This window comes from Bufo bufo, chromosome 7, assembly GCF_905171765.1.
Source record: "Bufo bufo chromosome 7, aBufBuf1.1, whole genome shotgun sequence".
Classification (NCBI taxonomy): Eukaryota; Metazoa; Chordata; class Amphibia; order Anura; family Bufonidae; genus Bufo; species Bufo bufo.
Window position 1 is genome coordinate 10,279,521 of NC_053395.1, and position 72,089 is coordinate 10,351,609.

Consider the following 72,089-nt stretch of genomic DNA (forward strand, 5'->3'; position numbering starts at 1 on the left):
TAAAAGATATCGACAGTATCCACTATAACAGTGACCTCCACAGCCCCCACCCCTTAACACTGACCCCCCCCCCCCCACAGTGCCCCGTCTCCTTAAAATGGGAGCTCCACAGCAGGCCACCCCCTTAACTTTGACCTCTACAGCAGCCCGCCCCTCTAACAGTGAGTTCCACAGCACCCCATCCCCTTGACAGTGACCTCCACAGGGGCCCGCACCCCTTAACAGTCACCTATACAGCACCTGCCTCTTAACACTGACCATAGGTTACAGTCCCCTCCACCATACCCAGCCCCCTTAACAGAGACCTTCACAGCAACTACCCCTTTAACAGTGACTGCCACAGTACCCCCCTCCCTTAACACTGACCTCCACTGTACACTGCCCCTTTAACATTGACCTCCACAGAGCTCCGTTCCCTTAAAATGTGATTTCCACAACACCCAACTCCCTTAACAGTGACCTCTACAGCACCCCGCCCCTTAACACTGACCTCCATAGCAGACCGTCCCTTTAACTGTGACCTCCACCATTCCCTGCCTCCTTAACAGAGACCTCCACAGTGCTCGCCCCTTTAACAGTGACCTCCACAGCATCCCGTCCTCTTAACAGTGACCTCCACAGCGGCCGCCCCTCTATTAGTGGCCTCCACAGTACCCCATCTCCTTAACAGTGGCCTCTACAGCAATCTGCCCCTTAAGGGTCCATTCACACGTCCGTTTTGGTGTTCCGCATCCGTTCCGATTAAAAACGGAACGTTATGCGGATCCATTCATTTTCAATGGAATCCGCAAATAATCGGAGAGCTCTCAAGGTGCTCTCCGATTCCGTGATTCCGTTCCGTTCCGTGGGTTCCGTTATTCGGATCCTGGAAAAAAAATATACCCTGTCCTACTATTTGTCCGATTTTGCGTTCTGTCATGCCATTCTAGTCAATGGATCCGTCAAAAAATCGGATGACATGCTAAAAGCATCCTCATGTCATCCAGATTTTCGGATCCGCAAAAAACAGGAACGTTTATCTGGAAAGGTAAAATTACTGACGTGTGAATGCACCCTAACACTGACCTCCATAGCAGACCATCCCCTCAACTGTGACCTCCACAGCAGCCTGCCCCTAGGGTAGCCAGAGGTGCGATTTTAGGCCTGACAGTCCGGCTTTCAGACCCCCTGTCCTCCATCTGGCGCAGGGCCTGGACAGACCGGGATGTCCTTTTGAACAGCTCACTCTTAGACAGCAGCACTGTGCTGTCTGAGTGTGAGCTGCATGGAGAAAGTCACCCTCCCTCCCACCCCTGCAGCCGACAGAAGTTGATTTTTACCTTCATTTTTTCAATCCCCGTCATATTGGTAGAGGGCGTGGCTTAGTGGGAGCTGGGGGCGGCGGTTTTAAGTCCATCTTTTAAGGGTGGCCTGAATGGTCACCCTACCTGCCCCCTTAACTGTGACCTCCACAGCACTCCACTCCTTTAACAGTGTCAACCACAGCGCCCTGCCCCTTTAAAGCTAACCTACAGCAGTGAAGAAAAATGGCTGGGTTGTTATGGAAACCTGGTGTAAAACTGTGTGTATGTGGAGACTGAGGGCCTGAGATTTTTTATTGGCTGATAAGGGTCATGTGACCGTGTATATGGCAGTTGGGATATGAAGAGAAAGACCTGCTGGCTTCTATTGGCTAATGTAAGTCATGTGATGTGCCATAGTTGCATTTTTGGGGAATATCTCAGGAGCGGTACATTCTAGAGAGCTGAGACCCGGTCTAAAACCTTCCCAGACACCTGATGTACCCGTGTGCCAAATTTCGTGATTGTACATGCTACTGTGGGGATTCCTTTAGCGGACATACGGTGCCTTTTTTCATGTTTTGGTGCCTCACAACCTGGAATTATCATGGATTGTTTGAGGATTTCCATCATGTAATTTACAGAACCTGCCGACAACTTTGAAAAAGCAAACAACAAATAGGACAAAATAACAGGAAAAGTCAATGTCCATAACTATTCACCCCCTATAGTTAATACTCTGTGGAGCCCCTTTTGCGGCAATCACAGCTCCAGGTTGTTAGCGCAATTCATGCGCTTCTCCTTCTTCTTTGTGTGGTGCCAAATCAATTAGAAGTATAAGTATGTGCATGCCATACAGCTTTATAATGAGACCAGACACGCTAGGTGGTTTCATGAAAGCATCTTCTCATCTTCCCTGAGCATGGTAGAAGAGCAGACGAGCCTTTTATTCACAGTACATTTACTTAAATAGCAGACATGACATCACAAAAGGGGTGTTCCTTAAGAAGAGACTATTGGCTCCTTAACCTGATAGGAGTGGTTTCACTGAGTCTATAGGTGTATTTGAAGACTGTAATGTAATCCCCTCTTTCCCCCTCCCTCATTGACCTTCTCATACATATGGTTTGCAGCCATCTAGTGGACAGAAATGTGTACTACAGAATATTCTCATTATATATGCGTAAAATAATAAATCCTTCTCTCACAAATCCCTCCTTTTGCGGGCAATAGACCAGAGGTGAACAGGCAAAGTGAGGTACTCTCCCAACGCCCTAAACAGCGAAGAGCTGGACTTTCCTTATTGCTTCACCAGGTCCCCTCAACTCCCTTTCGGGTTTGCCTTCACCTTGTCCTATTTACCCCGCAACCATCAACAAGGTTTTATTTACTTCAGGATGGAATAATCTGGTTCTTTGACAGGGGCACAGCACATATACATAGTGTGGGCATGGATGTATTATACATTTTCCTAAAATGTAGAACTATATGACAGCCTGTTAAAACCAAATTCTAATAACATTGTAGTCGCTGAACCAGTTCCCAAAACATTATTCTGGCCATGATATTAATTTCAGAATTTTTCCTGTCAGTTCATTTGATAAAGTCCATCAGTTTCTTCAGATCCTTGGTGATCCTTCCATAGTTTCTTCAGATCCTTGGTGATCCTTCCATCAGTTTCTTCAGATCCTTGGTGATCCTTCCATCAGTTTCTTCAGATCCTTGGTGATCCTTCCATCAGGGGCAGTGTTGTCCGGGATGTAGATGCAGCAGTTCCTGTAGACCCCTCCTTTTTCTGCTGTCAAGGACCAGTCGGTTCTGTGGAGTCATCACTGGAAAAGAGCTCAGTTGTTCCAACATTCCCTTAACAGCATCACAGGTGTAATTCACAAATCTCTGTTGATGACAATAGATATGTTAATCCAATCAAAAAAATTATTATTATTAATTTTTTTATACTACTAATCATGGGAGTTAATGACTCGAATTCTGCAACTATCTGACTTTTTGTTTTAAATTCATCAGAAACTCTTCTACAGACTCCTATGGCATCCATGTATAAACACGAGTCATAGGATGTAGGCAGTGACCTCCTTATGTAGTGTACGGGGACTGTAATACCCGTCACTACCAAAGTGTCACTTGGTGTGCTGTCGTCCCTCCTTAATTATGGAGAAGTTGGTATATGTCAGTTTTATAAAATGTCATGTAATGTAATGTTATGTATTTCCCTGTTACTGAAACTTGCATGTACAGGCCTGCTAGGGGTGTCATTCCAGCTTCTAGTCATTAGAGGGAGCTAGGGAGCCCTAGTTTATATAAGGCCCAGACAGGGAAGTAGAAGGCAGACGGTGTCTAGTGTCTGTAATCTACAGTTGGAGATTAGACAATGTCTGAGACAAGTCCAGGCCTGAAGCCTGCTGTCCAGGAGAAGATTCCCTCCTGAATTCCCATATGCAGAAACAGGAATATGTTAGATCAAGAGCCTGAGGAAGTTTCCAGAAGCTGAGAGAGACAGAGGCAAAGATCAGGAAAGCAAGAGGTACTCAGAAAGACAGAGGAGGTACTTATAGAAGCCATAGCCAAGGATATAAAGCCAGAACTAGGTTAATGGGCCTTGGTGAAGATTTGCTATATTCCAGGATCAGACAGAAATAGAGTGCAAGCTCCTGTACTGCAAGTCCTGTGTTTAACACTCTGTAATGACCTTGCTAAATCTGTATTGCCTGCATCGACCGAATTGCAAAATCGACTGTATGCCAAGGAACTGCGATTCCAATATTGTCTCTGCATGAAAACTACTAAAGTTGGAGTTCTGTTTTAATACTACGTGTCCTCAATTTATTCCTGCATCCGCAAACGGCGTGCCACCGTTTACTTGGCACTGGCGTCACCAACTTTCTGTCATCACCTGCCCTTGCAGAGAGTCAGCCGTACCAGGTTAGTGTCTATTGCACTACATCACCCAGAAACACCTACTGCACACAACTTGAGTACGCTGCACCTTCTCTTTTGGCGTCACGAACAGGATACGCACTCTTTCTAGTGCAAGAAGCATGAACTTTGTGCCTTATACCGTTGCCCTGTGACCAAAGTGACAATTTTCCTGTTTTATTCAAGTGGACTTTGTGGACTGAAAATCATACCCAAAGTGTACCAAAAACCTCTAAAAAGCGCTGTGCAGTGTTGCGCTACCCAGAGGAAGAAAATCGCCGCATTGGAGTGTGGTTTTGTGGACTTTTTACAATCCTGCTTGCTGTCAGTGAATGGACAGCGTTTCTTACTAAAGATGGCTGCTGGGCTTGCTGAATTTACTGCTGCGTCACCTTCATCCCGAAAAGGCGGGAAAAATTGGCGCCTTTCTGAGGAAAAAGCGGAAAGAAGGTCAAGGGCAGGCGCCACGGCTTATCTGGACATTTGCATGTCTGCCAGCATGGACACCGCCTTCCCTATACTGGAATACCTGGGGGGCGGCCTCCCAAAGCAGTGGGAGGAGCTAGCTGCTGTAATTGACGCGACCCTATCGCTCTCCTCAGAAGGATCGAGCATGTTGGATAGTGAGCAGAGTGTTGCTGCAGCGTCCGCACCTGAAATTGCAAAGATGTCTGATGTTGGTGTAGAGCCAGAGGAGGCTCCACCGGCCTACGCTCCGGGACCGGAGCAACCCGCCTGCCGCCCAAGGAAGAAAGAACCCGAGCCCTACTATGGCTCGTGGAGGGACTTTTTCCAACCATCTTTCAAATGGTCCTCCCTGATGGCGGAGATCCGAGAGGCCGCTATCAAGCGGAATACAAAGACCAAAATCATCTATGAGGAACTGACCAAGACCATACATGAGAAACATACGCACACCCAACCCCGCCTGGAAAGGAGAAAGGGAGTGGTGCTTTCATTTGACAAACCCCGTGGCTACGGGTTTATTCAGGACTATCTAACTGGCAGAGACCTCTATGTTAATCGAAGGTCTGTCAAAAGAGACTACCTCCCTTCGTACCAGCACAGCCTCCGCGAGGGAGAGGAAGTGGAGTACACCCCTGCCGAGAGCCTGCGAGGCCCTTATGCGACTGCTGTGACCCGTCCCAAGCGAGCACCTGAGGATTGGGAAGCAGAAGAAGGAGAAGACTACTCTGGCTGCGAGCGGGAACCGGAACGCTCTCCAGAGCCGGCCCATCACGCCTTTCAGGAGCGGAGCTCCTTCATTGGGCCTAATGTCTTCTGGCAGCCAACCGTGTTGGAGAAATGGGTGAGCCCCTATCCTTCCCCCGAGCTGCCTCGTCGGGAGAAGACAATATCGGAGCTGGAGCAGTTAAAAGGACTTAGTGCTACCTTTCAGAACATCCGGATGGGTCGGAGACCAGACGCATCGCCAGAACCTGCAGAGGCCGAGTCCGCGCCATCGGTGACTGTACCTGCTCGGCGGCGCCAGCAGAGGACAGCGACTCCGACACAGAAAGCATCGGTGAGCAGATCGTCCGGCTGGAGGAGAAGTTGCGGGAGTTGCGCAAGAGATACACCGCCAGGATCCAGACACCGCCGAGGAAGGATGAGGTAAGGGTGCCTGTCACCACCCGTAGACCGCCTTCTGCTGCCACCGCTCCGTCAGTGCCCCAGACCGGACCCGCGATTGCCGTAAACTGCTGCACCCAGAGCACCGGACCGCTTGCTGCGGCGGTGCCAAGCACGTTACACCCTGCAGTGATCATGCCAGGACCGGCACGGTCCACCAGAGGGTTCACCCCTAGGCCTATGGGGCCTATACCTATTAGGGGCCCCTTTACCCTACAGCTGCCTCCTGATACAGTTATGTGGGCACACCCTCCTGTAGAAGAATACTACAGACGATACCTGCCAGCGGAGCCAAGTGGATATGATATGCCACTGTGATCAGCCTGCTAGGCCTTTGATTTGTTTCACTGCAGAAGTTTGATGTTAACCCTTCCAGGACAGGAGTCCTATGTTTCTGGTCCTTTGTTGCGGCTGCCAGTTTGTCCACGGCTCAGTGGTAGGTGTTGGCCACTGATATAACAAAGCTAACAAGGCCAAGTTTGTTTCCAGGACCTCCTGCCTGCTTTTGCTATCCCACGCCAAGTTGTGCCTGTTCCTTTGTTGCACCTTTTACCCTTCACCCCCTTTTCAGGTTGATCAGGGGCATTACAGCACTTTTCTTGCTGTCATTTTATTGTGCAACTTCATACTAAGGAACCGTGCCCGGAGACAGACTCAAAAGTACCTGAGCCTCTGAGATTCTTACTCTTTTAAAAGTATTGTGCCCAGGGATGGACTCCACCGCATGAGAGCCTCTGTGATTTAATAAGAAATAACCTGGGTACGGACTCATGTTTGTTATTTGAGCCTCCAAGAACTTTTATACCGTTTTCTACTGTTCTATCATGGACTTATTCATTGTCATGGACTATCCTGGTTATACTGTTACGCTGTGCCAGGTCAGCGCACCCGTTCCATTCACTATCCTGAGAGAAGAGAACGACGCCCCTTGTCACTACCCTGCACCTTTGCCAATTGGACCTGATGTAAATGTAAATGCAGATGAATTACATGTATGTATGCCTGCATGTCTCTATTTTCTATTTCAGGTGTAGATTCCAGTTGGGAGACCCATGATGGAGTACGAGGTCGTACTCAGCTTAAAGCAGTGGGGTATGTAGTGTACGGGGACTGTAATACCCGTCACTACCAAAGTGTCACTTGGTGTGCTGTCGTCCCTCCTTAATTATGGAGAAGTTGGTATATGTCAGTTTTATAAAATGTCATGTAATGTAATGCTATGTATTTTCCTGTCACTGAAACTTGCACTTACAGGCCTGCTAGGGGTGTCATTCCTACTTCTAGTCCATAGAGGGAGCTAGGGAGCCCTAGTTTATATAAGGCCCAGTCAGGGAAGTAGAAGGCAGACGGAGTCTAGTGTCTGTAATCTACAGTGGGAGATTAGACAATGTCAGAGACAAGTCCAGGCCTGAAGCCTGCTGTCCAGGAGAAGATTCCCTCCTGAATTCCCATATGCAGAAACAGGAATATGTTAGATCAAGAGCCTGAGGAAGTTTCCAGAAGCTGAGAGAGAGAGAAGCAAAGATCAGGAAAGCAAGAGGTACTCAGAAAGACAGAGGAGGTACTTATTAAAGCTACAGCCAAGGATATAAAGCCAGAACTAGGTTAATGGGCCTTGGAGAAGATTTGCTATATTCCAGGATCAGACAGAAATAGAGTGCAAGCTCCTGTGCTGCAAGTCCTGTGTTTAACACTCTGTAATAACCCTGCTGTACTGTATTGCCTGCATCGACCGAATTGCAAAATCGACTGTATGCCAAGGAACTGCGATTCCAATATTGTCTCTGCATGAAAACTACTAAAGTTGGAGTTCTGTTTTAATACTACGTGTCCTCAATTTATTCCTGCATCCGCAAACGGCGTGCCACCGTTTACTTGGCACTGGCGTCACGAACTTTCTGTCATCACCTGCCCTTGCAGAGAGTCAGCCGTACCAGGTTAGTGTCTATTGCACTACATCACCCAGAAACACCTATTACACACAACTTGAGTACGCTGCACTTAGTCGTGACCGGACAATGTTTTCTGATTTGATCCTACTCAGGAGGTAAGAATAGAACAAATGGCATCAGTACCCGATCAGGACTTGATCAGGGCACATTGACCACTTCATTCTACCTGCATCCTGGGTTGGAGTTTCAAATCTCCACACAATCACCAGATATCTGCGTTTTGATCATTTTGGTTAATGAATTATGTAAGAACAATATCCTGGAGGGAAAACACCAAAGGGCTTTCCTGTATAAATCCTGTCTCTAAGGTCAGTTTGTCATTATATTTTAAATTTGGCCAAATATTTAATGCCAATTATAGGTAAGGATGTAGGAGCCACAGATGCTACTGAACTTTGAGGTTTCTCTCTCTTACCAACATTCTAGATTTGCCTAGGGGATCTTTGTCACTTACACATGCTCCTAACACATATATCCCCAAATCCTGTTGTATAGGATTTCTAATGGACAGGAACAGAGGATTACACTCATCATGTTTACAGCTGTTTGGTGGGGTTCCCTTCAGGATAGTCATTCTATGGGACAAACCTTCACCTTTACTGACTCTAGAGGTGGTTTCCACTAGTTTATATTTCTAACACTTTAGACTAGTACTCCATTCTGGTAATTTCCAATATCCACAGTTGGTATGGTCATATTTAAATACAATTACCGTAGACTGGGTCAGTCGCCGTCACACAGATGTACTTATCAGACCAAAACCAAGTGTCCTATCTGTCATCTGTCTTACAGTCCACTATACTGCAAAAGTCCACTTAGTTGTTCCTGACTCATCTTGATAATATATCACCGTTGGAATTTGATTTGACTGTGATTTCCCCTTTGTACAATATGGAACAAACAATAAGGCATGAAACAACATTATGGCTCTTATAGTCCCGGCACTTGATTGCAATACGATCAGTTTCTCCTTGCAATTCGACAGCAGTGGCGGCGGTTATCAGGACTTGATGTAGATCTTCAAACCGTAGCTCTAGGACTTTCCACCCGTCTCTTGTTTCACCACTATCCAATCTCCTGATTGTGAAGAATGAATCGCTTCTATACAGTCTGGATTCTAGGAAACAACTAAAACTTGGAAATACACATTAGACAATAACTTGTGCAACAGACAACATAATTTTGGAAAACTACTATGCTGCATCTGGAACTATTGGGGAAATAGACACCTAATCTAGGGGCATTCCCAAAGAGTACTTCATAAGGACTTAGGCCTATCTTCAGGTTAGATGTATATCGGAGGAAGAAAAACCCCAGGGATAGGTACTCTCACCTCAGTCAGTATCTTTTAGCTGTAGCCTTCGCTACAGGCCAAATCTCCGAATATCCTGGAAAGAGATCAATACAGACACAGACATATTCACACTGTTCCACTTTGTTCTGAATGTAGTCAATCCGCAGTCTCTGAAAAGGGGCAAAGATGACCTTGGCATATGCCTTCCTGGAACTCCCATAGTTCTCCCATCATTATTACAGCATTCACCTAGTGGCAGCATTGTTGAACCCAGGAGCCGTCCACCACAGAACCCAATCACACCTTCTCTCTCTCGATTTGCCCATGTTCTAAATCCATCCTCTTTAGGTAGAGTGCCCTCTGAAGGAAGAGTTTATTACCAACCCTCAAGAGTCCATTCTCAATCATCACTTCTACCTTTATCCTTTGATGTTTCCTTTCAGCCTCTGTAACCTGTATCTGAAAAAGGCAAACTTTTTGGAAGTCCACTGGCCCTAAGCCATCCTGTATCACAGAGACTTCCACTTAGCGTGGACTTCAGGTAATAGTTTAGCCTTTACCTTCTCAGGCAGCATCGGGGCATCAAACATCTTTCATACACTCAGCATTCATTATTGATGGGCTTAGCCATGGATCAAACAAAATCTCTGCTTCACTAGATTAGACCATAATAATGAGTGATACCGAAGGCATACTTGGATGTCATGTCTTACCCTCATCCATCTTACCAACCTCAGCGAGTGTCTTCAGCTCTGTCTCCTGCACTAACATTGCTGGATGGAGTGGTTCTTTCTTGACAACATCAGATTAAGTAGGAACAGCATATCCTGTCCGAGGTGATCCATCTTCCAGGAACCTGAAATGATCTACCAGAAACTCAAAAATGTGGTTATTAATTGGAGACATTAAATTTGAATTTAAATATTTTTTTTTATTTTCTACTCCCAGAAAGCACTTTTTATTTTTATTTACAGAGGTGGGAAAGTATTTGTATTTACTACTCCCAGCCTCCCCCCTTCCAGATGCAGCAGAGTGATCGGATCTAATTTTGCACACCCTTAAGACGGTGATTAATTGGTGAGAGGAGTAGGAATTGCATTACTAGATGCTCCTACACATGTGATACTACCCTTAGCCATGAGAGATCATGGAACATGTTTGCTATGAGGCAATGTAATTAGATCCCAAGGATTATATAAATAATAGGGATCCAGTATTTGATTCAGGGTTGTTAATTTCCTATGGGTGTTTCATTTGAAGGGCTGAACATTTGTCTTCCTCCCACAGGCGAGGAAGTGGGCAAGTACCTACAAAGTCTTCCTCCCCCCCCTTGTGGGGAGGACTGATATGCAGCCACGCCCGCCTTAGGTCTTTGTTCGATTTAACTTTAACAATATGACAAAATAGGGACAAAATTAACTTCTCTCAAGCCTAGCCAACACTAGACCTTTCTAGATGATTCTCAAGATCATACACAAAGGCAGCACTTAGGATTTTCTCATGCATAGATAAGGTAATCTCAAAAATCCAAATCCACCCAACTTTTCTGGAGTCTAGTGAAAACTTTCTCCACACTCTCTGTCCTGAGGACAATGTGACTGACTGATGATCTAAACACTTCCTCCCAGACTCACTGATCTTCACTATGCATTAAATCCCCAGCTCTACATTGGACTCAATTTTCCAAATCTCATAAATAATATGAGAAAACTCTCCATATTTTAACTAATTTTCTATAAAGCAGCATAAGTAAGTCCTCTGAATTGGGAATGCTATTCATCATGGCAAAATTGATGTTACTACTGGGTGTAGTATATGTCATACATCATATAATGATGCAGATATCCCTACACTTTCACTCATACCTGAATAAGGACTTAGAATGGGTGCAACCTAGATTGATAGGACACTTCCAACTAGCATCATGGGAATATTTCTAGTAGTCATCATAGGGGCAATTACTGCAGGTACATTTTTAACTGATGGGACATACAATTGGGAAGGGTTATTTTCAGACATCACTGGATATAATCCAGTGTTGGAACTATGATAGGATTGTGTAAAGTCTTTGAGATCCACAAACACACATGTTACTTGCACACACACTCATCCCCCATAAGGCCTAAGGAAAGAGTTTTTGGGGGGTGGGGAAGGGCTAGAGGGAGCAGAAGGCACAGTGCGTGGTGCTGATTAGCACATTCCAGTACATGGTGTAGAGGAGGAGCTGACAGAAAAAGCAATAGGTAGTCTTTGATGGACCACAAGACCCAGGATGACTTAGTTACAACACATGTGGTGGGGGGAAGGGAATGCCGCATGGCCAACTCTCTTTGTTCCCTTACCACACCCAAATCCTCCATTTTACTATAGCAATATTGTCCATTCTCCTCAATTACTTTCAACTTTCCATATACAGTTTTCTACAAACTTTAATTTAATCTATCTCCTACTGCATTTGCAATCTCTAGGGGGAACTTTTACACAAAACTGCATATTTATGGATAATACCGGAAATCGCTGCTACTTAGTATGACAGAATGCTTTCAACTTTTATTTTCTAACTGAAACTTTTCCTTTCTTTTTCTCTCATCAACTGAGCCGCCGTTAATATCTCTTTTCACTCTGTCCTGCAACATTAGAATTTCCCATTATTGTAGTTGCACAAAGCTCTAACAATTGCTACTTATCAAACCCGCAAACTTAAGCGTAGTTGCACAAAGATCAAACGGAATCCGATTACTATAAGTAATCGCCACCGAACCCACAAACTTAAGCGCAGTTGCACACAGCTCAAATGATATAATAGTATTGAACCCACAATCTCTCAAAGTGAAGACCCCTAGTCAATTCACCGGGATACAAAATCTTAATAACTTCCAATTGCCTATGACAATTGGTATTAACCCTTTTCTCCAGATTCTCGTCAGAATATTGGGCTGGGAACTAATTCTACGTCACACAGGATATCCGGCTCAGCTGTCTAACAACTTCAGTTTAGTTTCTGTCATGGTCTTACCTTCTTGCTGTTCTCCTTCGTTTGACATGTGCTGGCGGCCATCTTGGTTTCTGGGTTTCTTGTAGCCTTCCACCCTGCGGCTCCTCCTTCCCACTGGGAGGAGCTGGATGCCTAGCTCATATATATAGGAGGTCTGTGGCTTCAGTTCCTTGCTTGGTCCTCTTGTGTACACATGCTTCTAAGACTGCTGCTGCTTCTGGTTCCTGATCCTGGCTTCGTCTGACTACCCTGCTGGTTCCTGATCCTGGCTTCGTCTGACTACCCTGCTGGTTCCTGATCCTGGCTTCGTCTGACTACCCTGCTGGTTCCTGATCCTGGCTTCGTCTGACTACCCTTCTGGTTGCTGACCTCTGGCTTCGCAAAGACTCTGCTCGGTTTCACCATCCGTTTGGACTTTTGCTTTACAGCTTTATTTTCAATAAAGCCTTCTTATTTTCTCTTATCTCTTGTTGTACGTCTGGTTCATGGTTCCGTGACATTAGGACCAAGCCATGAATTCTGACGGTACAGGGCCATCCTCGCTACCCACGCTGGTTGCCAGACTTGATCAGCAGGATCACCTGTTGGGTCGGTTCGCTGTGGCGTTGCAAACCCTGCTTGAACGCACGGCTCATTTCGCTCCCGTTGCCGATGGGTCGGTTGTCGCTCCTGGGCTCGCTCCTACTGCCGCTCCGGTTGTTGCACCAGAGTCTACCCCGACACCTGTTGTTGCGCCTGCGGTATTTCGGGGTATGACCGGTTCTGCCCCTCTTCCACAGCGCTTTGGGGGAGAGCCAACTCAGTGCCGAGGTTTCCTTAACCAGGTGGGCATTTATTTCGAGTTGCTGCCACATGCCTTTCCTACTGAGAGATCAAAGGTGGGCTTCTTGATCTCGCTGCTCTCGGACAAGGCCTTGGCCTGGGCCAGCCCTTTATGGGAGAACAACAATCCGGTGGTTGCCGAGTTTTCCGGTTTTGTTGTTTCTCTTCGGAAGGTATTCGATGTGCCGGCTCGTGCTGCCTCTGCTGCGAAGCTCCTTATGTCCATCAGACAGGGTTCACGATCCGTAGCTGAATACGCCATTGAGTTTCGTACCCTGGCAGCAGAGGTGGGCTGGAATAATGAGGCTCTGGTCGCTGCTTTCTCTCATGGTCTCTCGGATGCCTTGAAGGATGAGGTTGCAGCTAAGGACCTACCAGTTGAGCTCGAGTCTCTTATTTCATTCCTGATTTTGATTGACACCAGACTCAGGGAGAGACCTTCCTTTAAGGAGAACCTGCGGAGGTCTTCTAACAGATTGGTGCCTACGTTTGCTGTCCCACCCGTGCCTCCCTCTCCTCCCACGCCTCCTGGGGATGACTTGTCTGGGGGTGAACCCATGCAGCTGGGGTTTGCTCGCCTGTCCGAGGGGGAGAGGGCACTCCGGAGACGCGAGGGCCGATGCATGTACTGTGGTCTCGGTGGGCATTTTCGGTTGGCATGTCCGAACCGTCCGGGAAAACGCTCGTACCTGAGATCCTGTCGGGGGCAGATCTTGGGTGGAGTCTCCTCGTCCCCGGTTTCCCGTGTTGACAAACCACTGATCACTGTTGTCCTCTCCTGGGTCGGGGGCTCGGTGACGACCCAGGCGTTGGTGGACTCTGGTGCTGGTGGTTTGTTCATTGATAGTGTGTTCGCTGCCGCCAATTCCATTCCTCTGCAGGCTCGAGGTTCCCCACTGGCTCTTGAGGCGATAGACGGCAGACCCCTTCTGTCGTCACACGTGACTCATGAGACCCTTCCAGTGGGGATAGCCATTGGTGCCGTTCACAGAGAGTCGGTCTGTCTCCAGGTTATTTCGTCTCCACACTACTCGGTGGTCTTGGGGTACCCCTGGCTCCAGAAGCATAATCCGACTTTCGATTGGAGATCGGTCGAGATCCTCTCGTGGTCACCGCAGTGTGGGGCTAGTTGCATCCATGGGCCTGTCAAGTTGCTGTGTACTTCCTCGGACTCTCTGTTGCCTCCTGAATACGAGGAGTACCGGGATGTATTCGATAAGGTGCGCGCGGTTGCCCTACCTCCGCACCGCCCATACGATTGTGCCATAGAGTTACAATCTGGTGCCGTTCCTCCTCGTGGCAAAGTCTATCCACTGTCGGTAGCGGAGAATGAGGCCATGGAGGAGTACGTGAGGGAGGCGCTTTCACGCGGACACATTCGCAAATCTTCGTCCCCGGCAGGGGCTGGATTTTTCTTTGTGAAAAAGAAGGGCGGTGAGTTGAGGCCTTGCATCGATTACAGGGGTCTCAATCGCATCACGATCAAGAACGCTTACCCGATACCCTTGATTTCCGAGCTGTTCGATCGCCTTAAAGGGGCCACGGTCTTTACCAAACTCGACCTGAGGGCGGCATATAACCTGGTAAGGATCAAGGCGGGCGATGAGTGGAAGACCGCGTTTAACACCAGGACCGGTCATTATGAATCGGTTTTCCGTGACCTGTTGCAGCAGTGTGTGGTGGTCTATTTGGATGACATCTTGGTATATTCTGAATCCATGGAGGTCCACATTCTGGATGTCAGACGAGTGTTGCAACGGTTACGAGAGAACAAGCTGTTCGGTAAGCTTGAGAAATGCGAATTTCACCGATCCCAGGTAACCTTCTTAGGTTACATCATTTCCGCTGAGGGGTTCTCCATGGATCCTGAGAAGGTTTCGGCTGTCTTACAGTGGCCCCAGCCCAGTGGTCTTCGTTCCCTGCAGCGCTTTTTGGGCTTCGCCAATTATTATCGGAAGTTCATCAGGGACTTTTCCATGCTGGCCAAGCCTCTCACGGATCTGACCAGGAAGGGCAGTAATTCCCAGGTCTGGCCGCTCGAGGCCATCCGAGCTTTTGAGGCCCTAAAGTCCGCCTTTGTGTCGGCTCCGATTCTGTCGCATCCCAACCCTGGGTTGCCCTTTGTCCTCGAGGTGGACGCGTCTGAGACGGGAGTAGGCGCCCTTCTGTCTCAGCGTAGAACACCAGAGGGTCCTCTGCTTCCTTGTGGGTTTTACTCCCGGAAACTGTCTTCCGCGGAGTGCAACTATCAGATTGGTGACAGGGAGTTATTGGCCATCGTGCAGGCCCTTAAAGAATGGAGGCACTTGCTCGAGGGTTCGGTGGTTCCGGTTCTCATCCTGACGGACCACAAGAATCTGACCTACCTTTCTGAGGCCAAGAGATTGACACCACGTCAGGCCAGATGGGCTCTGTTCTTGTCACGTTTTAATTACGTGGTCTCCTACCTACCCGGTTCCAAGAACATCAGGGCGGATGCCTTATCACGGCAGTACTCCGAGCTGTCCAGGGAGGAGTCGATTCCGACTTCGGTCATACCTCCGAATCAGATCCTGGCCGCCATTCGCACCAGCCTGACCTCTCCCCTGGGTGAGCAGATTTTGGCGGCTCAATCTGGTGCTCCCTCTGGGAGACCCAACGGCAGATGTTTTGTGCCTGAGGAGTTGCGCACTCGGTTGTTGCGTACCTACCATAACTCCAAGACCGCGGGGCATCCTGGAAAGAATCAGCTGTCCTGGGCTGTTTCACGTCTGTTCTGGTGGCCTTCCCTACGTTCCGACATCGCCGCATATGTAGCGGCATGCTCCGTTTGTGCCCAGAGTAAGTCCCCTCGGCACCTTCCGTTGGGCCTTCTGCAACCCATAGCCACCGGGGAGCGCCCATGGTCACACCTGGGGATGGATTTCATTGTGGACCTCCCTGCATCCCGAGGCCATACGGTCATTCTCATGATTGTGGATCGGTTTTCCAAAATGTGCCACTGTGTTCCTCTCAAGAAGTTACCCTAGAGTTGGCCACGATTTTTGCCAGGGAGGTCTTCCGGTTGCACGGTTTGCCCAAGGAGATTGTGTCGGATCGGGGGAGTCAGTTTGTGTCCAGGTTCTGGCGCGCCTTTTGCTCCCAGTTAGGGATTCATCTCTCCTTCTCCTCGGCCTACCACCCTCAGTCCAATGGGGCCGCAGAACGATCCAATCAGGCCTTGGAGCAATTCCTTCGTTGCTATGTCTCCGACCACCAAGACAATTGGGTTGACCTCCTGCCTTGGGCTGAGTTTGCCAGGAACACGGCGGTGAACTCTTCCTCTGGGACGTCTCCCTTCATGGCCAATTATGGGTTCCAACCTGCCGTGTTACCGGAGGTATTCTCTCCCCAGGATATTCCGGCTGTGGAGGATCACCTTTCCGTCCTACGTGCTTCTTGGGTACAGATCCAGAAGTCCCTTGAGGTCTCTGCGCAGCGCCAGAGACTCCAGGCTGATCGCAGACGAGCGCCTGCTCCTTCCTACCAGGTCGGAGACCGTGTATGGTTGTCCACCCGCAACCTCAACCTTCGAGTGCCCACTCCCAAGCTGGCGCCTCGCTTTGTTGGTCCCTTCCGAGTGCTTCGCAGGGTAAACCCGGTAGCCTATGCCCTTGCGCTTCCTCCTGGCATGCGGATCTCCAACGTGTTTCATGTCTCCCTGTTGAAGCCACTGGTGTGTAATCGTTTCACTTCCTCGGTTCCTCGGCCTCGTCCGGTCCAAGTGGGCAATCGTGAGGAATATGAGGTGAGCAATATCCTGGACTCACGCCTGGTCCGCGGTCGGTTGCAGTTTTTGGTCCATTGGCGTGGTTATGGTCCAGAGGAGCGTTCCTGGGTTCCCTCCGCAGATGTCCATGCTCCTGCCTTGCTCCGAGCCTTCCACGCACGCTTCCCTCAGAAACCGTTTTGTGCTCCGCGGAGGAGGGGCCCTTGAGGGGGAGGTACTGTCATGGTCTTACCTTCTTGCTGTTCTCCTTCGTTTGACATGTGCTGGCGGCCATCTTGGTTTCTGGGTTTCTTGTAGCCTTCCACCCTGCGGCTCCTCCTTCCCACTGGGAGGAGCTGGATGCCTAGCTCATATATATAGGAGGTCTGTGGCTTCAGTTCCTTGCTTGGTCCTCTTGTGTACACATGCTTCTAAGACTGCTGCTGCTTCTGGTTCCTGATCCTGGCTTCGTCTGACTACCCTGCTGGTTCCTGATCCTGGCTTCGTCTGACTACCCTGCTGGTTCCTGATCCTGGCTTCGTCTGACTACCCTGCTGGTTCCTGATCCTGGCTTCGTCTGACTACCCTTCTGGTTGCTGACCTCTGGCTTCGCAAAGACTCTGCTCGGTTTCACCATCCGTTTGGACTTTTGCTTTACAGCTTTATTTTCAATAAAGCCTTCTTATTTTCTCTTATCTCTTGTTGTACGTCTGGTTCATGGTTCCGTGACAGTTTCAGCATGTTCTACCACACAAAGAAGGAATATTTCAACAGGTTCTTTCTAACGGACAGATCAGCTATAACTTGAACCCTTTTATCGCGATAACACCAATTCAACTCTTGAGAACCCACAAAATCGGAAGTTACAGAGGAGATTTGTAAGAAATAAAGCTTTCTTACCTTGCCGGCATGTGATCTCGTCTGATGGTTCAGTTTAAGTCGCTCTCGTGGCGTTTGAATCGGAAGTTACGCAAGCTATCTGCCCCACGTTGGCGCCATTTTGTTAGCGCAATTCATGCGCTTCTCCTTCTTCTTTGTGTGGTGCCAAATCAATTAGAAGTATAAGTATGTGCATGCCATACAGCTTTATAATGAGACCAGACACGCTAGGTGGTTTCATGAAAGCATCTTCTCATCTTCCCTGAGCATGATAGAAGAGCAGGCGAGAGAGACTTTTATTCACAGTACATTCACTTAAATAGCAGACAGCAGGTTCTGCTGAAGAAAATCCCTGTATTGGGCACCGTCCATCTTTCCCTCAGCTCTGATCAGTTTCCGAGTCCCCCCAGTATGATGCTGCCACCACCAGGTCTCACTGTGGGGATGGTGTTCTTTGGGTGATGGGATGTGTTGGGTTTGCCCCAGACATAGCGTTTTCTTTGATGGCTGAAAAGTTCAATGTTAGTCTCCTCAGACCAGAGCCCCTTCCTCCATACATTTTGGGGTCTCCTCAGACCAGAGCCCCTTTCTCCATACATTTTGGGGTCGTCCGCATGCCTTTTCTCACACTCACAACGCGCCTTTTTGTCTTTAGCTGACAGTAATGGCTTCTTCTGGCCGCTCTGCCATAAAGCCCAACTCTGTGGAGCGTACGGCTTATTGTCGTCCTATGTACAGATCCTCCAGTCTCTGCTGTGGAACTCTGAAGCTCCTCCAGGGTCACCTCAGGTCTCTGTGCTGCCTCTCTGATTAATGCCCTCCTTGCCCGGTCCGTGAGGTTTGGTGGGCGGCCGTCTCTTGGCAGGTTTGCTGTTGTGCCATGATAGATTTGATGGTGCTCCTGGGGATCATCAAAGATTTGGATATTTTTTATAACCTAATCCTGACTTGTACTTCTCCACAACATTGTCCCTTACTTGTTTGGAGAGTTCCTCGGTCTTCATGGCAGTGTTTGGGTAGTGATGCCTCTTGCTTAGGTGTTGCAGCCTCTGGGGCCTTTCAAAAAAGGTGTGTGTATGTAATGACAGGTCATGTGACACTAAGGATCCATTCACACGTCTGCAAGTGTTTTGCGGTCCGCAAATTGCGGATCCGCAAAACACGGACACCGGCCATGTGCGTTCCGCATTTTGGGGATCGCACATGGCCGGCACTATAATAGAAATGCCTTTTCTTGTCCGTGTCGGATGCGGACCCATTTTGCAGACATGTGAATGGGCCCTTAGATTGCACACAGGTGACATCAACCCTAATAATCGTGTGACTTCTGAAGGTAATTGGTTGCACCAGAGCTTTTTATGGGCTTCCTAACAAAGGGGGTGAACACATACGCACATGACAATTGTCTGTTTTCTATTTCTAAACAATAATTTTATTTATGTATTTTTCTAATTTCACTTCACCGACTGAGACGATTGTGTTCTGATCCATCACATAGAATTCAGATGAACAAAACATTGAACTTAAGGCTGTAATGTAATAAAACACGAAAAAAGTCAAGGGGGTGAATATTTTTGCAAGGTACTGTACATACATACACTCAGCTTTATACACTGCCTGTCCAAAAAGTCGCCACCTAGATGTAACTAAGCAGATAGTTCTGAGCCTCCTATTGGATAATTACTGCACGGGAGCGATTATCTTTCAGCTGCACCAAGTTATTTAACCCCGACTGGTGCAATGAGCTGCTTCTCATTTCTTACACAACCATGTCGAAAGCCACATCTCGTGGTTGTGGAAAAGATGTCAGTCTGCTTGAGAAGGGTCAGATCATTGGCATGCATCAAGCAGAGAAAACATCTAAGGAGATTGCAGAAACTACTAAAATTAGGTTAAGAACTGTCCAACGCATTATTAAACGCTGGAAGGATAGTGGGGACCCATCGTATCCGAGGAAGAAATGTGGCAGGAAAAAAATCCTGAATGATCATGATCGGCGATCACTTAAACGTTTGGTGAAATCAAATTAAAAAAAACAACCGTAGAACTCAGGGCTATGTTTGATAGTGAAAGTAAGAGCATCTCCACACACAATGCGAAGGGAACTCAAGGGATTGGGACTGAACAGCTGTGTGGCCGTAAGAAAACCTCTAATCAGTGAGGAAACCAGAAAAAAAGGCTTCAATTTGCTCAATAAGCTTATCGAAACAATGCCGCAGCGAATGCGTGCCGTAATCAAAGCTAAAGGCGGTCCAACCAAATATAGAGTGTGTGACCCTTTTTTTTTTTTGGTGGCAACTTTTTTTTTTTTTGGAGAGGCAGTGTATATTAGATGCACTAGGTGGCAGCACAAGTCCAATGTATTGTACTAGGGAACATTTCTCTGTTGTGATGGAGCCACCAAGTGGTAAGAAAACAACATTACACCCAGCGCAGTAGTTTCTCTGTTAGTTTTTATCCCTTATGATCCTGTCCGCACCTTATATATAATAGAAAATATAAATAAGGAGAAATACAAAAATGAAGAATACTAGACACAAACACTAATGTCTGATGACTTTCCCATTCAAGCATCATTATTTTATATTCACTGAGATTCAAGTTCTGACTCCTGAACTCCCAGGAGCAGGTAGAACATAAATGCACATGTAATATCCAGAAATAATACACAGCCAAAATATGTACTGTATAAAAAATATGTATAATCTGTATGTAGTGAGCGCCCTCTAGTGGTGGTTGTATAATCTGTATGTAGTGAGCTCCCCCTAGTGGTGGCTGTATAATCTGTATGTAGTGAGCTCCCTCTAGTGGTGGCTGTATAATCTGTATGTAGTGAGCTCCCTCTAGTGGTGGCTGTATAATCTGTATGTAGTGAGCTCCCTCTAGTGGTGACTGTATCATCTGTATGTAGTGAGCTCCCTCTAGTGGTGGCTGTATAATCTGTATGTAGTGAGCTCCCTCTAGTGGTGACAGTATAATCTGTATGTAGTGAGCTCCCTCTAGTGGTGGCTGTATAATCTGTATGTAGTGAGTGCCCTCTAGTGGTGGATGTATAATCTGTATGTAGTAAGCTCCCTCTAGTGGTGGCTGTATAATCTGTATGTAGTGAGATCCCTCTAGCGGTGGCTGTATAATCTGTATGTAGTGAGCTCCCCCTAGTGGTAGCTGTATAATCTGTATGCAGTGAGCTCCCTCTAGTGTGGGCTATATAATATGTATGTAGTGAGCTCCCTCTAGTGGTGGCTGTATAATCTGTATGTAGTGAGCTCCCTCTAGTGGTGGCTGTATAATCTGTATGTAGTGAGCTCCCCCTAGTGGTGGCTGTATAATCTGTATGTAGTGAGCTCCATCTATTGGTGGCTGTATAATCTGTATGTAGTGAGCTCCCTCTAGTGGTGGCTGTATAATCTGTATGTAGTGAGCTCCCTCTAGTGGTGGCTGTATAATCTGTATGTAGTGAGCTCCCTCTAGTGGTAGCTGTATAATCTGTATGTAGTGAGCTCCCTCTAGTGGTGGCTGTATAATCTGTATGTAGTGAGCTCCATCTATTGGTGGCTGTATAATCTGTATGTAGTGAGCTCCCTCTAGTGGTGGCTGTATAATCTGTATGTAGTGAGCTCCCTCTAGTGGTGGCTGTATAATCTGTATGTAGTGAGCTCCCTCTAGTGGTGACTGTATAATCTGTATGTAGGGAACTGCCTCTAATGGTGGCTGTATAATCTGTATGTAGTGAGCTCCCTCTAGTGGTGTCTGTATAATCTGTATGTAGTGAGCTCCCTCTAGTGGTGTCTGTATAATCTGTATGTAGTGATCTCCTTCTAGTGGTGACTGTATAATCTGTATGTAGTGAACTCCCTCTAGTAGTGGCTGTATAATCTGTATGTAGGGAACTGCCTCTAGTGGTGGCTGTATAATCTGTATGTAGGGAGCTCCCTCTAGTGGTGGTTGTATAATATGTATGTAGGGAGCTCCCTCTAGTGGTGGCTGTATAATCTGTATGCAGTGAGCTCCCTCTAGTGGTGGCTGTATAATCTGTATGTAGCGAGTTACCTCTAGTGGTGGCTGTATAATCTGTATGTAGTGAGCTCCCTCTAGTGGTGGCTGTATAATCTGTATGTAGTGAGCTCCCTCTAGTAGTGGCTGTATAATCTGTATGTAGGGAACTGCCTCTAGTGGTGGCTGTATAATCTGTATGTAGGGAGCTCCCTCTAGTGGTGGTTGTATAATATGTATGTAGGGAGCTCCCTCTAGTGGTGGCTGTATAATCTGCATGTAGTGAGATCCCTCTAGTGGTGGCAAGAAGAGATGGTGGTCTCAGTCTGTGCTGCATCAGGGCTGATTACACAGAGTCCTCCTGGCGGGTCTGGCAGTTGGCCAAGTAATGGAAGATGCTGTAGAGTCCAAACACGATGCAGGCCAGAACCAAGATGGTGGACAAGGAACCAAGGAGGTAGAGGGACATGCGCTTCTCTGCTGGGAACCGTACCAGACAAGTGAAGGGCCCAGGGCAGAACAAGGTGGAGCATTCAATGGGGTCACTGGAAATCAGAGGAAGATGCCAATAAAACAGGACGTACAAGAAGGTGAGCTCCCCGAGCAGGCGCACGAGGATGCAGAGCAGGTAGAGGAGCAGGAGCCTCCTCTGCTGGTGGAAGTCCAGCACCAGGTCCTTGTGGGCTAAGTCTGAAGTCCAGGTCCCCAGCAGAGGCCCATCACACTGCACCATCTTCTTCTTCATGGAAGCCTTGGTCAGGTTATGGCGGAGCTGAGAGGTGAAGAGCTCCATGAGGAGGATGGAGGCCACGAAGAAGACGTAGGCGCTGTTCCACAGGGAGATGACCGGCACATTGAAGTGCTCATTGAAACAAGCTTTACGGCAGAACTCAGAAGTTTCGTTACCGCGACAATCAAAGTCCAGATCCAGTTTACCCCAAGGAAGCTCAGATACATAGAGAGCGAGAAGGCGTACCACCGCGAATCCAAACCACATAGTCCTCCCCGTGTAATCCGTGGTAGCTTCCAGAGCCGTGCGGAGGATGGGGATGAGACCGGTGACCATCGCCATCTACAGGACGACACATGTCATAGCAACATAGCGACAAAGATTTATATTATCCTATCATGGGTGATACTGTCTACGGTATCTAATCCTGCAATGTGTGATACTGTCTGCTGAGCTATGTATCTAATCCTGTCCTGTGTGATACTGTCTGCTGAGCTGTGTATCTAATCCTATCCTGTGTGATACTGTCTGCTGAGCTGTGTATCTAATCCTATCCTGTGTGATACAGTCTGCTGAGCTGTGTATCTAATCCTATCCTGTGTGATACTGTCTGCTGAGCTGTGTATCTAATCCTATCCTGTGTGATACTGTCTGCTGAGCTGTGTATCTAATCCTATCCTGTGTGATACTGTCTGCTGAGCTGTGTATCTAATCCTATCCTGTGTGATACTGTCTGCTGAGCTCTGTATCTAATCCTCTCCTGTGTGATACTGTCTGCTGAGCTGTGTATCTAATCCTATCCTGTGTGATACTGTCTGCTGGGCTGTGTATCTAATCCTATCCTGTGTGATACAGTCTGCTGAGCTCTGTATCTAATCCTCTCCTGTGTGATACTGTCTGCTGAGCTGTGTATCTAATCCTATGTGTGATACTGTCTCAGAGAAGCACTGAGGACTACAGCCCCCATCATGTACTGCACGTATGTGCTTTACCTTTGTGCCTTGGGAGTTGTGGTTCCTCAATGGACGTCGGGTGAAGCTCTCGTCCTCCTCTCAGATCAGATTGTCAGCTCTGCAGCCCGGGAGTGTTCGGCTGTGTAATGAGCGTCAGCTCTGTGGGTCACTGTGGCCAGTGCAGGAATATTCGTTGGTGCCTCAGATGGATGAAGCGTCAGCTCTGCGGGTCAGTCCCGTGGGAGCGCTGTCATAAACACAGAAAATGCAGTTTTTCCAGTTCCTAGGATGCATTAACCCTGTGTGGTGTGGAGCCAGAGGCGCCGTCCCCACACCCACCGCCTGTATCCGTGTAGCTGTCAGCCGCCCGTCTGTCACCGCCTCTGCCGTCATGTGTAAGGTGGGATCAGTGACGTGTAGATACTCGGCCCTCACGGATTACATGTGGACCCTCTAAGGGGCGCCGTCACTGAGCAGCGGGGGTTAATCTTCTGCCATTGAGGAACAGAATTTGCTTTGCGATCTGACTGTGCGGCGTTTGTGTCGTGAATGTGCGGAGCGATGTCTGAACTGCGGCCGAAGAGCGCCGACCAACATGGTGACCGGAAAGCTGCACGACGTCTCTGAACCAAAGCTTCACAGAAGACCTTCCTCTGTTCCCTGACAGCAAGCAGAGAGCTTAGAAACAGCAAGGAACTGAAATACAAAGGAACAGCTCAATGACAACCGCCTTTACAGTCCATAGAGACCAATAACAGCTCTGTATCTAATCCCATCATGTGTGATACAGTCTGCTGAGCCTTGTATCTAATCCCATTATGTATGATACAGTCTGCTGAGCTGTGTATCTAATCCCATCATGTGTGATACTGTCTGCTGAGCTGTGTATCTAATCCTCTCCTGTGTGATACTGTCTGCTGAGCCTTGTATCTAATCCTATCCTGTGTGATACTGTCTGCTGAGCTGTGTATCTAATCCTATCCTGTGTATCTAATCCTCTCCTGTGTGATACAGTCTGCTGGGCGGTGTATCTAATCCTCCCCTGTGTGATACAGTCTGCTGTGTGGTGTATCTAATTTTATGTGTGATACTGTCTGCTGAGCTGTGTATCTAATCCTATTCTGTGTGATACTGTCTGCTGAGCTGTGTATCTCATCCTCTCCTGTGTGATATTGTCTGCTGGTCGGTGTATCTCATCCTCTCCTGTGTGATACTGTCTGCTGGGCGGTGTATCTCATCCTCTCCTGTGTGATACTGTCTGCTGGGCGGTGTATCTAATCCTCCCCTGTGTGATACAGTCTGCTGAGCTGTGTATCTAATCCTATTCTGTGTGATACAGTCTGCTGTGCGGTGTATCTAATCTTATGTGTGATATTGTCTGCTGGGCGGTGTATCTCATCCTCTCCTGTGTGATACAGTCTGCTGGGCGGTGTATCTAATCCTCTCCTGTGTGATACAGTCTGCTGGGCGGTGTATCTCATCCTCTCCTGTGTGATACAGTCTGCTGGGCGGTGTATCTCATCCTCTCCTGTGTGATACAGTCTGCTGGGCGGTGTATCCAGTTACACAGCTCTCCTGCAGGTGTTGGTTTCTAGGAGCTAGGAATGTTACAATGTAACAGTAGATTGTATCCCTCGGCTCAGGTTCAGTTAACCCTTTCACTACTAGCAGCTGTGCATAAAAACTAAGTCATCCAGAGCAGGCGGTGCACACAGGGTTAATCCTTCACTGGAACTTTAAAAAAAGGCATCTTCAGGTGTTCTGCGGGGTCCTTCCAAGTCGATGGTGACTGGGACATCACGGCCGGTCCATGGAAGTGAATGTGTTAATGGCCCTCACCGCCTCTGATTCTACGATTCTCGGAAGTTATGAGTCATGCAAACAGTTCCACAGACCCCGCCCCCGGACAACGCGAATCCACCAGGTGCCCTTCACAGTCACTGCAGACTGCACCCCAGAAAAAAATACACGGCCCAGACAATGACACCCATCTGCTCACACTCTGTGGAATTGTGCAGTCATGCTCATTGGCTTGAGGACCTGCACAGATATGGTCATGTGATCACAGGTCCTTCTACAATAACAGGTCCTGTACAGTACAGACTAAAAGTTTGGACACACCTTCCCATTTAAAGAGTTTTCTTTATTTTCATGACTATGAAGGCATCAAAACTATGAATTTTATAACAAGACACGGGGGCTTCATATTGCTTTTACCTTTCTTTACTTCTACCATAGCAGCAAAGAGAAAAAAGGTATACAAAATGGAAACCATAGTAACAGACTCCTCCCCTTATCCCAGTATATCCCTCCTTGTCTGCCTGGGATCTTCCTCTTTCTTTGCTGCTACCAGGCAGATAAGTACTCTCCAGCTCTGTGGCGTTGCTCAGGGTCTGGTATATATATATATATTTGTTTGGTTCTTTGATTTACCCCCCCCCCCCTTTTACTTGGGGTGTTGGGGTTCTTCTTCTTTAACAAATTTCATTTTTACGGTCTTTTATTATGTTTAATTTGTCTGGGGTATAATCGTTTCCTTTTCAGGTCTGTTATTCCACTGTGTCCCCTTTTCCTTGGGATTTTGCCCTCTTTAACGGTCCTTGCGGCTCCTCCGCCCTCTTGGCGTGAACCGCTTCCCCTCCTCTTACCTTTTCGTTCCGATTTACCTCAGATTGCGTCCGCCATTGCGCGCGCTTTTCTCTGTCTTCTTCTTCTCCTTCCCGCCCGAAGTCTCGCGATAACGAGATTTCGGCCGCATTTTCACTGTTCGGCTATTGCTGACGGCGAGATCTCGCGAGATCTCGTCGTCTCTGTGAGTTCCCCGCTCTGCACGCACCGGACATTACCGCTCTCCTCAGCCTATCCTCCTGCGGTTTACTACTGCTCCTCTGGGCCTTGTAAGTCCCTTCATTACACATATATTCGCTTCTTCCTCTATTATATTCCTGCTGCAGGTTACTACATGCTCTCTCCCCCTTTTCTTTTCTTTTCTTTCAGTGTTGTACCTGCTACTTCCGGCTGGGGTGACTAACTCCTGCCGTTCCCTTCCATTATCATGTCCCTCAGGAAGAATTCTGTTACTTCACTGGCCCCTAGTGACCCCTCTCCTACAGATCAGGTTTCCCCTGTTCAGGATAGAAGGTCCGAGGTGATTCACCCGGACGACCATGATGTAGCTCTGCAAAAATCAATATCTAATGCTATTATGACCGCCATGGGTTCAATGTCTTCGGCATTGACCCAATCTATATCTCAGGCCCTTATGGCTCGTCCTATTACTGCTACCCAGGGCTCGGTCCTGCCTCCGGGGCCGGTACCTATTGCCTCCAGAACACCTCAGATTGATGGGCCATCCCCATCCCAAGATAACGCGCATTGTTCGCGTAAACGAGCTTGCACCCGCCAGGCAGAAAAAACGCGGGCATGGAAGACTGCCAGGTCTCTACCTGAGCCAATGTCAGACTCTGATAGGGAGTCGGAGGAGGAAACTCATGAGAATGTCTATGAATTGACGGATGAGGTGGAGGACGAATTGGCGGATATTGCTGTGGACCCGGCACTTAATGTATGCCCGGAAACCCCCTTTCTGCACCAGGGGTCAGCAGAGGATCTTTTATTGGATCCGTCTGGGGAACCACTGTTTAACCCCGATGAGCTGCACCATCCCCGCTCTGCGGAATGGATGCCCGCCACGCATGTAGCACAATATATGGAGGCTCGCATACGCAATCCGCTTAGTAAGGAATCGCGTAATAAGTTGCGAGCAGAGTGCCCCCGCCCTTTGATACCACACAAAGTGTGTGAAACGCCCTCAGTGGATCCTAAAATGGTCCAGTTTTTGGCAAAAACGGGTTTTAACCCCCGTAAAGGACTGGACGCGGCCTTGAAGGCAGTCCAAGACAAACTATTGGACATTACAGGTCCTTTAGCAAAAATCTTCGATTTGGCTGAATCCGCCAAAGCGGCAGGTAGCCAGGTGGACCCGGAAGAATTGAGAGGTTGGGCCCAGAGGGCCATATGCGTGGCTGGTAATGTCAATGCCTCGCTCGCCATTGAAAGGCGCAAAGCGATACTGATTAAAATAGAACCAAAGCTGTCTAACCTGGCTTTGACTGAAGCGGGCAAAGATGCCCAGGGGTTGCTCTTTGGTGACTCTTTCATTAAAGAATTAGGTAAATACGTAGGAGCCTTTACGGCTCTTGATAAGGCCCAGACATCGATGCGTCGAGTCTTTCAAGGGCGTTTTTCCAATAGGGCCGGCAGTTCAAGGGGCCGACTGTCCGGCCGTTCCAATTTTCATGCCCGAGGTTTCGGCAGAGGCTCCTTTAACTATAGAGCATCCCTCCAGGATCAAAGACACCAACCGTCCTTTTTTCCATCACGAGGCACTCCTTTCCGGTCACGAGGTTTCAGAGGGAATCCAGGCTCCCGCCGACCTTTTGGTAAGTTATATTCTTCGTCCTCTACCTTTTTCAGACCATTATGTCGGAGGCAGACTCCGGTTCTTTTCTCATGTGTGGCCAGGCATAACCTCAGACCAATGGGTCCTTTCTACTGTGCAGGGGTTCACAATAGATCTGATTGCCGATCCGAGCTCCATACCGGTTCCCCCTCCAATACCACTGTCCGAGTCAGCACGACTCCTGTTTCAGAGGGAACTTTCGGATCTATTACAAAAAGGCGCGATCGAACGCGCTCCAGTACATCAAAGGGGTGTGATCAGCAGTATATTTTTGGTGCAAAAGAAAGGGGGCCAGATGCGCCCGGTGATCAACCTGAAAGCTTTAAACGCTTTTGTACAATATCGGCATTTCAAGATGGAGGGCATCCATCTTTTGAGAGATCTGCTCCTTCCAGGCGATTGGATGGCCAAGATAGATCTCAAAGACGCCTATCTCACGGTTCCAGTGTCTCCCTCTTCAAGAGACCTGCTGCGGTTCCTATGGAACGGTCAAACCTGGCGTTTCACCTGCCTTCCGTTCGGCCTATCCTCCGCCCCCTGGTGCTTTACCAAGATCATGCGCCCAGTGGTGGCTTGGCTTCGCAGCCGAGGTGTCCGCCTAATCGTCTACCTGGACGATATCTTGATTATGGCCCAATCACATACACTCCTACTGAAGCACCTCCACTTGACGGTGTCGCTCCTGTCCAATTTGGGGTTTATCGTCAATCGGGAGAAATCTTGTCTGACCCCTTCCAGGTCAATGGAGTTCCTGGGGTTCCAGGTGAACTCGGTGGAGTTATCCCTCAGTCTTCCCCTCTCAAAAATCAAGGCTATCCGCAAGGAACTGCGGCATGTCCTGCGACTAGATCAGATGTCTTTGCGACATTTAGCAAGGATAATCGGACTTTTGGCCTCCTCGATCCAGGCCATATTTCCAGCCCCCCTCCATTATCGGGCATTGCAGCGCCTCAAAATTGCCCACCTTCGGACGGGGGCCTCTTACGCAGATTTCGTCACTTTGGATGCAGAGACGAAGGACGAGATGAGATGGTGGATCCACAACCTGTCAGTCTGGAATGGCAGAGCAATTGTGGGTCCCCAACCGGATCTGGTCATAGAGTCCGATGCGAGCCTGCACGGATGGGGAGCGCATTGCAGTGGTGTCTCCACGGGCGGTCCTTGGTCTCTAGAAGAATCCCGCCTTCACATCAACGCCCTGGAGCTTCTCGCAGGGTCGTTTGCCATTCGCAGCTTTGCCAATGGGGTGGTCAGCTCAGCCATCAGACTCCGCATGGACAACATATCGGCGGTCAGGTATGTGAATTGTATGGGTGGAACACGGTCTGTGGTTCTGACCCATTTAGCAAAGGATTTTTGGGAGTTTTGTCTTGACAGGAACATTTCTGTGGGGGCAGAGTACCTTCCAGGCCTTCACAATACCCTGGCGGACTGGAGTTCACGCTACATATCAGACTCCAGCGACTGGAGGTTAGACGAGACAGTTTTTTCTGCTATTTCTTCTCTGTGGGGTCCCTTTTCAGTCGACCTGTTCGCTTCCCGCTTGAATACCCAGCTGCCCAGGTTTTTCAGCTGGAGGCCGGACCCCTTGGCGGAAGCAGTGGACGCTCTACTTCAACACTGGGGGGACGCGCTGATGTATGCTTTCCCTCCCTTCGCACTTATTCCGAGGGTACTCCTTCAAGTTCGTCAGCAGTTGGCGAACCTGGTTCTGATTGTGCCATTTTGGAGAACTCAGTCTTGGTTCCCTCAAATCCTGGAACTTCTGGTGGATTTTCCGCTTCTCCTTCCCGATCAGTTGTCTCTGCTTCTAGGGCCTGCAGGAGAATTTCATCCACTCCTCCAGAACGGGTCGTTACGTCTTCTAGCTTGCAAGATCTCGGGAGTCCAGAAGGAGGCGCTGGACTTTCAGCAACGACTAGGTTCTTATTGGACTGCGCTTGGGCACCCGGAACAAGACGGGCTTATCGAGCCGCCTGGGGTTCTTGGGCTCGCTGGTGCGTCGAGCGAACTTTGGATCCCGTTGAGGCCCCTGTGAATTCCATTTTAGCCTTTTTATCCTCACTTTTTGAGGCCGGGAAGGCTTACCGTACCATCAATGTCTTTAGGTCAGCAATTTCCTCCAGGCATAACGGTTTCGAGGGACGTCCTGCGGGTCAGCACCCCCTGGTCTGTCGTTTACTAAAAGGCTCACGCTTGGCCCGACCGCCTCGGCCACGGTTTTCATCGACTTGGGATGTGTCTGGTGTCTTATCCTTTTTAGTCAACTGGCCCTCTAATACTCAACTGTCCTTACGTCAGTTATCGGCCAAATTAGTCACCTTATTCTGTTTAATCTCCTGTAAGAGAGTTTCGGATGTGCGCGCGTTAGATTGGGACGCTAGATCCTTCACCCCTGAAGGGGTCCACTTTAATATCTCCCGACGTACAAAAACCAGTATCCGTTCGGTCTCTTACCCCCGTTTTCCGGATTCACCACAACTTTGTCCTGTGGAATGTTTACGCGAATATGAAGAGAGAACCCGTCCCTTACGCTCGCCTTCTCTTCCCCACTTATTCATTTCTTTTCGCAGTCCATTTGCTCCAGTTACCAGCGTTACATTATCTCGCTGGGTTAAGTGGATTCTCTCCCTGTCTGGGATTGATACGACCATATTTACAGCACACTCGGTTCGCAGTGCAGCGGCTACTTCCATGACAACATCTGGAGCTCGCTTAGAAGATGTTATGAGATTGGCAGATTGGTCCAGGACTTCCACTTTCCGCGAATTTTATTTCAGACCGGCATCACACGCTTTTGATTCTTTAGTGGCTCAGCTTTAAACGAGCAATATGAAGCCTCCGTGTCTTGTTATAAAATTATAGGATTTTACTAATGTATGACGTAAAGTCATGATTTTATTAAAGACACGGAGGCGAGTATTGCCCTCCCTGGACCCACCCTTGGGGCTTGAGTAAGTATGGAATGTTGATTTACCTTATGGTCAGGATATTAAAGTTGTTAGTATTTTTTTTACTACCTGTGGTTCCTATGTTTTTTATGATGCACTGGATTATGCTCTTAGCAGGTTTTTTCTTTATTTTCTTTTTTCCTAGGTTGAGAGACTAACGGCGTCATGCTTTTGAGTCATACAGTTCCGTTCCGGTCGGATGTCCGATTGTTGCGGTCCAAGCCGACAGTTTCTAAAGGTTTTTCGTTATCCGGTTGTTTCAGCGTCAGTCGTTCCGGTTGGACAGCGCTGGTTGAGACGCAAAGAAAGAGGAAGATCCCAGGCAGACAAGGAGGGATATACTGGGATAAGGGGAGGAGTCTGTTACTATGGTTTCCATTTTGTATACCTTTTTTCTCTTTGCTGCTATGGTAGAAGTAAAGAAAGGTAAAAGCAATACTCGCCTCCGTGTCTTTAATAAAATCATGACTTTACGTCATACATTAGTAAAATCCTATAATTGACACATGTGGAATTATATACATAACAAACAAGTGTGAAACAACTGAAAATATGTCATATTCTAGGTTCTTCAAAGTAGCCACCTTTTGCTTTGATTACTGCTTTGCACACTCTTGGCATTCTCTTGATGAGCTTCAAGAGGTAGTCACCTGAAATGGTTTTCACTTCACAGGTGTGCCCTGTCAGGTTTAATAAGTGGGATTTCTTGCCTTATAAATCGGGTTGGGACCATCAGTGGCGTTGAGGAGAAGTCAGGTGGATACACAGCTGATAGTCCTACTGAATAGACTGTTAAAATTTGTATTATGGCAAGAAAAAAGCAGCTAAGTAAAGAAAAACGAGTGGCCATCATTACTTTAAGAAATGATGGTCAGTCAGTCAGCCAAAAAATTGGGAAAACTTTGAAAGTAAGGGCTATTTGACCATGAAGGAGAGTGATGGGGTGCTGCGCCAGATGACCTGGCCTCCGCAGTCACCGAACCTGAACCCAATCGAGATGGTTTGGGGTGAGCTGGACCGCAGAGTGAAGGCAAAAGGGCCAACAAGTGCTAAGCATCTCTGGGAACTCCTTCAAGACTGTTGGAAGACCATTTCAGGGGACTACCTCTTGAAGCTCATCAAGAGAATGCCAAGAGTATGCAAAGCAGTAATCAAAGCAAAAGGTGGCTACTTTGAAGAACCTAGAATATGACATATTTTCAGTTGTTTCACACTTGTTTGTTATGTATATAATTCCACATGTGTTAATTTCATGATTTTCCTATTTTATGACGTAAAGTCATGATTTTATTAAAGACACGGAGGCGAGTATTGCTTTTAACTTCCTTTACTGTTACCATAGCAGCAAAGAATGAATATGTCAATCAAAAGAAAAACCATAGTAACCAACTCCTCCCCACTATCCCAGCATATAATGACTCCACACTCTGGGATCATCCTCTTTCTTTGAGCAGCTATTCCAACTGCAGAACTCTTCCGGAAAGTAAGCATCCCGGACTGCAACCGACAACTTGAACCTTCAAACCAAACTCTTCAACAGAAGGAGCAACGGTCTTCGACGGTGTAACGGAATCAACCCCGTACTCTGAACCGGAACTGTAGAGAAAACGACGTCTCAGCCTGTAGGGTGAAAAAATCGAGATAGACTCACAAGGCAATGGAATGAAAATTCAAACCTAAATCTCAAATCAGAAATAAATAAATAATACAGAAAATATGTCAGAACAAGCGATGGAAAAAATAAATCCACATTCAAGACAATCCAGGAAGGGGTGGGAAGGGTGGGCAATACTCGCCTCCGTGTCTTTAATAAAATCATGACTTTACGTCATAAAATAGGAAAATCATGAAATTTTATCACAAGACACGGAGGCTTCGTATTGCTAGTTTAAAGCTGAGAAATGACAGAATCAAAAGCATGTGAAGCGGGACGAAAATAAAATTCACGAAAAGTGGAAACCCTAGACCAGTCCGCCAAGCGCATAACGTCCTCCAGACGGGCCCCTGAGGTCGACATGGAGGTTGCAGAGGCACTGCGGACAGAATGAGCCGTGAAGATATTGGTGTCAATACCTGCCTGACTCATGATTTCTTTAACCCAGCGCGACAGGGTCACACTGGAGACTGGAGCATAGGGTCTCCTAAAAGAGATAAATAGATTAGGAAAAGTAGGGGTACGTAGAGAAGCAGTACGAAATTCATACTCCTGTAGGCATGCAACCGGACAAAGTTGCGGGGACTGCCGGAAAGCAGGATAAGAGACTGAACGAATGCCCGTCTTGGTACGTCTGGAAATGTTAAAGAGAACCCCATCCGGGGTAAAAGACCGCGCATCGTAGTCCAGGGCCCGGACATCGGAAACCCTCTTACAAGAGATGAGACATAACAATGTCACTAACTTCGCTGAAAGCTGGCGAAGGGACAACTGGTCATTAGGAGACCATGAGGATAAAAAGTTTAAAACTAACCCCACATCCCAAGTTGTAGAGAACCGAGGTCTGGGAGGTCGAGCCAGACGAGAGCCTTTCAACAAACGACACACTAGAGGATGTTGACCCGCAGGACAACCCTCAAAACCCTCGTGTCTAGAGGATATCGCCGACCTGTAGAGGTTTATCGTACGATAAGCCTTACCGGAATCATACAAGGAAGACAAGAATGACAAGACTGAAACTACAGGGGCTCGAAGGGGATCCAGATCGCGTTCTCCGCACCAACGAGCCCAAGCGTCCCAGGCGGCTCAATAAGCCCGTCTGGTACCGGGAGCCCATGCGTTCTCCAATAGAAAAAAAGTTGTGTTCGAAACTCCAGACAGCGAGCCGGAACACCCGAGATCCTGCAAGCGAGAAGGCAAAGTAAACCTGTTTGAATGAGGGGGTGGGCCTCCCCCGATGGGTCCCGCAGCAGAAAAGGGAGATTCGGAAGGAGGAGAGGAGGTTGCACCAACAGGTCCAGGACCAAAGGGAACCAGGGCTGGGATCGCCACAGAGGTAGAACTAGGACCAACTCCGCAGCTTGGTGTTGCACTTGGAGGAGAACCCGGGGAATCAAGGCAAATGGGGGAAAGGCATACATCAATGCTCCCCTCCACTGTTGTAGGAATGCATCTACTGCTTCTGCCAGAGGATCCGGCCGCCAGCTGAAGAACCTGGATATCTGGGCGTTCAAACGATTGGCAAATAAATCCACCGAAGGAGGACCCCAGCGAGATGATATAGCTAGGAATACCTCCTCGTCTAACTTCCAATCGCTGGAATCCGTGAAGTAACGCGAATTCCAGTCTGCCAACGTATTGTGGAGGCCGGGAAGATGTTCCGCTATCACTACAATGCCCTTGGCGAGGCAGAATTCCCAAAAATCCTGAGCTAGGTAGGTGAGAACTGAGGAACGAGTTCCGCCCATCCCGTTGACGTATCGGACCGCGGACACGTTGTCCATCCGCAGTCTGATACAGGTAGTGAGCGTGCCATTGGCGAAACTGCGAATCGCCAGAGACCCTGCCAGCAGTTCTAGGCCGTTGATATGGAGACGAGATTCCTCGGAGGACCAGGGGCCTCCGGTGGAAATCCCATTGCAGTGGGCTCCCCAACCGCGCAGGCTGGCGTCCGACTCTATGATCAAGTCCGGGACCGGACCGAATAAGGCCTTGCCATTCCAGACCGATAGATTCTGGATCCACCACTGTAGTTCGTCCCTCGTCTCTGAGTCCAGAGTGATCATGTCCGAGTACGTGGCCCCAGTCCGGAGATGGGCAATCTTGAGCCTCTGAAGGGCTCGGTAGTGTAAGGGTGCTGGAAATATGGCCTGGATAGATGCCGCTAGAAGTCCTATTAGACGTGCCAGGTGTCGTAGTGACAATTGAGGTAGGAGTAGTGCATGTCGCAACTCTTTGCGAATGGATCGGACTTTGGACAGAGGGAGGTGAAGGGTCATGGAAACGGAATCTATTCGGAAACCCAGGAATTCCATTGACGTTGATGGTGTGAGGCAAGATTTCTCCTGGTTTATGATAAAACCTAGCCCTGAGAGGAGCCTGGTGGCCATGGAAAGGTGTTTGCGGAGAAGGGACGGATTCTGTGCCATGATAAGAATATCGTCCAGATAAATTATCATGCGTACCCCTCTGCAGCGGAGCCAAGATACCACAGGTTTCATCACCTTGGTGAAACACCAAGGGGCGGACGAGAGGCCGAATTGTAGGCAGGTGAAGCGCCAAATTTGGTCTCCCCAGAGGAAGCGAAGAAGATCCCTGGAGGATGGGGCCACCGGGACCGTGAGATATGCATCCTTGAGGTCGAGTTTGACCATCCAGTCGCCTGGAAGGAGCATGTCCCTCAAAAGATGGATGCCTTCCATCTTGAAATGGCGATACTGTACCAGTGAGTTGAGGGATTTTAAATTGATAACTGGGCGCATTTGACCGCCTTTTTTCTGTACCAGAAACATATTGCTGATCACGCCTGTGGTGTGAGGGGTAGTACGTTCTATCGCCTGCTTGTGGACTAAGTCCTCTAGTTCCCTGTGTAAGAGCTGTCGGAGCGGCTCGGAGAGGTGAATGGGGTGGGGGGCGGGAAGGAGGTTTGGGGAGGCAACCAAATCTATGGTGAAACCCTTTATGGTGTCCAGCACCCACCGGTCTGAGGTGATCTCTGACCAGGCATTGAAAAAGAGACGGAGTCTGCCCCCGACATAATCTGTTGAAAAACACATCGTTAGAGCAATTGGAGCACTTACCAACTGGTCGTCGATAGGAGGGAGCTCCACGGAAACCTCTGGAACGTCCTGAAGCGCCCCGGGAGGGGAAAAAGGAAGGCTGGTGCCTGGGATCCTGGAGTGAGGATCTGTAGTTGAAGGAGCCTCTTCCCGTGCCTCGGGAATGAAAATCGGACCGGCCGGACAGACGGCCCCTAGAACTGCCGGCCCTATTGGAGAAACGGGTGTTAAATACCCTCTTCATGGATGTTTGGGCTTTATCTAGGGCCGTGAATGCTCCAACATATCTACCCAACTCCTTTATGAAGGAGTCTCCAAATAGAAGGCCCTGGGCATTCTTGCCCGCCTCTGATAATGCAAGGTTGGAGAGCTTTGGCTCCACCTTCATCAGAATGGCTTTACGCCGTTCTATGGCTAATGAGGTATTTACATTGCCAGCAATGCATATGGCCCTCTGGACCCATCCCCCCAATTCAATGGGGTCTACAGATCTGCCTTCTGCCTTGGCGGATTCCGCCATGTCAAAGATCCTGGCTAGGGGTCCCGTAATATCCAGGAGTTTATCTTGTACGGCCCGCAAGGCCGAATCTAGCCCTTTTTTAGGGTTAAATCTTGTTTTAGTTAGGAATTGGACCATCTTCGGGTCCACCGTAGGAGTCTCACACACCTTATTGGGAATAAGGGGGCGAGGGCATTCCGCTCGCAACTTGTTGCGTGATTCCTTACTTAAAGGATTGCGGATTTTTGCTTCCAAATATTGAGCAACGTGAGTGGCGGGGAGCCATTCAGCGGAGCGGGGATGATGGAGCTCGTCAGGATTGAATAGTGGGGTGCCCAGGGAATCAACTAGAATGTCATCCAGAGAGGACTGACCCTCTTGTCTAGTAGCCACGGGTGTGGATGGCTTGGGATCGGGCATTAAATCTAAAGGATCAACCGCCACATCCTCAAGCTCGTCTATAGAGTCATAGTGAGACTCAATCAATGCCTCCTCAATCGATTCCTTATCTGAATCAGACAGTGGCTCAGGAAGAGTCCTGGCCGTTTTCCATGCGCGAGATCTTTCTGCCTGTCGCGTGCAGGCTCTTTTTCGCGGGACAACCGCGTGGTCATGTGATGGGTTACCATCGGTCACAGAGGTTCTGGAGGCAGATGGCCTGTTCAGGTCAGCAGAAGACTGAGCGCATATGGCCTGGGATATAGATTGTGAAAGTGCTGAGGACATAGAGCCCATAGCAGCCATGATTGCACAGGATATAGATTGCTGTAGTGCAGCGTTTTGTGCCTCCTGTGAGGTCTCATCCCTGTGGCTGATTACCGCAGATGGAATAGGGGGGGTAATGGGGGCCCCCTGTCTAGGGGTGGAAGGGGCACTGTGGCGAGACATGAGGGTGAAAGGTACAATGAGGCTAACAGTGATGGCAGGAGTAATTCACCCCAGACCACCAGACCTAGCAAGAACCTGGAAAGGAAAGAGAAGCATAATGAGGGTCTGAGACAGAAGGAGAGATAATGGGCGCCGTGGGTGTTTACTTACCTACAAAAAACCGGCACAGAAGGAGGCAGGAGAAGTGTGGTGAAGGCGCGACACGTACCGGTGCAAGGTGCCGAGATCCCGCGAGAACTCAGCGAGATGACGTCAGGGGAACGAGTGGCGCGAAAAGCGGCACAAGAAGCGGCTGAAATCTCGTGTATCGCGAGATTTCGGAAGGGTGGACGGCTCTGTGAAATATGAATGGCGGCCGAAGTCTCAGGTGTCGCGAGACTACGGCCGAACAACTGTGATGGGAAAAGATTAACAGCCCAGGGAAACGGTAAGCGCCGAGAAAACCAACAAAAAGCCTGACCGATGGGGATGGTAGGGAAGGGAGGAATATAAATAATCCCACAAGCTGGTGGCAAAAAAATGACCGGAGCAATAGAGGGGGGGGACCTCAGCAAGCAAGGCTAGGGAGAGAAAACCTGGATAAAGTGCAAACAAGCTAAACAAAGAAGGCTTGTAAAGCCATATAGAAATACATAAAATGCATAAAACGATACTCTATCATAGAGGGTACTTATCTGCCATGGTAGCAGCAAAGAAAGGATGATCCCAGAGTGTGGAGTCATTATATGCTGGGATAGTGGGGAGGAGTTGGTTACTATGGTTTTTCTTTTGATTGACATATTCATTCTTTGCTGCTATGGTAACAGTAAAGGAAGTTAAAAGCAATACGAAGCCTCCGTGTCTTGTGATAAAATTCATAGTTTTGATGCCTTCATAGTCATGAAAATAAAGAAAACTCTTTGAATGAGAAGGTGTGTCCAAACTTTTGGTCTGTACTGTATTTGAAGGTTTTGGTCACATAATGCTGGAGTAAGATGATTTATGCTACAAAACACACTTAATAGAAATAAAATATTATTTCCCGATTTGTGCTGCCTCAATCTTTCTTGTATGTTTCCATATAAGGAGCAGTATTATAGTAGTTATATTCTTGTACATAGGAGCAGTATTATAGTAGTTATATTCCTGTACATAGGAGGCAGTATTATAGTAGTTATATTCTTGTACATAGGAGCAGTATTATAGTAGTTATATTCTTGTACATAGGAGCAGTATTATAGTAGTTATATTCTTGTACATAGGAGCAGTATTATAGTAGTTATATTCTTGTATATAGGAGCAGTATTATAGTAGTTATATTCTTGTACATAGGAGCAGTATTATAGTAGTTATATTCTTGTACATAGGAGCAGTATTATAGTAGTTATATTCTTGTACATAGGAGCAGTATTATAGCAGTTATATTCTTGTACATAGGAGGCTGTATTATAGCAGTTATATTCTTGTACATAGGAGCAGTATTATAGTAGTTATAGTCTTGTACATAGGAGCAGTATTATAGTAGTTATATTCCTGTACATAGGAGCAGTATTATAGTAGTTATATTCTTGTACATAGAAGCAGTATTATAGTAGTTATAGTCTTGTACATAGGAGCAGTATTATAGTAGTTATAGTCTTGTACATAGGAGCAGTATTATAGTAGTTATATTCTTGTACATAGGAGCAGTATTATAGTGGTTATACTCTTGTACATAGGAGCGGTATTATAGTAGTTATATTCTTATACATAGAAGGCAGTATTATAGTAGTTATATTCTTGTACATAGGAGGCTGTATTATAGTAGTTATATTCCTGTACAGAGGAGGCAGTATTATAGTAGTTATATTCTTGTACATAGGAGCAGTATTATAGTAGTTATATTCTTGTACATAGGAGCAGTATTATAGTAGTTATATTCTTGTACATAGGAGCAGTATTATAGTAGTTATATATTTTTGTACATAGGAGCAGTATTATAGTAGTTATATTCTTATACATAGGAGGCAGTATTATAGTAGTTATATTCTTGTACATAGAAGCAGTATTATAGTAGTTATATTCTTGTACATAGGAGCAGTATTATAGTAGTTATATTCTTGTACATAGGAGCGGTATTATAGTAGTTATATTCTTGTACATAGGAGCAGTATTATAGTAGTTATATTCTTGTACATAGGAGCAGTATTATAGTAGTTATATTCTTGTACATAGGAGCAGTATTATAGTAGTTATAGTCTTGTACATAGGGGCAGTATTATAGTAGTTATATTCCTGTACATAGGAGCAGTATTATAGTAGTTATATTCTTGTACATAGGAGCAGTATTATAGCAGTTATATTCTTGTACATAGGAGGCTGTATTATAGCAGTTATATTCTTGTACATAGGAGCAGTATTATAGTAGTTATATTCTTGTATATAGGAGCAGTATTATAGTAGTTATATTCTTCTAGGTAGGAGCAGTATTATAGTGGTTATACTCTTGTACATAGGAGCGGTATTATAGTAGTTATATTCTTATACATAGAAGGCAGTATTATAGTAGTTATATTCTTCTACACAGGAGGCAGTATTATAGTAGTTATAGTCCTGTACATAGGAGGCAGTATTATAGTAGTTATATTCTTGTACATAGGAGCAGTATTATAGTAGTCATATTCTTGTACATAGGAGGCAGTATTATAGTAGTTATATTCTTGTACATAGGAGGCAGTATTATAGTAGTTATATTCTTGTACATAGAGCAGTATTATAGTAGTTATATTCTTGTACATAGGAACAGTATTATAGTAGTTATATTCTTGTACATAGGAGCACTATTATAGTAGTTATATTCTTGTACATAGGAGCGGTATTATAGTAGTTATATTCTTGTACATAGGAGCAGTATTATAATAGTTATATTCTTGTACATAGGAGGCTGTATTATAGTAGTTATATTCTTGTACATAGGAGGCAGTATTATAGTAGTTATATTCCTGTACATAGGAGCAGTATTATAGTAGATATATTCTTGTACATAGGAGCAGTATTATAGTAGTTATATTTCTGTACATAAGAGCAGTATTATAGTAGTTATATTCTTATACATAGAAGCAGTATTATAGTAGTTATATTCTTGTACATAGGAGCAGTATTATAGTAGTTATATTCTTGTACATAGGAGTAGTATTATACTAGTTTTATTCTTGTACATAGGAGTAGTATTATAGTAGTTATATTCTTGTACATAGGAGCAGTATTATAGTAGTTATATTCTTGTACATAGGAGAAGTATTATATTAGTTATATTCTTGTACACAGGAGGCAGTATTATAGTAGTTATATTCTTGTACACAGGAGGCAGTATTATAGTAGTTATATTCTTGTACATAGGAGCAGTATTATAGTAGTTATATTCCTGTATATAGGAGGCAGTATTATAGTAGTTATATTCTTGTACATAGGAGGCAGTATTATAGTAGTTATATTCTTGTACATAGGAGCACTATTATAGTAGTTATATTCTTGTACATAGGAGGCAGTATTATAGTAGTTATATTCTTATACATAGGAGCAGTATTATAGTAGTTATATTCCTGTACATAGGAGACAGTATTATAGTAGTTATATTCTTGTACATAGAGGCAGCATTATAGTAGTTATATTCTTGTACATAGGAGCAGTATTATAGTAGTTATATTATTGTACATAGGGTCAGTATTATAGTAGTTATATCCCTGTACATAGGAGCAGTATTATAGTAGTTATATTCTTGTACATAGGAGCAGTATTATAGTAGATATATTCTTGTACATAGGAGCAGTATTATAGTAGTTATATTCCTGTACATAGGAGCAGTATTATAGTAGTTATAGTCTTGTACATAGGAGCAGTATTATAGTAGTTATATTCTTGTACATAGGAGGCAGTATTATAGTAGTTATATTCTTGTACATAGGAGGCAGTATTATAGTAGTTATATTCTTGTATATAGGAGCAGTATTATAGTAGTTATATTCTTGTACATAGGAGCAGTATTATAGTAGTTATATTCTTGTACATAGGAGCAGTATTATAGTAGTTATATTCTTGTACATAGGAGCAGTATTATAGTAGTTATATTCTTGTACATAGGAGCAGTATTATAGTAGTTATATTCTTGTACATAGGAGCAGTATTATAGTAGTTATATTCTTGTACATAGGAGCAGTATTATAGTAGTTATATTCTTGTACATAGGAGCAGTATTATAGTAGTTATATTCTTGTACATAGGAGCAGTATTATAGTAGTTATATTCTTGTACATAGGAGCAGTATTATAGTACAGGGTGGGCCATTTATATGAATACACCTTAATAAAATAGGAATGGTTGATGATATACTAATGTGCCACAAACAGGAAGTTAATATGTGAGGGGGGGAACTTTTCAAGATGAGTGGTGACCATGGCGGCCATTTTGAAGTCGGCCATTTTGAATCCAACTTTAGTTTTTTCAATAGGAAGAGGGTCATTTGACACATCAAACTTATTGGGAATTTCACAAGAAAAACAATGGTGTGCTTGGTTTTAACGTAACTTTATTCCTTCATGAGTTATTTACAAGTTTCTGACCACTTATAAAATGTGTTCAATGTGCTGCCCATTGTGTTGGATGTCAATGCAACCCTCTTCTCCCACTCTTCACACACTGATAGCAACACCGCAGGAGAAATGCTAGCACAGGCTTCCAGTATCCGTAATTTCAAGTGCTGCACATCTCGTATCTTCACAGCATAGACGATTGCCTTCAGATGATACGAGATGTGCAGCACCTGAAATTACGGATACTGGAAGCCTGTGCTAGCATTTCTCCTGCGGTGTTGCTATCAGTGTGTGAAGAGTGGGAGAAGAGGGTTGCATTGACAATCCAACACAATGGGCAGCACATTGAACACATTTTATAAGTGGTCAGAAACTTGTAAATAACTCATGAAGGAATAAAGTTACGTTAAAACCAAGCACACCATTGTTTTTCTTGTGAAATTCCCAATAAGTTTGATGTGTCAAATGACCCTCTTCCTATTGAAAAAACTAAAGTTGGATTCAAAATGGCCGACTTCAAAATGGCCGTCATGGTCACCACCCATCTTGAAAAGTTTCCCCCCTCACATATACTAATGTGCCACAAACAGGAAGTTAATATCACCAACCATTCCCATTTTATTAAGGTTTATCCATATAAATGGCCCACCCTGTAGTTATATTCTTGTACATAGGAGCAGTATTATAGTAGTTATATTCTTGTACATAGGAGCAGTATTATAGTAGTTATATTCTTGTACATAGGAGCAGTATTATAGTAGTTATATTCTGTATATAGGAGCAGTATTATAGTAGTTATATTCTTGTACATAGGAGCAGTATTATAGTAGTTATATTCTTGTACATAGGAGCAGTATTATAGTAGTTATATTCTTGTACATAGGAGGCAGTATTATAGTAGTTATATTCTTGTACATAGGAAGCAGTATTATAGTAGTTATATTCTTGTACATAGGAGCAGTATTATAGTAGTTATATTCTTGTACATAGGAGGCAGTATTATAGTACTTATATTCTTGTACATAGGAGTCAGTATTATAGTAGTAATATTCCTGTACATAGGGGCAGTATTATAGTAGTTATATTCTTGTACATAGGAGGCAGTATTATAGTAGTTATATTCTTGTACATAGGAGGCAGTATTATAGTAGTTATATTCTTGTACATAGGAGGCAGTATTATAGTAGTTATATTCTTGTACATAGGAGCAGTATTATAGTAGTTATATTCTTATACATAGGAGCAGTATTATAGTAGTTATATTCTTGTACATAGGAGCAGTATTATAGTAGTTATATTCTTGTACATAGGAGCAGTATTATAGTAGTTATATTCTTGTACATAGGAGCAGTATTATAGTAGTTATATTCTTGTACATAGGAGGCAGTATTATAGTAGTTATATTTCTGTACATAAGAGCAGTATTATAGTAGTTATATTCTTGTACATAGGAGCAGTATTATAGTAGTTATATTCTGTACATAGGAGGCAGTATTATAGTAGTTATATTCTTGTACATAGGAGCAGTATTATAGTAGTTATATTCTTGTACATAGGAGCAGTATTATAGTAGTTATATTCTTATACATAGGAGCAGTATTATAGTAGTTATATTCTTGTACATAGGAGCAGTATTATAGTAGTTATATTCTTGTACATAGGAGCAGTATTATAGTAGTTATATTCTTGTACATAGGAGCAGTATTATAGTAGTTATATTCTTGTACATAGGAGGCAGTATTATAGTAGTTATATTTCTGTACATAAGAGCAGTATTATAGTAGTTATATTCTTATACATAGGAGCAGTATTATAGTAGTTATATTTCTGTACATAGGAGCAGTATTATAGTAGTTATATTTCTGTACATAGGAGCAGTATTATAGTAGTTATATTCTTGTACATAGGAGGCAGTATTATAGTAGTTATATTCTTGTACATAGCAGCAGTATTATAGTAGTTATATTCTTATACATAGGAGCAGTATTATAGTAGTTATATTTCTGTACATAGGAGCAGTATTATAGTAGTTATATTTCTGTACATAGGAGCAGTATTATAGTAGTTATATTCTTGTACATAGGAGGCAGTATTATAGTAGTTATATTCTTGTACATAGGAGGCAGTATTATAGTAGTTATATCCTTGTACATAGGAGCAGTATTATAGTAGTTATATTCTTGTACATAGGAGGCAGTATTATAGTAGTTATATTCTTATACATAGGAGCAGTATTATAGTAGTTATATTTCTGTACATAGGAGCAGTATTATAGTAGTTATATTCTTGTACATAGGAGCAGTATTATAGTAGTTATATTCTTGTACATAGGAGCAGTATTATAGCAGTTATATTCTTGTACATAGGAGGCAGTATTATAGTAGTTATATCCTTGTACATAGGAGCAGTATTATAGTAGTTATATTCTTGTACATAGGAGGCAGTATTATAGTAGTTATATTCTTGTACATAGGAGGCAGTATTATAGTAGTTATATTCTTGTACATAGGAGCAGTATTATAGTAGTTATATTCTTGTACATAGGAGCAGTATTATAGTAGTTATATTCTTGTACATAGGAGCAGTATTATAGTAGTTATATTCTTGTACATAGGAGGCAGTATTATAGTAGTTATATTCTTGTACATAGGAGCAGTATTATAGTAGTTATATTCTTGTACATAGGAGCATTATTATAGTAGTTATATTCCTGTACATAGGAGCAGTATTACAGTAGTTATATTCTTGTACATAGGAGCAGTATTATAGTAGTTATATTCTTGTACATAGGAGGCAGTATTATAGTAGTTATATTCTTGTACATAGGAGCAGTATTATAGTAGTTATACTCTTGTACATAGGAGCAGTATTATAGTAGTTATATTCTTGTACATAGGAGCAGTATTATAGTAGTTATACTCTTATACATAGGAGCAGTATTATAGTGGTTATACTCTTGTACATAGGAGGCAGTATTATAGTAGTTATACTCTTGTACATAGGAGGCAGTATTATAGTGCAGCCAGCCAGTCGCAGGGGCAACACGTGAGGTGCACGGTGGACCGATGAGGGGCCAAATGATATAACACACAGTTCATCAGTTTACTCACGGTTAGCAGAATGACTCCTTGGGCCGGCAGCACAGTGTTGAGGTGGACAGCACGAGATCCTCCGGGGCACGCTCTGTGGTAGAAAGCATCAGCCAAGATGGTGGTCGAGGTGCCCTTGATGTTAGGGGTGCTTAGGGTGCTTGTTGCGGCTGAGTCCCTTGATGGTTTTTGTCGTGACGCCAGTACCGTTAATGGTGGTACATCCAATAGTGGTAATAATGACGTAGACAGTGGTAAGATGCAATCCACAACTTTTACTTTGGATGTCTCTTGGTTGCAGCAGTACAATTATTCAGTCTCTAGATGGTACAGAGTTAATTCTGCAAATCCACTGTTTCAGGCTGTTTAGGTTTCGTGGTTTTGGAGCAGTGGGTTAGGTGCACCTGGTTCCTTTAGATGTGTTGGATCCTATTCCTTGACTTTCCCTACAAGCTGAATATTTTGAACAGGAAAACTCAACTGTCCCTCAGAAGTTTGGTGTGGCCGCCTGAAGCTATAAACCTCCACCATGGAAAGGTGTCTGTGGCCCTCAATAATGGCTCTTATTACCGATGATTCCTAGGAATGCTTGTTTCTTTTCCAGGGAGGCAAACTCTTCTCCTACTGGTCAGGGATGCAAGTCTATAGTCCGGCTACAGAAGGAAAACGCTCTCCTGCGCCTAAACATCTGTGTAAACACCTACTAGCGAAGTTGGCTCCACTCACTGATCGGTGTCATGGAGTCTTCACTCTGTCTTTCCTCCCACTAATCTGATCTGAACTACCTCAGATCTGCTCTCTTCTGACTATATTTTCCTAGCTATCTTGCTCCTCATCTCCCCTGGTCTCAACTGACTAACTAGGCCTGACCTGAGTATATATAGGACCTGGACTTTATCCCCATCTAGTGGTGGGATGTATAAATTACACCTAATAGGCCTGTTAACAGGGTTTTTGCAGATACATACATACAAAATCATACATTACAACCTAGTGCTTTTAATAAAGTAAAAAGTGCTTTTAAGCAGTGCCCACACACACGTAGTGGGACGCTGCATACCCCCATGGTAAAATGTAAGTCGCCCTCGACGTTGGTATAGTCTGAAGCTGTGGATCTCTAAGCCGTGTCCTGAAATACACCAAATACACACGTCCAAATATGCACATGTGAATATAGACATTGCAATACATTATCATGACTTTTCAATAACCTCCTGTAAACAAAGGGTTATGCACAAAAATACATTCTAGGCAAATATATAAAATATGCCACATACATTTTTTTCTCTTTATGGTAGATGTGTTACGGCCAAAATGGTTATAAGAGAATGATCTCACATAAGGGCAGTAAAGTCCATGATATGGGTGTAGAAAATAAAGGCCATTCCTAAAATGGGGTATAAAAACATGTATAAAACATTTTAAAGTGCAAACATTTTGTTGTAAAAACAGTTGAGCACAGAAAAGTCCTTCTGGGTACTTCATTTTAAACAGTGCATTAATAAAGTCCATTGATAACCTGAAAATGGGGTAAAAAGGCGTTAAACATGGTCAAACACACAAGTATAGTGCAACATTCTTGAGGTAGGTGGAGTCCTGGATGGAGTCCTTGCAAAAGAACTTAGAGAGGGGCTCAATACAAAACAAGAAGAGAAGTCCTCTCAAACAATGGCAGCTCCTGCTCCATATTACGATTATTAGATGGCCTACTTAGTTGTAGGGATCCGAACAGGAAGACACATCCGTGGGAATAGGGCTCCCAGAATCCCAGGAATCAGGGGAGGATCCCTCTGGACGTCCCTCCATCACTCTCTGTCTAGGAGTGGATGGCAGACCAAGTTCCTGCTTCACCTTTTCAAAGATTGGGGGCAGCTCTCTCCTTTCTCTACAAGCCAGCCCAACAGTAGGGTCACTCCGGGTCACCGGGTTTAGACTTTCAGGGGCTCTCTGTGTGGAAGAACCAGCAGACTCCTCTCCATAGTGGGGAATAGCAAGCCCCTGACATTGCTGTACAGCCAACTAGCATTGCACAGTCCTCTGTAGCAGGATTGAGGTTTTGAGGCTCGGGCCTTTTTCTTCTAACCCTCTCCCTTTGGGGTTTGGGGTCAGGATCTCTGGTGACAATGGCGGGTTGCCAAAGGATATTGGTTCCTGCAAACCCAGTAGCATATTGATTCTGGGTTGTACTGGGTGGTATGTACTTTGCATCAGGCGGCCGCGCAGGGGCGGTAGGAAGTTTCTTTTCTGACTCTTCCTCGGATTCAGAGTCTTGAGTAGGCTCCTGGGGCTCTGTAGGTTGTCCTGGCCTGCGGACTGCAGTGGCATAGGGCCCACGTGTACCCTCAGCAGGGGTGAACTCGACCACCTCGCCAATATACAGGCTATGGAGCCAAGGGGGAAGTTCCTTTCTTTTTACAGACCGGCGGTTCACGTAGTACTCAAGATCTGTTGACAAATCACGGATGAACCCGAATACTCTCTGTTTACAGAAATCCAGTACTCGGCCCAGTTTGCGTACTGGTACCAGGAAATCCTTTACCGGTGCCTCCAACAGTCTGCGGGTCAGTCCTTCATTGTAATGCTTGCAGGCATGATTACGCGGCAGCCGGGCAGACTTTATTTCTGCAGACAACTTTGCCCAGAGCGCGGTATGTTCCATGGTGGGCCACGCTATGGTGGGTACATTCTCAGAGTGACCGGTAGTGATGGCCCGAATAGTTCCCGGCGAACATAGCTTGTTCGCGTTCGCCGCGGCGGGCGAACATATGCGATGTTCGGTCCGCCCCCTATACATCATCATTGAGTAAACTTTGACCCTGTACCTCACAGTCAGCAGACACATTCCAGCCAATCAGCAGCAGACCCTCCCTCCCAGACCCTCCCACCTCCTGGACAGCATCCATTTTAGATTTATTCGGAAGCTGCATTCTCAGTGAGAGGAGGGACAGTGCTGCTGCTGCTGATTCAACAGGGGAAGCGTTAGCTAGGGCAGTGTTCTGTGTCCACAGGCTCATCTGCTGTAAGGACAGCGTCCAGACAGCACCCCAAAAAGCCCTTTTCAGGGCTGGTACATCAGAGTGCTTTTTTGAATTTTTTTATATATATATATTGCAGTTGGCTGCCCGTGTGTGAGAGGCTGCAGGCTCAGTCACAGACAGCACTGTGTGCACCATTCATACAGGGGGTGACAGAAAATACCTCGCAGATAAAAAAAATTGATTTAATATTTTTCTGTGATATAATCACAGTTGCAAGCCAGTGTGTGTCAGGCCCACACAGACTGTACTGTGCCCACTGCCCACCACTTATATAGGGTGGCACAGTAGCTTGCACGCATAGTAACACTTATCTAATAAAAAATGACAGGCAGAGGCAGGCCACGCCGCAGGGGCTGTCGTGGTCGTGGTGCTGTGATTTCCTTTGGCCCTAGACTAATGCCCAGTGTTCAGAGGCCACGTACCCTGAACCCCAAAAATTCAGAGAAAATAGTTGACTGGCTTACACAGGACACCCAATCTTCTACAGCTTCCGCCCGGAACCTTGACGCATCATCCTCCTCCAGCTCAGCTTTGGTCACCTGCTCTCAAGTTACCACTCGCCCGCCCACCGCCACCACCACCACTACCACCACAGCCACCACAGCCGCTTCACTTGATCTGTCAGAGGAGTTATTTACACAGCAGTTGGATGAAATGAGTGATGCGCAACCATTATTGCCAGAGGATGTAGATAACAGGGATATGTCTCAGTCAGGCAGCATTACACACATGGACGTACGGTGTGATGATGATGATGATGATGTACCCGCTGCTGCTTCCTTTGCTGAGGTGTCAGATACAAGTGAAGCGGTTGATGATGACGATGTGTCCGTGGATGCCACGTGGGTGCCCGCTCGAAGAGAAGAAGAACAGGGGGAAAGTTCAGAAGGGGAGACAGAGAGAAGGAAGCAGGGGGAGGTCGTCGCAAAGAGCTAGTGGCACAGTCAGACAGCATGTATCGGCACCCGGGGTCAGCCAGACAGCACGCCAATCAACGCATGCTGTTGCCACCACCAGAATGCCGTCATTGCAGAGCTCAGCAGTGTGGCATTTTTTTTGTGTGTCTGCCTCTGACAACAGCGATGCCATTTGCAACCTGTGCCAAAAGAAACTGAGTCGTGGGAAGTCCAACACCCACCAAGGTACAACTGCTTTGCGAAGGCACATGATCTCACATCACAAACGCCTATGGGATCAACACATGATGAAAGATAGAAGCAGCACACAAGCTCAAAGCCACCATCCTCCTCCTGGTCCAGCATCTTCAGCCACGTCAACCACTGCTGTCCTCCTTGCCCCCTCTCAACCATCCGCCACTCCGTCTCTCGCCTACAGCAGTTCCATCTCATCTGCCCAGGTGTCTGTCAAGGACATGTTTGAGCGTAAGAAGCCAATGTCACAGAGTCACCCCCTTGCCCGGCGTCTGACAGCTGGCTTGTCGGAACTCTTAGCCCGCCAGCTTTTACCATACAAAAAATTTGTCGCTATTGGGACACCACAGTGGAAGGTACCTGGACAAACTTTTTTTTTCAAAAAAGGCAATCCCAAACCTCTCCTTAGTGATTGAAAAGGAAGTCATGGCATCTCTGGCATACAGTGTTGGGGCAAGGGTCCATCTGACCACTGATACCTGGTCTGCAAAGCACGGTCAGGGCAGGTATATCACCTACACTGCGCATTGGGTCAACCTGCTGACGGCTGCCAAGCATGGAATGCGTGGCTCTGCAGCGGAGTTGGTGACACCGCCACGACTTGCAGGCAGGCCTACTGCCACCTCCTCTACTCCTCCTACTCCATCCTCTTCCATAACCTCCTCGGCTGAGTCCTCTTCTGCTGCGGCGTCTGGCTGCACATCAACTGAATCCCCCCAGCTCCCCAGGGGCTATTCCACATCCGGATACGACAGTGTCACGCTGTCTTGGGGTTGACTTGCCTGAAAGCAGAGAGTCACAACAGACCAGCACTCCTAAACGCACAGGTGGATCAGTGGCTGACTCCGCACCAACTGGAGATCCGCAAAGTGGTGTGTGACAATGGAAGCAATTTGTTGGCGGCATTGAATTTGGGCAAGTTGTCACATGTGCCGTGCATGGCACACATGTTGAATCTCATCGTACAGCGCTTTGTGTCTAAGTACCCAGGCTTACAGGACGTCCTCAAGCAGGCCAGGAAGGTGTGTGGCCATTTCAGGCGTTCCTACACGGCCATGGCGCACTTTCAGACATTCAGCGCCGAAACAACATGCCAGTGAGGCGCTTGATTTGCGACAGCCCGACACGTTGGAATTCAACACTCCTAATGTTCGACCGCCTGCTCCAACAAGAAAAATCCGTCAACGAGTATTTGTATGACCGGGGACAGCCTCTGCGGAGCTGGGTATTTTTTTGCCACGTTACTGGACGCTCATGCGCAATGCCTGTAGGCTCATGCGTCCTTTTTGATAAGGTCGTTGCTTCATTATGATCAGACCAAAAGCGATCGGCTGGATAATTTTTCATAGAAAAAAAAAAAAAAAAAAAATTATTTAAATTTTTTTAAGTTGAATGGGTAGGTTTTTAATACATAAAATTAAAAATCATAATAAAGTCTCTTAATAGTTTATTAGAAATAATGCAGACAATTTAAAAAATCCCCATTAATTCCAATACAAAGCAAGTACAAAGCTCAGAACGAAATTATTCCAGGATGTCGTAATGGTTCGGATAGGGGACATAACAGGGATTAAACTGATAGGAACAGGACTAGTTAAGACACCACTCATATAGGGTGTCACAGCACATTGCTCCGTGCACGCGCAGTGCCCCAACTTGGGAGTAAGAGGACCGACCAAGCTGCTTTTTCCATCTCCCGGTTTCTAAAATCAATTCAGTTTGGTGTATCAGAGTTTGGTCTGTCACTGTGAAGGCAGTCGAAGGTACCCGGCCTAATTTTTTTTTCACAAAAGGCAATCCCACCCTGATATGGGACGTAACAGGGATTAAACTGATGAGAATAGTACTACAGAAAATACCACTCATATCGGGTGTGACAGTAAATTGCACGGCGCAGACGCAGTGACCGTGGATTCAAACAAAGGGGAGGGAGCCAGCGTTTTTTTAACCATCTCCCCGTTAGAAAAATCAATTCAATTCACCTTTCGGGGACCCTTGGTGTTGTACGTGGCTGGGTGGAGGAAGAAACCTTCAATGACATCAACGGGACATGGCTAGCTTGGTATCCAACCTTGTACAAATGGGGAGTTTGCGGTTGGGCAAATGGACTGTTTGCGGTTGTTTGCGGTGGATTAAAAGGGGAGTTTGGTCTGTCAATGTCTGTGAAGCGGGTGTAACCCTTACACTACCTGATCGATACAACATCATACCTGATCGTATACACACACTGGATGTTTTAAACCACGTTGTTCAAAAAAAAATTGGATTGTTAGGTGATTTATGCTCTTTATGGATTAAAATCCAACTCTGCATCAACTATGTAATTTTCCATGGGAGTTTTGCCATGGATCCCCCTCCGGCCACAGTCCAGGTGTTAGTCCCCTTGAAACAACTTTTCCATCATTACTGTGGCTAGAAAGAGTCCCTGTGGTTTTTAAAATTCGCCTGCCTATTGAAGTCTATGCCGGTTCGCAAACATTTGCAGAAATTGCAGAACGGAAAATTTTATGTTCGCGACATCTCTAGTGACCGGACCTTTCGGTTAAGTTCAGAGACTGGGGGCGCGGCGTCGTGGTTGCATGCTGACCTGCACTGTCTTTTGCAGACTCAGGGCCGCGGTCTCCATTGCGCTCCCTCCAATGACGGTCCCAGAACTCCTGCACACGAACCTGCAGCTCCGGAGTAATTTTTGTGGGGGTCCAAGTGCAATGAGCAGGACACTGGGTCAGTGGGAATGCTATGCAGTGGGTCAGTTTATATATGTATAAGTTTGTGATGCCAGTTGCAGCTTGCGCAGGTACTGTAGCAGGGCCCTTTAAGATGTTATGAGCTCACGTACCAGGTGAGGAATGCCAGAGGGGGATAATGTCTCTGTGTAGTGTCAACAGTGTCTCCTTCCTGTGGTACGGCTGGACTCCTGTATCCCGGCTCACATGCAACAAATTGAGTGTGGTTAATAGGAGTAACTGAGGAATGATGGGATTCCACACAGATAATAGGGTCCAACTTGTCTTTACTTGGTGATATGATATGCAGCTTTGATCCATACAAGTTACAGCTTTAGTCTAGGGTCCCAGCAGGTATTGGCAATATGTGGCAGGAATTTATATGTATTCTGCATCTGATCATACGCCTATTAGAATCTGGCAGGTATCTATCTTCTGCTCTGTCTGTAGTCTGCTTGGTTTGGGTCTGACTAGCTGAGGAGGTAATTTTATATCAAGACACGGAGGCTCATATTTGCTTAACTCTTTCTTTACTGAAATATAGCAGCAAAGACAATTGAAGAAAAAACCATAAGAGTAACCATGGTAACAACTCCACCCCCTAGGCCCTATATAAGGAGCATCACTGGTCGGACACCTCCTCTTTCTTTGCTGCTCCAACTCGGATAAGTAGCTTTGATTTTTTACTGTACCTTGATTTATATATACTTATGTTATATATCATTTAGGTATGCTTTATCATTCCCCATATATATATATCTTTATTCCTTCCTGATATTCGTTTTTTCCACAGTTTCTCTTCTGTGGCGTTTGTCATATTAAATTTTTCCTTATATTTCCCCTTTTTTAGGGTTATTCCGTTTACCCTCTTTGTTTTTTCCGCTTGCGCTCGCTTGCGCATCTTGTCCCCTCTTAATCGCTGTCCTCTTATCATTTATTCCCCTCTGGAGTCTCTTGTTTTGACGCACTTCGGCCATTTCCCCCCCCCCCCCCCCCCCCATCTATCTTTCTCCTTACCTTCCTCCCGCTTTGTTTTCCCGGGCTTTGTTCTCCTGTAGTCTCGCTGGGGGCGGGATTCTCGGGCGTCAGCTTCGATTCTTATCACTGGCGCCGAGATCTCGCGTTACCTTGCGGGATTCTGTGTCGTCATCCTTCTCTGACTGCAAGATCATTGGCGGTGACAGCGGGGAGAAGGAGGCTCCTTTCTAGTCACGCCCCCCTTCTCTCTCCGTCTGTACAGTCGCCTTTTTACATACCATATTACCGCTGCTTAGGGTGTCTTCTCAGCGCCGTTTCTCTTATCTGTTGGGGTGACTCACTCCTCCAGATATTCAGTTACCATGTCCAAGGTTCCTGTTTCTCCTGCCGGTTCTGTCCAGGTGAGGCACACTGGTCATATAAGTCCCACCTCTCCTCACAGGGTTAATGAAACCCCTGCTCCTATAGTTGATACTGCGATCTTACAGCAGTCCATCTCAGAAGCTATAGTCTCTGCAATGGGATCTATGTCAGCTACTCTGACTCAATCGATTTCCCAGGCCCTTAGGGCTCATTCTTCCTCTGATATGCCCCCTCCTGCCTCCAGAACACATATGAATGATGGCTTAGATGCATCCGTTGACTGTGCGAATAAGTCGCATAAAAGAGCTAACCCGCGCCCGGCAGAAAGAGCACGATTATGGAAAACCGCCCGGTCACTACCGGATCTGGTATCTGATTCAGACGCAGAGTCTGTTGAGGAGGCTTTTGATAATTGGTCCAATCATTCAGGTGATGACGAGTTGATTGATACAGCAGTTGACCCTGCTATTGAAGACCCGTCTCTGTTAACGGGTGCCAGGTCTGAGCCACAGGAGGACGTAAAAGATGCAATCATAGATCCCATGGGTGACCCTCTTTTCAACCCGGACCAGTTACATCACCCGAGGTCCTCAGAATGGCTCCCCGCCACTCACGTGGCTCATTATTTAGAAGCGAGGATCCGCACACCCCTCTCCAAGGAGGCTCGCAGCAAGCTGCGGGCTGAATGTCCTCGTCCCCTTATATCCAATAAGATATGTGAAACCCCTAGCGTGGACCCTAAAGTGGTCCAGTTTCTAGCAAAATCGGGTTTTAACCCACGCAAGGGCCTAGACTCAGCATTAAAGGCTTGTCAAGATAAACTCCTTGACTTGACTGGCCCACTAGCAAAAATCTTCGATTTAGCTGAAGCCGCTAAAGTGGCAGGCACACAGGTTGACCCTGAGGATCTCAGGGGTTGGGCCCAAAGGGCTATCTGTATAGTGGGCAATGTTAATACTTCAATTGCTATTGAGAGGAGGAAGGCCATCTTAATGAAGATTGAGCCCAAATTAGCTAATCTATCCCTTTCTGAATTTGGCAAGGAAGCACAGGGTCTCCTTTTCGGAGATCCTTTCATTAAGGAACTAGGGAAGTATGTTGGTGCCTTTACAGCCCTTGATAAGGCACAAAGCTCCATGCACTGTGTCTTCCAGCCACGTTTTTCCTCCAGAGCCGGCAGTCTCAGGGGCCGACTGTCCGGCCGTTCCACTTTTCAGCCCAGAGGCACGGGCCGAGGCTCCTTTAATTATCGCCAGTCACTACAGGACCCTAGACATCAACCAACCTTCTTCCCATCACGCGGAGGTTCTTCACGCTACAGAGGGTTCCGGGGCGCTCCTGGATCAAGACGCCCATATGGTAAGTCATCTAGGTGTGTCGTATCCAACTTCTCAGCGGGTTGGGGGAAGACTCCGTCTCTATTTCCATGCGTGGTCAGGGATCTCCTCAGACCAATGGGTCCTCTCCACAGTCCAGGGTTTCACCATAGGACTGGTGTCCAACCCAAGGGACCTTCCTCTCATACCAAGGGTTTTTTCCTCAAACCAAGCACAAACGCTCTTGAATTCGGAGCTTGCATCCCTCCTGCTGAAAGAGGCAATAGAGTTATCTCCCGATCCTCACACGGGGGTACTGAGCAGTATCTTCTTGGTAAAAGGGCGGCCAATTCCGTCCGGTTATCAACCTCAAACATTTGAATGTCTTCGTTCGTTACAGACATTTCAAGATGGAAGGCATCCATCTGTTAAGATAAATGCTCCTACCAGGGGACTGGTTCGTCAAATTGGATCTAAAGGATGCATATCTCACAGTCCCGGTGGCTCCTTCGTCCCGAAATCTTCTCCAGTTTGTTGGAGGGGCCACACCTGGCGGTTTACCTGCCTCCCATTTGGCCTCTCTTCCACACCATGGTGTTTTACAAAACTCATGAAACCGGTAGTGGCCTGGCTCAGAGCGAGGGGAGTTCGTCTAATCATCTATTTAGACGACATCCTGATCATGGCTCAAGATCCGCCCCTTTTGCTTGGTCACTTGGAGATGGCCAAATCCCTTCTTCAAGGGTTGGGGTTTATCCTCAACCTCGAAGTCCTGCCTCATCCCAGCCACTACCATAGAATTCCTAGGTTTTGCCATAAATTCTTTGGATCAGACACTCAGCCTACCTTTAACCAAAGTCAAAGCGATCCGCAAAGAGATTCGTCATTCTCTTTCTCTCCCACAAGTGTCTCTCCGTCATCTTGCTCGCCTTATCGGACTTCTCACTTCGTCCATCCAGGCGATATTTCCAGCTCCCCTCCATTATCGAGCCCTACAGAGGCTCAAGATTGCTCATCTGAGGGCTGGAGCTTCATACTCCGACACTCTGGTCTTATATACGGAAACCAGACACGAACTGATGTGGTGGATCCACAATCTGTCTGTGTGGAACGGCCGAGCCATTTTCGGCCTGCGTCCAGATCTGGTCATCGAATCGGATGCCAGCCTCTCAGGGTGGGGAGCCCACTGTCAAGGAGTCTCCACCGGAGGACCGTGGTCCCCGGAGGAGTCCCGCCTTCACATAAATGCACATAAATCTTTTGCGAACCGCAGCTTCGCTCACGGTTCAGTTCGGGCGTGTATTCGCCTGCGCATGGACAATATTTCTGCTGTCCGCTATGTGAACTGTTTGGGAGGGACACGGTCCAAGGTTCTATCTTCTCTAGCCAAAGATTTTTGGGACTTTTGTCTATCCGGGGGAATTTCTGTTGTGGCGGAATACCTTCCAGGCCTCCACAACACGTTGGCCGACTGGAGTTCTCGTTGCATTTCGGATTCCAGCGACTGGAAGTTGGATTCGATGGTCTTCCGCGGTATTCTATCGCTATGGGGTCCGTTATCCATCGATCTATTCGCATCGCGTCTGAACGCGCAACTCCTCAGATACTTCAGTTGGCGTCCGGACCCGGAAGCAGAAGCGGTGGACGCTTTCCTCCAGCAATGGGGCGGCTCCCTTCAGTATGCTTTCCCTCCTTTCGCCCTCATCCCTCGAGTGCTCGCTCAGGTTCGTCACCAACAGGCAGAGTTGGTACTGATAGTTCCCTACTGGAGAACACAGTCATGGTTTCCCCAATTACTGAGCCTTCTGACGGAGGAACCCCGGCTTTTGCCATTTTTCCCACATCTTCTGCTCGATCCTTATGGGCACCTACACCCTCTACTTCTAGACGGATCGCTTCATCTCCTCGCTTGCCGAATTTCGGGGGTCCCTGGGACTCCTCAGATTTCTCGGCAGCAACTAGACAGCTATTGGAATCTGTTGTCTCTTCAACAGCTCTCGGCCAAGTTAGTGACCCTTCTTTGTTTAATCTCGTGCAAACGCGTCTCAGACGTCCGGGCCCTGGACGTTGATGCACAATATTTTACACCGGAAGGTGTTCTGTTCAATATTTCTCGTCGCACTAAAACTGGCATTAAGTCGGTATCTTATCCGTCTTTTCCTTCTTCCCTTCAGTTATGCCCTGTGGCTTGCTTAAAGGAATATGAGTCTCGCACTCAGTCCTACCGGATCTGGTCTCCAACTGAAGAGCCTAGGTAACTGGGTATTCAACCGGGAGGCGAACAAGTCGACTGAAAAAGGAAAACCTAGAAAAAGAAAAAAGAATAGATATAGGAATAGTTCTGGCCGGCAATAATATTATAAGAAGTAAATGGGGGAGAAAAAGACACTTACAATAGCAAGAAACCAGCGACCGCAGGGACGACGCGATAGCTGTAAGTGTCCGGTGCGGTATGAACTGTAAATCCCTCGAGATGCCGAAATCTCGCGAGATCGCGGAGCCCGCGATAAGCCGGCCAGTGAAGAGAAGACTGACGCCCAAAATCTAATCTCGCGAGATCTCGGGCGGAGAGGAGGAGGGCAACGTTAAGAGTGCGCGAAATGGCGCCGAAAGGTAAACAAAGTAGATAACAAGAGAGGAATTTGGAAGTAGCGCGCCCCACGCCCGAAGGGCAGAGGGGCCGCGAGAAACACCAAGGGAAGGAAAAAACAGTTAAAGGAAGCGATCGGTACCTGAAAGGAAAAATCGCATATACAATAGATATATTTAAGACCAGGAAACCCAAAATAATCAAAATAAGAGAGAGACAGTAATTACAAGAATAAGAAAGAACCCTGAAAGTATAAAGGGTTAAATCACAAATTAAATAATCGATAAACCAGACCCTGAGCAGAGCTACAGAGCTGGAATGTACTTATCTGCCTGGTAGCAGCAAAGAAAGAGGAGGATCTCAGGCAGACAAGGACTGATATACTGGGATAAGGGGAGGAGTTGTTACTATGGTTTCCACTGGTTGTACCATTTTTTCTTTGCTGCTATGGTAGATTCAGTAAAGGAAGGTTACGCAATATGAGCCTCCGTGTCTTGTGATAAAATTCAGGATTTTCCTAAGTTATGACGTAAAGTCATGATTTTATGAAAGACACGGAGGCGAGTATTTCCCTCCCGTTGCGTTTTATTGCCCTCCCGACTGGTCTGAGGGTGTTCTCTCGACTATTGGTTATCTAATAATGTATGGTGTTATGTATTTTATTTCTTGATGCTCGTAGAAGATTATGCTGGTGTAAATATCTGAGTTCAAAGTTCATAATTTACTACCATGAGGTCTAATTTTTCCTTTTAGGTTGATCAGTTTCTGTCAGAGGGTCTCACCTAGTTACAGTCCCGCCTTGTTGTTCCACAGCTGACGTTCGGGCTGCTGTTGACCGTTCCAGGTTTCCAGGTTCTCGCCGGTCAAAGACTGCAAAGAAAGAGGAGGTGTCCGACCAGTGATGCTCCTTATATAGGGCCTAGGGGGTGGAGTTGTTACCATGATTACTCTTATGGTTTTTTCTTCAATTGTCTTTGCTGCTATATTTCAGTAAAGAAAGAGTTAAGCAAATACTCGCCTCTGTGTCTTTCATAAAATCATGACTTTACGTCATAACTTAGGAAAATCCTGAATTTTATAACAAGACACGGAGGCTCATATTGCTTTAACCTTCTTTACTGAATCTACCATAGCAGCAAAGAAAAAAGGTATAACAAGTGGAAACCATGGTAACAACTCCTCCCCTTATCCCAGTATATCAGTCCTTGTCTGCCTGGGATCCTCCTCTTTCTTTGCTGCTACCAGGCAGATAAGTACACTCCAGCTCTGTAGCTCTGCTCAGGGTCTGGTACATTCTATTTTAGCTGTATTGAGTTAACCCTTCGGGGTTTTAAGGGTGTCTTATAGCATCTTGTTGTCTTATTGCGGTCTGCTAACCTGTGGGGTGGTTTTTTCGTGTCATATGTATTTTTCCTTACAGGTCTTATTCCCCTTTGCCTCCCTAAGGTTATTTCTCCCCCCTTTGGGGACCCTTGCGGCTCCGCTGCCTTCCGACGTGTACCGCGCTCTTTCGCGGTACTTTTGTTTTCCCCTTGTTACCTCAGGTTGCGGCCGCCATTTCGCGCGCGTCCCGGCTGTCTTCTTTGCCTTCCCGCTCGAAGTCTCGCGATTCGAGATTTCGGGCGCCATTTTCCCCTCTGCACTCTGGCCGTAGTCTCGCGATTGCGGGACTTCGGCTATTCTGCCTATTGCGGACACCGAGATCTCGCGAGACTTCGGTGTCCCTGTGTGTTCCACTTACTGCACGCACCGGACAGTACCGCTCGGCTTGTCGGACGTGTCCCAGTATCTATTTGTACCCGTTGCAATCCCTTGCGATTATCTGTGCCCTGTGCAGTTTCTTGTGCCCATCAGTGACCTGTGAGTACTACCGTTTTCCTGTTCATTCCTCTACTTATTTCTTGAATGGTATTACATTACTGTCCCTTTCTTCTCTTCTAGTGCTCTCTGCTGCTTCCTGGCTGGGGTGACTAACTCCTGCCACTCGCTGCTACAATGTCCGTTCGAAAAAATTCTGTTGCTTCTGTGGCCCCTAATGACCCCCCTCCCCCTGCAGGACAGGTTTCCCCTACGCAGGATAGAAGGTCCGAGGTGCTGCACCCGGATGCTCATGATTTGGCACTTCAACAGTCCATTTCTAATGCCATTATAGCCGCCATGGGTTCAATGTCCTCTGCATTAACCCAGTCTATTTCTCAGGCCCTCATGGCTCGCCCTAGCACCGTTGTTCAGAGCACGGTCCCACCTCCAGAACCATTACCTACTGCCTCCAGAACAATTCAGATTGATGGGCCATCCCCATCCCAGGATAACGCGCTTCGCTCGCGTAAAAGAGCTTGCACCCGCCAGGCAGAAAAAACGCGGGCATGGAAGACTGCCAGGTCTCTACCTGAGCCAGTGTCAGACTCTGATAGAGAGTCGGAGGAGGAGGCTCATGATAATGAGGATGATTTACTTTTTGATATGGAGGATGATTTGGCGGACGTCGCCGTGGACCCGGCACTTAATGTATGTCCGGAGCCCACTTTACAACTTCAGGGGTCAGCAGAGGATCTGTTAAAGGATCCGACTGGAGTACCATTGTTTAACCCCGACGAGCTGCACCATCCCCGCTCTGCGGAATGGATACCCGCCACACATGTGGCACAATACTTGGAAGCTCGCATACGCAATCCTCTTAGTAAGGAATCGCGAAATAAATTACGGGCCGAATGCCCTCGCCCTTTGATACCACACAAAGTGTGTGAAACCCCCTCAGTGGATCCGAAAATGGTCCAATTCTTGGCGAAGACGGGTTTTAATCCCCGCAAAGGGCTGGACTCTGCTTTAAAAGCAGTCCAGGATAAGTTACTGGATATTACGGGTCCCTTAGCAAAAATTTTTGACATGGCTGAGTCCGCTAGGGCGGCTGGTAGCCAGGTGGACCCTGAAGAACTGAGAGGTTGGGCCCAGAGAGCCATTTGTGTGGCTGGTAATGTCAATGCCTCACTGGCCATTGAAAGGCGTAAGGCCATATTGATGAAAATCGAGCCAAAGTTGTCCAATCTGGCTTTGACTGAAGCGGGCAAAGATGCCCAGGGATTGCTCTTCGGCGACTCTTTTATAAAAGAGTTGGGAAAGTATGTAGGAGCATTTACGGCGCTTGATAAGGCCCAGACGTCAATGCGTCGAGTCTTCCAAGGGCGTTTTTCCAACAGGGCCGGCAGTTCTAGGGGCCGACTGTCCGGCCGTTCCAGTTTTCATGCCCGGGGTTCCGGCAGAGGCTCCTTTTCCTACCGAGCATCCCTCCAGGATCAGAGACACCAGCCATCCTTTTTCCCATCGCGAGGTGCTCCCTTCCGGTCACGCGGTTACAGAGGGAATCCGAACTCCCGGCGACCGTTTGGTAAGTCCCGTTCTTCGTCCTCTACCTTTTTTAGACCAATGTATTGGAGGCAGACTCCGGTTCTTTTCCCATGTGTGGCCAGGCATAACCTCCGACCAATGGGTTCTTTCCACTGTACAAGGGTTCACAATAGATCTGATTGCAGATCCGAGTTCTATCCCGGTGCCCCATTCAATACCCCTGTCCAATTCGGCTCGGTCCCTCTTTCAGAGGGAGCTGTCGGATTTACTACAGAAAGGCGCGATCGAGCGTGCACCAGTGGCTCGATGGGGTGTGGTCAGCAGTATTTTTCTGGTGCAAAAGAAAGGGGGCCAGATGCGCCCCGTGATCAATTTGAAAGCCTTAAACGCCTTCGTACAGTATCGGCACTTCAAGATGGAGGGCATCCATCTGTTGAGAGATCTGCTCCTTCCAGGCGACTGGATGGCAAAGGTAGATCTCAAAGACGCATACCTGACAGTCCCGGTGTCCCCCTCTTCAAGAGACCTGCTCCGATTTCTGTGGAACGGTCAGACTTGGCGTTTCACCTGCCTCCCGTTTGGCCTCTCCTCCGCCCCCTGGTGCTTTACCAAAATCATGCGCCCAGTGGTGGCGTGGCTCCGCGGCAGAGGTGTCCGCCTAATCGTCTACTTAGACGATATCTTGATCATGGCCCAGTCTCAATCTCTCCTGTTGAAGCATATTCACCTGGCGGTGTCCCTCCTTTCCAATTTAGGGTTCATCATCAACCAGGAAAAGTCTTGTCTGACTCCTGCCAGGTCAATGGAGTTCCTGGGATTCCAAGTGGATTCATTGGAGCTATCCCTCAGTCTCCCTCTCTCCAAAATCAAGGCCATCCGCAAAGAGCTGCGACATGTTCTTCAACTGCCCCGGATGTCGTTGCGGCATTTGGCGAGGGTAATCGGACTTCTGGCCGCCTCGATCCAAGCTATCTTTCCAGCCCCCCTTCATTATCGGGCGTTGCAGCGACTCAAAATCGCTCACCTGCGGACAGGGGCCTCTTACGCCGATTTTGTCACGTTGGACGCAGAAACGAAAGACGAACTGAGGTGGTGGATCCACAACCTGTCGTCCTGGAATGGCAGAGCTATTGTGGGTCCCCAACCGGATCTCATCATAGAATCCGATGCGAGCCTGCACGGATGGGGAGCACATTGCAGTGGCGTTTCCACGGGCGGTCCTTGGTCGCGGGAAGAATCTCGTCTTCACATCAACGCCCTGGAGCTTCTTGCAGGGTCGTTTGCCATTCGCAGTTTTGCCAATGGGATTGTCAGTACGGCCATCAGACTCCGCATGGACAACATCTCTGCGGTCAGATACGTCAACTGCATGGGGGGAACACGGTCAGTTGTTCTGACCTATTTGGCGAAGGACTTTTGGGAGTTCTGTCTCGACAGGAACATTTCTGTGGTGGCAGAATACCTTCCGGGCCTTCACAATACCCTAGCGGATTGGAGCTCCCGCTACATTTCGGACTCCAGCGACTGGAGATTAGACGAGACGGTTTTCTCTGCTATTTCTTCTCTTTGGGGTCCTTTTTCAGTCGACCTGTTCGCTTCCCGATTGAATACCCAGCTGCCCAGGTTTTTCAGCTGGAGGCCGGATCCTTTGGCGGAAGCGGTAGACGCCCTGCTTCAACACTGGGGAGACGCGCTGATGTACGCGTTTCCTCCCTTTGCGCTCATCCCGAGGGTACTCCTTCAAGTCCGCCAGCAGTTGGCGAACCTGATTCTGATTGTGCCTTTTTGGAGGACTCAGTCCTGGTTCCCCCAGATCCTGGAACTTCTGGTGGATTTTCCGCTCCTTCTTCCCAATCAGTTGTCGCTGCTTCTAGGGCCAGCAGGAGAATTTCATCCACTCCTGCAGAACGGATCCTTGCGTCTCCTGGCCTGCAAGATCTCGGGAGTCCCGGAGGAGGCACTGTCCTTTCAGGGACAACTAGATTCTTATTGGACTGCGCTTGGGCACCCGGTACAAGACGAGCTTATAGAGCCGCCTGGGACTCTTGGTCTCGCTGGTGCGTCGACCGGTCTTTGGATCCCGTTGAGGCTCCTGTAAATTCCGTCTTAGCCTTTTTGACTTCACTATTTGAGGCGGGGAAGGCCTACCGTACCATCAATGTCTTTAGGTCAGCAATTTCCTCCAGACATAACGGTTTCGATGGCTGTCCGGCGGGACAACATCCCCTGGTCTGTCGCTTGCTCAAAGGTTCACGGTTGGCCCGACCGCCTCGGCCGCGGTTCTCGTCAACCTGGGATGTTTCTGGTGTCCTAACCTTTTTGATCAACTGGCCATCTAATGCTCAATTATCCTTACGTCAATTATCGGCCAAATTGGTCACTTTATTCTGTCTAATCTCTTGTAAAAGAGTGTCGGACGTGCGTGCTTTGGATTGGGACGCTAGGTCCTTCACCCCGGAAGGGGTTCACTTCAATATTTCTCGACGCACTAAGACCAATATTCATTCAGTCTCTTACCCCCGTTTCCCGGCGTCTCCACAACTTTGTCCTGTGGTTTGCTTGCAGGAATATGAAGATAGAACCCGCCCCTTGCGGTCGCCTTCTCTTCCTCAGTTATTTATTTCTTTTCGCAGTCCTTATGCTCCGGTCACCAGCGTTACCTTATCTCGCTGGGTTAAGTGGATTCTCTCCCTTTCCGGGATTGATACGACTGTTTTCACAGCGCATTCAGTTCGCAGTGCGGCTGCTACTTCAATGACTACATCAGGGGCACGCTTGGAAGATGTTATGAAATTGGCGGATTGGTCCAGGACTTCCACATTCCGCGAATTTTACTTCAGACCGGCAACACACGCTTTTGATACTTTAGTGGCTCAGCTTTAAACAAGCAATATGAGCCTCCGTGTCTTGTTATAAAATTGCAGGATTTTACTAAGTTATGACGTAAAGTCATGATTTTATTAAAGACACGGAGGCGAGTATTGCCCTCCCTGGACCCACCCTTGTTAGGGCCTGGGTGAGTATTTTATGTCTGATGCTCTATGATTACGTTATTAAGATTTGTAGTATCCTCTACATGTAGATCCTACCTTTTCTGATGCACTGGATTATGGTCATAGAATGTTTTCTTTTATCCTTTTTTCTTAGGTTGAGAGACTAAGGTCTTCAGGCACTTCAGTTACACAGTTCTGGATCAGTCGGATGTCCGGATGTTGCGGTCCAAGCCGACAGGTTCCAAAGGTTTTTCGTTGCATTCCGGTTTTGATATGCGCTGGTTGAGGCGCAAAGAAAGAGGAGGATCCCAGGCAGACAAGGACTGATATACTGGGATAAGGGGAGGAGTTGTTACCATGGTTTCCACTTGTTATACCTTTTTTCTTTGCTGCTATGGTAGATTCAGTAAAGAAGGTTAAAGCAATACTCGCCTCCGTGTCTTTAATAAAATCATGACTTTACGTCATAACTTAGTAAAATCCTGCAATTATCTTCTCTTTATCTTGGGATCTTTACTTACAGGACTGCTCGCAGGGTATGGTGGTGGCTTCCTGGAGATCTGATAGTTCTGTGAAAGGCTGCTTTCTTGGTCTACCAGCTGAGGTAAGGGACTCAGGCTGGGAAGGTTGATGTGGAGCCTCAGCCGAGGCTTGGATCCTTGGTTGGGGTCCCTGTTTCTGGGAGCTCCTACTAACACAGCCTACCCCAGCAGGGGGTGGCTCACACTCTGACTAACTTCCTTCTCCTCCTCATAAAGCATGGCATGGGACATCCCACTTCTGCTCATGTAGGGGAGACTAGACTGGAATGGACTGTTCCAGGCTAGAAGCTAACTCTGACCTGCTCCATACTGCTGCCACCTGCTGGTGTACATTAAGAACTACAGCAAATATACATAACAAGCACAAAAATATACATTTTGGCAAATACACAGTTACATTACACAAGATGATAAAACACATTTACATTTAACATTATGAAGCAGGGGAACAGAAGTTTGGTGACATACTTCAGGATGTTACACAAGTCGGAGCGATGACCGGTTTCCGTCTGGAATCACTTTCAGGTGCAGAGCGCTCTTGTTTTTCAGCCATGCTGCTCCTGCACTTTCTCTCTCTCTCTCTGCAGCGATCGGCACTTCTTCTCCTTACGTGCGCACGTCACGCTCTTCCAAAGTTCTAGGCCCGCCTCCCAGGTCTGTTTGAACGACAGGAGCGGTGCAACCACCATCCACCACACGGGGGGCGATCTCAGCAAGTTGGATCTTCAGCACAGTATCGCTCAGTACCCCTATTGGGTTTGGTTGTTTGGTGACACACAATGCTGGGGCAGTCTTTTGTGCATAGGGGACTGTATCTACGTCCGCGCTTTCGTCCCAACTGTTAATAGGTAGGCACATTGTTAGGCCACACATAGTTCCACCCATTGTGTTTCAATGGTAGGACTCTTCCTAGGGCAAGGAGGGCGGCGCGGTGCTGCATACAGGGCCCGCCTCCCAGAACCCACACACCCAACTTTGCATAAAGGGGCGGCACACTGGTTTCCCGCTCTGCAGGGGGTGTCGCCAACTTGCACACAGAGATGGCGCAGAATTATTTTTAAAATCGGAGCTCCGGCGGCCATATTAATTGAACAGCAACAGTCTATTCACGGACAGCAAGCAGTTATAGTGACACACAAATGTTGAATTTTCTCACTTTTGACACTGCGGTTTTGATGCTGGGGACTAGTATAGCACCTCCAAGTACTTTGCAATCAATTTGGACAGTTCTGGACCCCAAAACAGCGCACAATAAGCAAAAGTATCTCAAGCAAATAAAGGGGCTTATTCACATGCGACAGTCTCTCAAGTATGGCGCAAGGGTTAACAATCCTGTTCGTGACGCCAATAAAACGTTATGCAGCCAGCCAGTCGCAGGGGCAACACGTGAGGTGCACGGTGGACCGATGAGGGGCCAAATGATATAACACACAGTTCATCAGTTACTCACGGTTAGCAGAAAGCCTCCCTGGGCCGGCAGCGCAGTGTTGAGGTGGACAGCGCGAAATCCTCCGGGGCACGCTCTGTGGTAGGAAGCATCAGCCAAGATGGTGGTCGAGGTGCCCTTGATGCTAGGGGTGCTTATGGTGCTTGTTGCGGCTGAGTCCCTTGATGGTTTTTGTCGTGACGCCAGTACCGTTAATGGTGGTACAACCATAGGTAGTAATAATGAGGTAGACAGTGGTAAGATGCAACTCACAACTTTTACTTTGGATGTCTCTTGGTTGCAGCAGTACAATTATTCAGTCTCTGGATGGTACAGAGTTAATTCTGCAAATCCACTGTTTCAGGCTGTTTAGGTTTCGTGGTTTTGGAGCAGTGGGTTAGGTGCACCTGGTTCCTTTAGATGTGCTGGATCCTATTCCTTGACTTTCCCTACAAGCTGAATATTTTGAACAGGAAAACTCAACTGTCCCTCAGAAGTTTGGTGTGGCTGCCTGAAGCTATAAACCTCCACCATGGAAAGGTGTCTGTGGCCCTCAATAATGGCTCTTATTACCGATGATTCCTAGGAATGCTTGTTTCTTTTCCAGGGAGGCAAACTCTTCTCCTACTGGTCAGGGATGCAAGTCTATAGTCCGGCCACAGAAGGAAAACGCTCTTCTGCGCCTCACATCTGAGTAAACACCTCCTAGCGAAGTTGGCTCCACTCACTAATCTGTGTCATGGAGTCTTCACTCTGTCTTTCCTCCCACTAATCTGATCTGAACTACCTCAGATCTGCTCTCTTCTGACTATATTTTCCTAGCTATCTTGCTCCTCATCTCCCCTGGTCTCAACTGACTAACTAGGCCTGACCTGAGTATATATAGGACCTGGACTTTATCCCCATCTAGTGGCGGGATGTATAAATTACACCTAATAGGCCTGTTAACAGGGATTTTACAGATACATAAATACAAAATCATACATTACAACCTAGTGCTTTTAAGCAGTGCCCACACACACGTAGTGGGACGCTGCAATAGTAGTTATACTCTTGTACATAGGAGGCAGTATTATAGTAGTCATATTCTTGTACATAGGAGGCAGTATTATAGTAGTCATATTCTTGTACATAGGAGGCAGTATTATAGTAGTTATATTCTTGTACATAGGAGCAGTATTATAGTAGTTATATTCTTGTATATAGGAGGCAGTATTATAGTAGTTATATTCTTGTACATAGGAGCAGTATTATAGTAGATATATTCTTGTACATAGGAGCAGTATTATAGTAGTTATATTCTTGTACATAGGAGGCAGTATTATAGTAGTTATATTCTTGTACATAGGAGGCAGTATTATAGTAGTTATAATATTATACATAGGAGGCAGTATTATAGTAGTTATATTCTTGTACATAGGAGGCAGTATTATAGTAGTTATATTCTTGTACATAGGAGCATTATTATAGTAGTTATATTCTTGTACATAGGAGGCAGTATTATAGTAGTTATATTCTTGTACACAGGAGGCAGTATTATAGTAGTTATACTCTTGTACATAGGAGGAGTATTATAGTAGTTATATTCTTGTACATAGGAGCAGTATTATAGTAGTTATACTCTTGTACATAGGAGGAGTATTATAGTAGTTATATTCTTGTACATAGGAGGCAGTATTATAGTAGTTATATTCTTGTACATAGGGGCAGTATTATAGTATTTATATTCTTGTACATAGGAGGCAGTATTATAGTAGTTATACTCTTGTACATAGGAGCAGTATTATAGTAGATATATTCTTGTACATAGGAGCAGTATTATAGTAGTCATATTCTTGTACATAGGAGCAGTATTATAGTAGTTATATTCTTGTACATAGGAGCAGTATTATAGTAGTCATATTCTTGTACATAGGAGCAGTATTATAGTAGTTATATTCTTGTACATAGGAGCGGTATTATAGTAGTTATATTCTTGTACACAGGAGCAGTATTATAGTAGTCATATTCTTGTACATAGGAGCAGTATTATAGTAGTTATATTCTTGTACATAGGAGCAGTATTATAGTAGTCATATTCTTGTACATAGGAGGCAGTATTATAGTAGTTATATTCTTGTACATAGGAGCAGTATTATAGTAGTTATATTCTTGTACATAGGAGGCAGTATTATAGTAGTCATATTCTTGTACATAGGGGCAGTATTATAGTAGTTATATTCTTGTACATAGGAGGCAGTATTATAGTAGTTATACTCTTGTACATAGGAGCAGTATTATAGTAGATATATTCTTGTACATAGGAGCAGTATTATGGTAGTCATATTCTTGTACATAGGAGCAGTATTATAGTAGTTATATTCTTGTACATAGGAGCAGTATTATAGTAGTCATATTCTTGTACATAGGAGCAGTATTATAGTAGTTATATTCTTGTACATAGGAGCGGTATTATAGTAGTTATATTCTTGTACATACGAGGCAGTATTATAGTAGTTATATTCTTGTACATATGAGCAGTATTATAGTAGTCATATTCTTGTACATAGCAGCGGTATTATAGTAGTTATATTCTTGTACATAGGAGCGGTATTATAGTAGTTATATTCTTGTACATAGGAGCAGTATTATAGTAGTTATATTCTTGTACATAGGAGGCAGTATTATAGTAGTTATATTCTTGTACATAGGAGCAGTATTATAGTAGTTATATTCTTGTACATAGGAGCAGTATTATAGTAGTTATATTCTTGTACATAGGAGGCAGTATTATAGCAGTTATATTCTTGTACATAGGAGCAGTATTATAGTAGTTATATTCTTGTACACAGGAGCAGTATTATAGTAGTTATATTCTTGTACATAGGAGCAGTATTATAGTAGTTATATTCTTGTACATAGGAGGCAGCATTATAGTAGTTATATTCTTGTATATAGGAGCAGTATTATAGTAGTTATACTCTTGTACATAGGAGGCAGTATTATAGTAGTTATATTCTTGTACATAGGAGCAGTATTATAGTAGTTATATTCTTGTACATAGGAGGCAGTATTATAGTAGTCATATTCTTGTACATAGGAGGCAGTATTATAGTAGTTATATTCTTGTACATAGGAGCAGTATTATAGTAGTTATATTCTTGTACATAGGAGGCAGTATTATAGTAGTCATATTCTTGTACATAGGGGCAGTATTATAGTAGTTATATTCTTGTACATAGGAGGCAGTATTATAGTAGTTATACTCTTGTACATAGGAGCAGTATTATAGTAGATATATTCTTGTACATAGGAGCAGTATTATAGTAGTCATATTCTTGTACATAGGAGCAGTATTATAGTAGTTATATTCTTGTACATAGGAACAGTATTATAGTAGTCATATTCTTGTACATAGGAGCAGTATTATAGTAGTTATATTCTTGTACATAGGAGCGGTATTATAGTAGTTATATTCTTGTACATACGAGGCAGTATTATAGTAGTCATATTCTTGTACATAGCAGCGGTATTATAGTAGTTATATTCTTGTACATAGGAGCGGTATTATAGTAGTTATATTCTTGTACATAGGAGCAGTATTATAGTAGTTATATTCTTGTACATAGGAGGCAGTATTATAGTAGTTATATTCTTGTACATAGGAGCAGTATTATAGTAGTTATATTCTTGTACATAGGAGCAGTATTATAGTAGTTATATTCTTGTACATAGGAGGCAGTATTATAGCAGTTATATTCTTGTACATAGGAGCAGTATTATAGTAGTTATATTCTTGTACACAGGAGCAGTATTATAGTAGTTATATTCTTGTACATAGGAGCAGTATTATAGTAGTTATATTCTTGTACATAGGAGCAGTATTATAGTAGTTATATTCTTGTACATAGGAGCAGTATTATAGTAGTTATATTCTTGTACATAGGAGCAGTATTATAGCAGTTATACTCTTGTACATAGGAGGCAGTATTATAGTAGTTATATTCTTGTATATAGGAGCAGTATTATAGTAGTTATATTCTTGTACATAGGAGCAGTATTATAGTAGTTATATTCTTGTACATAGGAGCAGTATTATAGTAGTTATATTCTTGTACATAGGAGGCAGTATTATAGTAGTTATATTCTTGTACATAGGAGCAGTATTATAGTAGTTATACTTTTGTACATAGGAGGCAGTATTATAGTAGTTATATTCTTGTATATAGGAGCAGTATTATAGTAGTTATATTCTTGTACATAGGAGGCAGCATTATAGTAGTTATATTCTTGTATATAGGAGCAGTATTATAGTAGTTATACTCTTGTATATAGGAGGCAGTATTATAGTAGTTATATTCTTGTATATAGGAGCAGTATTATAGTAGTTATATTCTTGTACATAGGAGACAGTATTATAGTAGTTATATTCTTGTACATAGGAGGCAGTATTATAGTAGTTATATTCTTGTACATAGGAGCAGTATTATAGTAGTCATATTCTTGTACATAGGAGCAGTATTATAGTAGTTATATTCTTGTACATAGGAGGCAGTCTTATAGTAGTTATATTCTTGTACATAGGAGGTAGTATTATAGTAGTTATATTCTTGTACATAGGGGCAGTATTATAGTAATTATATTCTTGTACATAGGAGCAGTATTATAGTAGTTATATTCTTGTACATAGCAGCAGTATTATAGTAGTTATATTCTTGTACATAGGAGGCAGTATTATAGTAGTTATATTCCTGTACATAGGAGCAGTATTATAGTAGTTATATTCCTGTACATAGGAGCAGTATTATAGTAGTTATATTCTTGTACATAGGAGCAGTATTATAGTAGTTATACTCTTGTACATAGGAGCAGTATTATAGTAGTTATATTCTTGTATATAGGAGCAGTATTATAGTAGTTATATTCCTGTACAGAGGAGCAGTATTATAGTAGTTATATTCTTGTACATAGGAGGCAGCATTATAGTAGTTATATTCTTGTACATAAGAGCAGTATTATAGTAGTTATATTCTTGTACATAGGAGCAGTATTATAGTAATTATATTCTTGTACATAGGAGCAGTATTATAGTAGTTATATTCTTGTACATAGGAGGCAGTATTATAGTAGTTTTATTCTTGTACATAGGAGCAGTATTATAGTAGTTATATTCTTGTATATAGGAGCAGTATTATAGTAGTTATATTCTTGTACATAGGAGCAGTATTATAGTAGTTATATTCTTGTACTGTACATAGGAGGCAGTATTATAGTAGTTATATTCTTGTACATAGGAGCAGTATTATAGTAGTTATACTCTTGTACATAGGAGCAGTATTATAGTAGTTATATTCTTGTATATAGGAGCAGTATTATAGTAGTTATATTCTTGTACAGAGGAGCAGTATTATAGTAGTTATATTCTTGTACAGTCGTGTCCAAAAGTTTTGAGAATGACACAAATATTAGTTTTCACAAAGTTTGCTGCTAAACTGCTTTTAGATCTTAGTTTCAGTTGTTTCTGTGATGTAGTGAAATATAATTACACGCACTTCATACGTTTCAAAGGCTTTTATCGACAATTACATGACATTTATGCAAAGAGTCAGTATTTGCAGTGTTGGCCCTTCTTTTTCAGGACCTCTGCAATCCGACTGGGCATGCTCTCAATCACCTTCTGGGCCAATTCCTGACTGATAGCAACCCATTCTTTCATCATCACTTCCTGGAGTTTGTCAGAATTAGTGGGTTTTTGTTTGTCCACCCGCCTCTTGAGGATTGACCACAAGTTCTCAATGGGATTAAGATCTGGGGAGTTTCCAGGCCATGGACCCAAAATGTCAACGTTTTGGTCCCCGAGCCACTTAGTTATCACTTTTGCCTTATGGCACGGTGCTCCATCGTGCTGGAAAATGCATTGTTCTTCACCAAACTGTTGTTGGATTGTTGGAAGAAGTTGCTGTTGGAGGGTGTTTTGGTGCCATTCTTTATTCATGGCTGTGTTTTTGGGCAGAATTGTGAGTGAGCCCACTCCCTTGGATGAGAAGCAACCCCACACATGAATGGTCTCAGGATGCTTTACTGTTGGCATGACACAGGACTGATGGTAGCGCTCACCTTTTCTTCTCCGGACAAGCCTTTTTCCAGATGCCCCAAACAATCGGAAAGAGGCTTCATCGGAGAATATGACTTTGCCCCAGTCCTCAGCAGTCCATTCACCATACTTTCTGCAGAAGATCAATCTGTCCCTGGTGGTTTTTTTGGACAGAAGTGGCTTCTTTGCTGCCCTTCTTGACACCAGGCCATCTTCCAAAAGTCTTGGCCTCCCTGTGCGTGCAGATGCGCTCACACCTGCCTGCTGCCATTCCTGAGCAAGCGCTGCACTGGTGGCACTCCGACCCCGCAGCTGAATCCTCTTTAGGAGACTATCCTGGCACTTGTTGGACACCCTGAAGCCTTCTTAACAAGAATTGAACCTCTTTCCTTGAAGTTCTTGATGAGCCTATAAATTGTTGATTGAGGTGCAATCTTAGTAGCCACAATATCCTTGCCTGTGAAGCCATTTTTATGCAACGCAATGATGGCTGCACGTGTTTCTTTGCAGGTCACCATGGTTAACAATGGAAGAACAATGATTTCAAGCATCACCCTCCTTTTAACAGGTCAAGTCTGCCATTTTAACCCAATCAGCCTGACATAATGATCTCCAGCCTTGTGCTCGTCAACATTCTCACCTGAGTTAACAAGACGATTACTGAAATGATCTCAGCAGGTCCTTTAATGACAGCAATGAAACGCAGTGGAAAGGTTTTTTTGGGATTAAGTTCATTTTCATGGCAAAGAAGGACTATGCAATTCATCTGTTCACTCTTCATAACATTCTGGAGTAGATGCAAATTGCTATTATAAAAACTTAAGCAGCAACTTTTCCAATTTCCAATATTTATCTGATTCTCAAAACTTTTGGCCACGACTGTACACTGCTGTATATACTATATATTGTGTCTCTTCACATTTCCATAGACAGTATCACAAAGCAGAGCTACATACAGTGCTCAACTACACAGACATACAGCTCTGCTACATACAGTTCTCACACTGAAACAATGTATAGAGTTGGGACCAAGACACCTCGTCGTGTAGACGTCGCCTTAAACTGAGCGCGTGCGACCAGCTCAGCGCGACCGGCCAAAGATAAGGAAAAGAACAGCAAGTGGCGCTGTACAGATCCAGTGTATTGCAGAACTCATTACCTGCGGTTATAAAACAGACATGATGGCGGAGGAGACCACGGACACCCAG

General features: G+C 45.7%; 1 protein-coding gene across 1 annotated transcript; it reads right to left on the reverse strand.

The window, feature by feature from the left end:
* Nucleotides 1–21,854: 21,854 nt before the first annotated feature.
* Nucleotides 21,855–22,580, reverse strand: LOC121007992 (gap junction beta-3 protein-like). Its single transcript, XM_040440265.1, has one exon. The coding sequence runs from the start codon at nt 22,578–22,580 to the stop codon at nt 21,855–21,857; it is 726 nt and encodes a 241-aa protein (XP_040296199.1).
* Between the last annotated feature and the right edge of the window lie 49,509 nt (nt 22,581–72,089).

Coding starts and splice junctions, on each gene's coding strand:
- LOC121007992 (XM_040440265.1), bottom strand. CDS start 22,580: ATGGCGATGGTCACCGGTCTCATCCCCATCCTCCGCACGGCTCTGGAA.